Consider the following 72,089-nt stretch of genomic DNA (forward strand, 5'->3'; position numbering starts at 1 on the left):
CAGAACCAGCCATTAGTACAAAGCAGCCCATAAATTACCCCAGTCCATAGCCCTTAGCTCACTGCCCATGGCATCAGCCCCAGCCCATTTCCCAAAGATACAGTGATCATGTGCTGTGAACCCCAGCTCATAATCCCAGCTTTCAGCCCAGAGAACCTAGTCCCAGCCCATAGCCCCAGTTTATAACCCACAGCCCATAGCCCCAGCCCATAGTCGTTGTCCATAATCCCAGCTCCAGCTCACTGCCCAAAGCTCATAGCCCCAGCCCATTGCCCAAAGCTCCAGCCCCTGAGTGCTGTGAGGAAGCACCGTCCCCTCCTCCCTGCACTCTTCACTCTGCTTCAGCTCGTCATCTGACTTTCTGCCTCTCTCACACTCCTCAGCTGCTGCTGCTGAGCCAGGACTGCTGCTGTTTACCCAGTACTGCCTCACAACTCTCACACGGCACACGCTCTGGATTATCACACACACACACACACACACACACACAAACACACACACAGCAAGATCACACGTGGGCAGAGGCACACACAGACACAAATGTAGATAAAACTTTCCCTACATTTTTGGGAACAACATTTTTTTATGAAGTGGGAAGAAAACTTTTTATTTTTGTGGAATTTGTGTTCATCTGGGATCTGACTTTGGAAGAAGAAGGACTTTGGGTCTGTTTGTGTTTACATACCTTCGCTGCCTTTTTCGAGGACGCTACTTTTTAAAATCAGTACTTTTGAGCTTTATAAATCTTTGGAAGTGTGTGTGATTTAATCAATTGCTGAACTGTGTGTTTTTTCCTTTTCTTTATTTAAAAAAAAAGTTTAGTGACAGATTTGCCTTGTGCACGCATTTTAAGATGCCTTTTATAAAGTGAGTGGGTATTTTTGGTGGAATTTGTTTTGAGGTGAGGGGAATTATTTATTAACTCTTATTTTGGGGGGTATTTGTGATTGGGGTATTTTTTTTTTTTTAGATTTTTGTATGAGGAGATAAAGTGTGGTTTTGCATGCGATGGATCACAGCTTGTTTGGCTGCTTGCGTGGCCCTCATGGCCCGCATGGACCTCACGGACCCCCACAGACCCTCCACACAGCCTTCACCCGGCCTTCGCTTTGCACGGATCACCTCCCCTACCCTGAGCTTTCTTCTTCGTCCTCGTGTATCGTAAGCAGTTACCCTGGTCAGGATGGACTCTTCGGGGCTCACGGTCACCAGCGTGGACCCCCAATCACCCAGCAGCATCACCCTCCCCCGCAGCCCCAGAGCGGCTGGCACCTCCCTCAGATGCCCAGTGCATCCTCAGTCAGTGCCCGGCTGGGGCTAGGCCTGGTGGCCCCTGACTCAGGCTCCTCAGACATCACCCCTGGAGGACCCAGCCTATGCGCCAGCACACCCAGCCTGGCCGGAGCTGGACCCCCAGGAGCCCCTTGCCTGCCCACCTCAGATTTCAGCCACCAGACACTATCTCCAGCTGAGGCAGAAAAGAGAAACGGCAAGCGGAGGAGTGACAGCTCTGGTAAGAGTTAAAGCTGATAACCTGATTTTAACGGATGCATGCGTTTGTAGACGTTAGGAAACACCTGGTAAAATGACGCTTTTTATTTCATAAATGGATTACTTCGATGTTGTCTCTCACATTTTAATGCACAATTATTTTAACTGTTGAACTGGACATGTACTGGAAAAATTAAATATAAAATCTAGCAATTTCATGGCACATTTTATATTTAAAATTTTCAAATATGTTACACACACAAAATAAATAGAAGAACACAAATTACAGAACACAGTGTAGAAGACCAAGCCACTTCAGCAAACATTTTCTACCAAACGGTTTTGTTTGTTTACAAAATATAACATTACAATACTATGGGCTGGATTAAAGGGCAGACTTTTTTCCTAGTGTCCGAATAAACTGCTGTAATTTGCTAGTTCATTGTAGGTATAGTTTTAATCCTGGGCTGATTATATTCTGGTAGTAGTTTTTCACATTGTTTGACAAACAGTGTACTTTTTTTTTTTCGTTTACTGGGTACTTACCAACTTTATTTATTTTCCAAACTAGGCTGTCCATCATAAAAAGAAACTCGGAGAAGTGTAAACATCAGGGAGTGTTACTTTTCCATTCAGTGTTAAACAGCAAAAGTACATTTGCTCTGGCTGCAGTGTTTTTGAGTCTGGGTTGTAGTAGCGTTTTTGGAAAATTAGTCTCCCACTGCTCGGAAATGTGGAGCAGTGTTTGTGCACGAGAGACTTTTGTAGGTGTTGGCTGACACGCACAGCAGCAATTATTTTGACTAGAGCTGGGAGCAAAGGCTAGACTATAACTCTGTGTGGGCATCAACTCTTCGCATGTTTCACTTTACAAACCATCTGTTTCATCTCTGTTCTGTTAGAGAGCAGAAAATTAGGCTTACAGTAAAAAAATCTCTGTAAAGCAGCATAAAACACAACACCACACCCGTTTACACACCTACACCGACAATGAGAGAAAACACTATGTTAGTTTTCGGGAAGAGTACATTGAAGTATATCGTCGCTGTCCAATTAAAAAAAACATGTATCTCCATTTTTGTGGGTTTTTACTCTACTACATCATTTGAACACAGCAGATGTCCTTCACATTGTGTCATTTCAGGATGAATGGACCAATAGAAATGCTCCAATATGACTGATCTTATAAAAAATATTTTTAAATTGACTTCCATGGAAATGTAAGACCTTTTTTTATTGGACAGCGTAGATAAGTGGAGCGGGTTAAACAGCAGAATGGTGTCTCTAGACAAGGAACAGAAGTATTTGCTCTAATGGGCTTTGGCACCTTATGATTTTATAATTCTCTATTTCTAAAATTTTAAATCTATTTTGGCAAATGTTTAGATGTGTGGATTTCCTTCTAATATATTTTTATTGTATTTTTAATAGGATTGTATATATATATTTTGTCCTTCAGTCTCCACCTCATACGGTCATGTGCTTAAGCTTAGAAAAGTTTGATAGAATGACATTTTTGGCTGATTTTCTAATTGATAAACTTCAGCTCCTCTTCTATATAAAAATATTCAGTTTTGGAAATCTTTCTTCAAACATTAATGCACAGTTTCTATTTATTCGATTTTTTTCAGAGCACAAAATGCAAAACGTAACCCATAATTGTGCATTAAAATATTCATATGTGTGTTCTCAGAGGATGTGTATTTATTAACGTAATATTCAGAAAATCAATACAATGTGTCACGTGACCAGGAGCACATTTCAACACGACATTCATCCATAATACGACTGTAAATGCACCAACTCGGTTTTCATTTTTTAGATATTTAATATTGGCTTGTATAAACCATTGTTTTTGACAATCTGTAGTGTCATTATCCTTGTTTCCTCATTTGAAATTGCACCAGTGTGGGCACGCTAGCTTTGGTCTTTCTCTCTCTGCCCGTTGGTCAAGCAGGTTTGCAAATGTGTTCAGCTCATCAGGGAAAACGTTAAAGTCACTCAGTGAGAGCGGGATTGTTTTCTCCGAGTGGAGTGTGCACGTAGAGGCTGATTTTTGGTGTTTGTGGAGCTTGGCCGCTTAGGCCTCTGTCGGTTTAACGGGCCGTGGAGCACATAAACTAACAGCAGACAAGAGGACAGCACTCCAGAGCTGAGTGAGATTTCCCTCCACGATCACTGCCCCGCTCTACTAAGTGTCAGTGTGGAGCACAGCACTGAGGAATTACAGCTGACAAATGAGCTGCTCACAGTATTTCCATTAACTCTGCTGAGTGGGCTGGTGTAGAAAGCTACAGAAAGCAGAGAGTAGATTATGAATTATAATACGGAATGGCTGTTTTCTTTACACCTCCCACCACACAGTCCACAGATATGGATTCAGCAAAATAAAAACCTATTTCCAGATCCCCAGTATATGAATGTGATTACAAAAACAAGAGTAAAAACGATTATTGTATGGACTGGGTCTAAACTAGGCACACACACTTATACCCTCTCTCTAATTATGGTGCTGATGGAGCTCTGCTTGCTCAGCTGATGCAGCAGGCTATTTAAACAGAGCTGCTGATTGATCCTGTGGGGAGGATGACGATGATGATGATGATGATGATGATTCTTGTTGTACAGCAGCTCCGTTTGGGAATAGTTAAGATTACAACACAGTCCAACACAGCAGGAAAACCTCCAATCCGTGCTGCACTTCATCTCTCCACAACCTCAGAGGGGCACAGACACTGTTCTTCAGTCTGATGCAATACAAACACACAGCAATGAATAAAACTGACGAACAAACACGTCCTTTCTGTAGGGAACAAGTATTATATAAAAACTGGGCCATATATTTAGCACGGATTATTTATTATTTTCCCCCAATGTTAAATTTAGTGGATAAACAGTAGCTGCACATTCAAAAGTAAAAAAAAAAAAAGGATTTTGTTTAATTTTACGAAGGATGTGATTTTATTTTCGCATTAATATTAACAAAACATGTCAAATGACTCATCAGATGGACATGCACACATGAGTTTGTACTTTCTCGCAGCCAGTCTGAAGTTTAGGGTGTTGTAGTTTAAACTGAACAAAGTAACAAATAACACATATTTAACACATAGTCAATATTTCATCTAAGACATTGACTGTATTAGTCTTATCTCTCATCAATAAAATCACAGCTAAAATGTCACAGACAATGTGTAAAAGACTCATATGTTATTTAAAGATATGACAGAGTCTTATTTTTAACTCAGAGAATCAAAATGCAAAGCAATTATGCCACACTGTGACTGGAGAACAAATAAAGCACACTTCAAGGGGTTTTATTTATTTGAGTGTATTATTAGAGCAGATTAAGTATTTGGTTTCACCAGAACATCTGGAGATACAGCCCCGCACGTGAGAAGCGCAATTCTTTAATAAATCGTCTTCAAAGCACACGCTGGTTCGTGGCAAATTAAAACAAGTTAAAACTTCTCCTGGTGCCTGAAATCAACAGTGTTGCCTCATGATGTAATAACGTCACAATAATCTACTGAAATGTAGAAATCAGCTACAGACACACGAAGGCTAAGTGTGGCACAACTTTCCAGAGCTACTCTTATTTTTCTGAAGTGAGATGAAAGTGAAGGCGCAGGCCTAATTGCTGCGGTGTAGCCGCTGTGTCGTAAAGCTGAGAAAAAGTCATTTTAACTTGTGGCAGTGCTGTTCGCAAACAGCTGCTCGTGTTAGTCTTTCTTCTTCCACAATGGCTGTGTTTGACCCACAGTAACCGTGCCTCTCACTGCCTACTTCAATCAGAGCAAAACACAGCCAGACACAGCATCCAGAAACGGCCCGCTACAATTACAGAGCGCTACTACCAGGCAAGGTCAGGGGGAAACGTGACTGGAGAAATGGACCATGCAGTGTACAGACCAGGGCAGAAATCAAAGATCGTCATTTCACTCAAAAACTGCAGCTGAAAGTACACCTTAAGCACATTTTCTTCAGTTCCGTAATGTCTGGCTTTTTTCTTTTAGTCCTTGTCGTCAGGAATTCTTTAAAACCAATTCCCTATGTGTGGCACACTGGTTTACAGTGATGCCCACCTCATGGCGGACTAAGGATTAATACCTAGATCAGGCAGGAACACCATGCCACCGATAAAGGTCCTAGGACAAGATGTCTGACACTGTATCGGCTTGTCTCTATGACATTGTTAAAAACTGAAGTCTGAGAAATATTCTTTTAGGGAAGCACTATACAAATGTCAAAAAGTAAACTTTGTTTTGCATTTCTGGAAAATGTACACATCACAACCACACAGCTATGTGAATATGAAGTGCTTCTGACACCTAAATTGTGTCTTTCTGAAATCCTTTCCTTTTGGAAATGTCTGTGCTTTGAAATAGCAGAGTCGTTCCCATGGCTTGTGGATGGGGCCTCGTTAAAGTGGGCTCTATTTACAGCTGGGTTTAGGATTGCCAGTTGGATTAGCACAGACTCTACAGCCACACATGAATCAGAGAACGGAGGTTTCCTTGCCTTGATGTGCAATTTGCCACTGAGGCATGGCCTTAAAAAACATACCACAAGATCTAGTCATGAGAAGGGTGCGCATTGCTCTTTCTCTTTCAATAAAAAAAAGAAAAGATGATTAAGAATGGATTTTCTTTCTCATTTTGTCAAAACAAGACTTTCAGTTTTCTCTTTTGCTTTCACAGTCCACTCATTTGACTCAGAGACAAGCTCAAAATTCAGACAGTAGGATCATATGTGCTGTATCTCTCTATGTGTGAGCGCTGTGCCATGCACAGAATAACTAAGAAACATGTAACGAGAGAGAGAGAGAGAAAGGAGATTTAGAAAAAGAAGCAAAGAATAACAGATAGAGGGATGAGACAGAGCAGACAGAGGAAGAGAGAGAACTAGAGAGGGAGGGATGAAAAGAAAGAGTAAGGGTGTATAGAGGAGAATTAGAAATATAAGAAAACATAGGAGAGAAGTTGAAACAAAAAAAAAAGTGAGAGACTGTGAAATGGAGAGAGATATAGTGTGAGCCGTGAGTGAAAGAGAGAAAGAGAAAATGAGGGGAGTGTGGGGTGGGGTGGGGTGCGGGGGGAGAGTTTATAACACCACTGACTCTAATAGGAGTGAAAATACTGACTGGGTGAGTTGGCAGTTTGCGAGTCACAGGGAATACGCTTGTAAACTGTTGAGGTAAATAAAATGAAACATATTTTTACACATTCTCCAGAGCTGTTTTCTTCCATATTAAAACTACAAGGGCAACAGATTCCATTAACTGTAAGGCAAATTAACTCCACACTGGAAAATGCTTTGTTGAGAGCCAGCCCATTGTGAGAGTGCAGTGACCAGCAGCAGGAGAATGACCCCTTACTCCTGGACACGCCAATATACAGCTGGCATCAGCAAAGCCAAAATCATAAAAGAGTCCAATATTTGCCCTACTTTTATTTTCCGTTCTTTTATTAATAAACTTTTTATGTGTCAAACTCTCACTCTTTTTATATCACTTTTTATTTCAGCTTCAATGGTTAAATAATATCTTGTGGATTCAAATGTGAAAAATAATTTGGATTCATTTACAGATATTGCTCTGCTGTGTACAGGTCAAAATAAGAGAAAATACAACCCCTGCTTTTGTATCCTCTTAGTGCCAACATATAAAGAAAAGCAACACCATAAAACATATTTTATTTGCCTTTCTTTTGTACTTTTTGTTCATAGGGTCTTTGTGTAAAAGGCATTCCGCTTTTACACTGGCTTCAGAAATTTTCATTTCATAATGTTCTCTGACAGACATCGTTGCTCACTGATTATATTTAGTTTATTTATTTATTTCTTTTGTAAAACTGTCAATACCTTTGTAAAATATCAGTTTGTTTAAAAAGTTGCTTAAAATCTTGTAGGAAAATGTTAAATGTGTTTAAGAGAGATGACAGATAATAAAAAAAGACTGAAATCTTTAACTTCTTTAATTTCATTTATATGAGATTTTCTATGTTGAATAGAAACTCTCTCTCTTTTTATCTCCCTTTTAGAACATACACATGTCAGACGAGTTATGTTACACTGGCTTGTAAATTAAAAAAAGCTATCATTTCAAATCATTCAGAAACGCTGCTCTTTTTAAATCAAAATATAAGACACTACTTTCCTTCTTTTCTCAAACCAGAGTCCCAGGATGGGAATTACAAATCTGACGCCAATAGCAAGCCCCGGAAAGAGAGGACAGCGTTCACCAAGGAGCAGATCCGTGAACTGGAGGCTGAGTTCGCCCATCACAACTACCTGACCAGACTGAGGCGTTATGAAATAGCAGTAAACCTGGATCTCACGGAAAGGCAGGTACGACCACTCCATGCAACTTCATACCTGACCATCCATCATTATGTCTAAAACCACTGAGATTTTTTTCTTTTATGATTCAGTCTGTGGGCTGCTATGGCGATGTAGAGGGACTATCATATTCCAGATGTTTCTACATGCTCCCTCAGTCAGGCCTTAGAGAAGAAATGGAGACAGGCAAAGCATATGCTGTCCAGCTAGACACTTCCTCTACAATCTTACAAATTGGTCTCAGCGTAGGAAGGCCGTTCATGAAGCCACATGTGAAATAAATAACCGTGGACACTTTATTCAGTAAGAAAGGAACAGGATGCCGTAACCATCTGATGTTTCTATAGAAATCTATTGTAATATATTTTATATTAATGAATAATCCTTAAATATTCAAACAAACATTTCATAATTGCGAATACATACAATTCTTAAAGAGAAAACCTCTCCTTGAACAACCTGCTTCCAGAATTATAAATCTAGGCCAATTCAATCTCATTTACAGCAAATACTACAGCTAGGGTGTTATGACTAGGGTTGTTTAAAATGAATATCACATGTAGGAGATAATTCATATAAAACAACGACCTTTTACAGTACTAAAACTTGTACTTGGATACCAAAGGCAAGTGTAGTATTAATTCCCATTACTGTACACTATAACACTAAAACACTACTGTTACAACCCTGTCTATGGGATGGAGACCTAATGGGAAAATGTGGGAAACTGTACAAGAAACAAACAACACTAAGCTCTGTTTACTTTCATAGATTTGGGCACATAAAAAAACAAAACAAAGGAAAATTGTCATACGTAACACACGCTAAATACACAGACACAGAGCAAAAAAAACCCAGCATAAGCAAAATATCAGCCACTTTCTACAAGAGGTAAAGTTATGGTTAGAACAAAGACTTCTAAAACTAATAAAGTCAAAAAACACACATATACACATTCACACACACACCTCAAAAAACAAAAGAAAGATAGAAAGATAGATATATAGATAGATAGATAGATAAATCAAAGTTTATTTGTCACATACATAGTTATACATGGTACAACTTACAGTGAAATGCTTTGACGACTGTCCGACATGTTTAACAAAATACAAGCTTAGTAAAAAGGAAATAGAAAATAGGGATTAGAAATAGAATAAAATACAATAAAATTAAATAATCTTAGAATAGCGCTTAGAATATTTGTTTATACTTTAAATATATAAAAGCTGCATGTTACTGAATATATGTTTTTTTTCCAGAACCAGACTGTAATTCAGCGTACTCAGGGTTCAAAGTAGAATTTAGCCTTTTTTGTATTACCATAGGACTGAAAAAAGCTTTGACTTATATCCTTTAAACAACAACAGCAGGCCTCCACATGTAATAAAGCTTCAAATGCCAACTCACAGAGCAGGTTTGACATGTAAAGTCTCAGATTTGGAGACTTTTTTCTGGGGTCACATTCTGTCAGCATAACATTAACCTTGCCACACGACGGAGTAAGTGAACCCCTTCTTGCTATGTGATCCCTGTGTGAATCAGCTCCCAGTGAACGAGGCCATGTAACCTCTGGGGAATTACGACTTTACTGGGGCCACCAACACTGAAGCTACTAATAACATCATAATAATTACAGGAACAATAATACCTTGTACTAGTCATAATAACATCGTAAGCCTAATTATAATAACAAGCTTTCTGGCTCGCTCTGATGATCTTTTGAGGAACCAACTGCTTATTGACCCACTGAGAGGACATTATAAGTACTCTTAACTTGTCAGGAGTGACGTGGAGGACTCTCCATGCTGTGGGCATAACTGCAGAGCTTGCAGATGTATTTTAAGGTCAGTCTCCTTACCGTGCTGACAGCAAGGGCCCCAGGTGGCAAATCATATGACAATATTCAAGTCAACAAAATACTTTTAAACACAATTAACTCCAATCTAACTTTAAATCATTCTTTTAGAGCTTGAAATGTTTAATCAGAACAACTGTCTTGTTGTGTCTATTAACTCTGCCTTCAGACAATACATGCCCCTGAGGAGACATATCAAAAGCAAGGCATCAACAATAAACAAATCAAGAAGAGTTAAGGCAGTTACTGTTAAGTTTTTAATCACTGAGTAAGCACTGCTCTCATTTATGCTTTGGATGACGTCTCAGTGTTTCATATTGACTGACTGCGCTGCATGCACAAGCGCAGGACCAAACACTAACATTTGTACTGTTAGCTGACTTCCGCATCACATGATCCCCATCTGCATCACAGCCCACCAAAAATAAATTTTAAAGGAGGGGATTTCGTCCCCCCACTCACTGACGCTCATGGTCATCGAAGCCTCGCTCACGCTGCGGTGACCATTTAAGAAACAGCTTCATCATCATTCTGGGAAACGTAAATACTGGCCCGGCTTGACGAGTAAGGAGATGTGTTTGATATCACGGAACAGATGTGCTCTGTCAGTTTATTATTGCTAATATAGAAACACCTATATTAGACCATCTACTGTTACTATGTTATGCTAATTTTATCAAATACCTTTAACAGATAACAGATCCAGACTTTGCATATCACTGCATACAAGCACTGCACTCATTTGATCACGTCATATAAGCATCTGTTCACTCATCAAGGGATATTAGCTTACTTGAGGTTGGTGAGTCATGCACATCGCGTGTATGGCTCAAATGCTAACACTGCCAAAAGTAAAGCCAACAGTGTACAGTTATGGTGTAGTGCACTGGACAACCTTTACCCTCAGCAGACAGTTCATGTGTTGTGTACTATCATGGCAGGTAACTGCACTTTGCCACTCTTTTTTCCCCCACTCTCCAGGTGAAAGTGTGGTTCCAAAACAGACGGATGAAGTGGAAGAGAGTCAAGGGTGGACAGCAGGGGGCAGTAGCAAGGGAGAAAGAACTGGTCAACGTGAAAAAAGGGACCTTGCTGCCTTCGGAGTTTTCAGGCATTGTTGGACTACACCACACTGTGGATTCTTTGGTTAACGAGGACAGTCATGATAGTGACCAGAGCTCTGAGCATGCTCAGTTATGATAGAGAATACAAAGTTGCCAGTGGGATGTTGATCTGGGGTTATGACGTGTTCGAGGTTCACAGCGGTCAAGGCTGTTCCTTATAAATGAGGGCCTGATAAAACGTCAGCAGCAAAACAAGCCACACCTGCCGATGGAAGACTCCGCCCACTTGTCCTCTCTCAGGAACATCCCTAACAGGACTGCTGGTAGCCGATTAGCTGAATGACAAATGAACATATACAAGCCCACGTACACAGAGTGATGTGCCATATCCTATGATGATGCAAAACATGCTTTATGCTTATGACAGGTCTGTGCCTTTACCTTTGACGTAAAGTCTCTTAGTGTCAGATTTCCTTGCCATAAATTAACAGTAAGAAATATTTTATGAGACAAAAAGTGAGAGAGTGGGCATTATACAGTGCATGTGTGTGCTAATATATTACACTCTCATAGGGCTTAAAGTAATTCACAGAAAAATCAGACCCTGTTTACTTACCTCAAACATATTGCTGTTTGGAATCCAACTCGGTCAGATCCCTGCTCTGTTTATTCTGAAACAGAACATAAAATGCATGAAGCTTCATTTGCAAAGTGACTTCAAATAATTTGCTTCAGAGTTCTCACTCACCGTATGTTTTTTTGTTTTTGTGTATTGCTTTTTGAAAGGCTAGTCATTTTTTGAACATAACTTTAACTCACACTTTAGCTGTTTCAAAACTGAAACCAAATAAATAAATACATTCTGCTGGATATTTGTTGACAGATGTTTAACTATAATATAGTTAAACATGGATCGGTATCACTGCATGCAAATGTTCTCTGTAAAAACCAATAAAAGTTCTGCATAAAAAAGGTTTATACATTACCTAGTCACTATAGTAGGTAACAATAGTACGAAACTTCAACAATAATAGTATAGTTCATGAATATCAAACATAAAAAACTCAATTATAACATTTCTACTTAATATTGAGCCATGTTTTGACTGATTAACTAGTTTTTTTGACTTGGAAATGTACAATTATACCACAATGCTAATGAAGCAAGTTATAATATTAACCTAGAATATTCACTACATAAAGAAAGCAAGCTTCACAGTAAACATGCTTTGGTTAATGTACTATGTTTGTGGGAAGTGGAAACTCGGTAAATCTTTCTGTGAATCCCTTTTTTTAAAGTGAATTGGGAAATCTAGCCTTGTTAAAATGTTACATATAATTTGGCTGAAAAGTTGAACATTCCATAAAATGAAAATGTGCTTTTCATTGCAACATTAGGAAAAGGCCAAGCCTGTGTTCTGGTTTGCAATTTTAAATTGTGCCTTCATTGGTCTTTACTGTATATTGTCAAACTCTCAGTGTAAACAAGTCTACGACAAAATCAAACTTGCAGGATTAACAAAAGGTTTTGCATTTGTGTAAATATAAGTATCAGTATTTTCTTACCACCCACCAGAGACAGTCTTATACAGAATATACTGCATTCATCTTAAATAAATTTGTCTTATTTTGCTGGCTTTATTTCATTTGTACACTATATTTCACTGCACACTGAGTATAAACATGAGATGTTAATGTTAATGTGAGCTTAATTTTAATTTTAAATGGAGTTCAGACTGCTTTGCCTGCTCCTGTCTGTGACTTATCATGGGTAATATATGCCAAGGCTGAGAGTGTGGCTAACATGAATAAATCATTGAGGAAGGAATAGTGGGTTAGCATCAGAGAGAACGCTAACCTCAGATTCTCCTCTAGGCTGGGTCAGGACTTCTTGCAGGACCTAGAGGAGGGGAGTGCAAATGGATCACATTCTATTACAAAAGTCTCTTTGAAATGTTGTTATAGTATACACCTCCTGTCACCACAGTGTGAGCACGCATCCTAATCGGTAAAAAAATATTAATAAGTAAACACAGGTTTGCCCTGAAGCAGATTTTTCAGAGTCCCTATCAAAAGGACCACATGAGACGTTATGTTATTCTCAATTAGTGAGATGGAAAAAAATAAATAGCAAGGAACATGGGAAGAGTTTGTTGCGCAAAATAATAATTTAGCCGGCAAGTTTAATTGATGCCCTCTTACTAGCACACCTGGTGTTAGCACTTCATTTTGTGAAAACAATCTTTTTCTTTTGCAAAAGGCTTTAGGTTACTATTGAAAAGTAGTCTTTGTGAGAAAGATATACTTGCAGAGTATTTGGGAATGGGGCAGCAGAACTCTAATAGACTTGGGCCAGAGGATCTTAATGCAAAAGCTGACTTAACAGCTGTACAACACTATGACAACAAGTAATGTAAATATTTTCATTTTGTTTCATTTTATTCTTTTAAGTGAAGTCCTATTCAGAGACGTGCTGGTGTGTGAACTTTATGACATGGTCTTAGTCACTTTACAGTAACTGGGTTTGTTTTATTTTGAAGCAGCATTTCTTCAGCAGGAAGTGCAATATTGCTTTTAAAATGATCTCAGCCAAAGTATTGTCAAATATATTTGTATAGTGCTTTTTACAACCGGATGGTGTCTCAAAACACTCTACAAACATTGAATTCAAAGAAAAATGAAACGAATTTCCCTAGATGAGCAAAGACAACGGTCACAGTTACAAGGAAATACACCCTTGAAGCTGCAGGAAGACACCTTCCAACGAATCTAAGACCCACGAGGGGGGCCAACATCCACTGCTCAAGCAAATTATACAAACTGAGTTTAATTTAAATCTGCAGGTAGAAGCAGCCTTGGAGACTGTATGTGAGAGGTGTCATAGGTGTGAAGACTGCTTCAAACTGTGCTGAGATGCTGCTTCAAAGCTGTGACAATGGTATTACAGTAACCACTTTAACAAATGATTAGACACAGTACACACATCTGTTAATGACACAAAGCAAGAAGTCACCTACAGTCCAAATTCTGAGATTCACCTGCTGTTTAGCCATTTAAAGTTATGTGGTTACTAATCGCATGCTGAGGACAAAAAAATGCTCTTAAATACATTAGGTATCGTTATCAAATGTGCTTAATATCAGAACAGGGGAGTTATGCGAGTATCAAATGATTATTCCTTGGGAACCAACATTTGTATGCTTGTTTTAGATTTTAGATACATGTTTAGAAAGGTTTAATCTGTAGTCTTGTTACATAGTCTTATTCCTATTGTAACCCCCCCCCCCCCACACACACGCACACACAACAACAACAACTAGTTAGTAAGTGCATAAGTTGTTATTTCACAGTTGTGAATCAATATTGAAGAAAATCATCATTCTGTGAAATAATTAATGCAACATAAGTTTGAAAATAAGGAGAAAGAAATTGAAGGCATGAGTTTAAGATACTAATCAATATTTCTATATATTATGTCAGACGTTATTATAAAATATTTACATTTTAATATTAGATGACATCGTAGATGAAAAACTAATTTGATAATAAGTTAGAAATAAATAAAGAAATTAATGTAAAAATCTAGGCTACTGCTTCCACAATTGTCTTTCCTCTCTAGACCCTCTATGTGGCTTTTTGTTTTTAGATCAGTGCTGATAATTAGTTATCAATCTGTATTGAACGTCAAGTCTAAATTACAGTGTGTGTGTGTGTGTATATATACCTGCTTACTGGGTAGAGGGTTAGACTCTTAAGAGCTGCGTCATGCAGGCCATCCCACAGAGCCACTGGCAACATGGTAAACATTCACCATGAGTACAAAAGTCAGCAGACTACACAGTGTGTAGAGAGAACATGCGAATAGAGCTCACTGCACAACAACAGTTGAAAGTGCGCTGTGGGAGCTTTTCAGTAAAAACACAACCTAACAACGCAACAACATGGCTCAGGCGGAAACCAGCAGCGATGTCACTTTTTCCCAGTGCACGCGCATGCTGTTTTACCTGATGACGCCGAATGAATCTTCCTTTTCTGACGTGAACGAGGTGCCCAACTATGTTAACAAGGTAAGTTCAGCTTTTAAGGATCGAGACGAATTACAACGCGGTGCTTGTTCTCTCAGTGTTACCGCCATAAAATAATATATACATGGGACAGTGGCAGGGTGCTTGGTGTTCCCATAAAACTGGCACGGTCTCTACACTTTCTTTACTGTACTGAGGTCTCTCTGTAGGAAGCTTTGACCTGTTTGTTGTACAATCCCTAAAGAGAAAGAAAGGCACTTCTCTGTTTATTTCTGGAACTATAGGAGTAGGAAGTACTTTACCAAACGCCAGCACATCTCAGAGTGTGGGGCGTGTTTCAAACCGACTCTACTGTGCTCAGTGAACTACTGTAGGGAGCTAAAGTGAGTGAACTTCCTAGATTCGTACACACCCCTTCGGAAACCCGTGGCGTCACACACAAACAAACCCCACGCTGTCCTACGGGAGCACTGTAGGGCGCTACTCAGCCCAGACGTTTTGGACAGCCTTGAATGTGGGAGTTAATCGTCTGGTTAAGTGAGGAAAAGCTCACACTCGCCTGAAACATAGAGCTTATGAACACCTCTCATAGACAGCTCAGATCTCTTTACCTGAGATATCCTGTGTTGTGAGCAACCAAACATATTATATCACTTTGGAGCTTTTAGTAGATTCATCATTTTATATAGAGCACTGGTAGGACTGAACAGAAAGGAGGAGCTGGGGTGAATAACAGTTTTCCAGACAGTCTGTAGTACTCAAATCTTTTTTTCTGAGTAGAACCTCTTTCAGTTTCCTATTTCAGCATTTTAAATGTTGAAATTGAGAGCTGTTTGGGAACCGAGAAGACCGGTGTCTGTGTTTTTGAATGTGAGCTGTTTTCAGAGTCTTGCTTATTATTTAATTTTCGCTGCTTAAAAGCTAGGGGTCTTCATTTTAGTGTTTTTCATTTCATAATGCACCATTTGTTATGTCCCGGACTCTTTTTCTATGGAGCCATTGATTATCCATCCATTATCTGTAACCGCTTATCCAATTCAGCCTACCTGGAATCATTGGGTGCAAAGCGGGAAAACACCCGGGAGGGAGCGCCAGTCCACACATTCACTCACACACTCACACCTACGGTCACTTTTTGAGTCGCCAATCAACCTACTAACGTGTGTTTTTGGACTGTGGGAGGAAACCGGAGCACCCAGAGGAAACTCACGCAGACACAGGGAGAACACACCACACTCCTCACAGACAGTTACCCGGAGGAAACCCACGCGGACACAGGAAGAACACACCACACTCCTCACAGACAGTCACCCGGAGGGGGAATCGAACCCACAACCTCCAGGTCCCTGGAGCGCCACCGTGCTGCCCTCCATTGATTATTATTGTTTTAATGTGCCTTGTTTTATTAAAATAAACAAGGCCTTCCCTGAAAAAGATGTTGCTCCACAATGTATCATTCAGCATTAATGGTGCCTTCACAGATGTCACAGATGCTATGTGCACTAATGCAGCCCAACACCATCATGGACGCTGGCTTTTGAAATGATAACAAGCCTGATAGTCCCTCTCTTCTTTGGTGTGGAGGATGAGAGCATCCATGATTTCCAAAATGAACCTCAGGTGAATCTTTGATTTGTCAAACCACAGTTCACTTTTCCACTTTTATAATATAAAAAATATTTATAATATAATATTAATTTTATATTATATTATATTACTATGTGGTATATTTAATCAATTTTTGTCTGTTCCAACTTCTTGGGCACATCAGAGACAAATTATTGTGATGAATTATATTTCTTGTGGAAGTATCTGGATACTGTGTTTATGCCCCATCACCCACCTTTAGATTTAGCTCATTTTGTTGGTTGTCATCTAGAAAAAAATCTCTATTATCCCGCTAAGCTATAGACCACATGCTCGTTGATCAAATGTCTGCGCATGTAACATGGCTGCTGTTTTTATTATATTTTAATAATTTCTTTATACGTTTGCACTGCACCTGCACACTGGGAGAAAGTAATGAAATCAGGTCTCAGACGTTCACTTCAGGACTTTAATCGTACATATTATTTTTCTAAATTCAAACACTACACAAATCATTTATAAGAAATGCAGCAGTCTCCTGGGGCACATGCAGTAGAAAAAGTCCAAAATGAATTCTTTCCCCTGAGAAATAATTGCTGGCTGAGTAGACCTGTTGTAAATCACTATGTTGCATCTGGAAAACCTAAATAAATGTTTGAATTTGAATCATTTTTTTATACTTCTAGGACATGAACTAAGGACTTAAGTGCTCCACGGCTTAGGTGATGTTTGGAGAAATAAAACCCAGCACTAGACTGTCCATAAAGACTGTGCTAACTGGGAGAACAACTGTAATGAAAAATAATTTGGGGAAAATTACGAAAGAAATATCTGAAAGAAACATTGGAATAGACCCAGACCTATAAGTTACAGTTGGGGACTTGAGACTGAAGGGTCACTGTCATTGATCTCCTTAACTGGCAGGAAAATTGAGGCTGAGGAAGTGAAGGAACAGCGTTGATTCCTCCCTCAACATCCACAGCTGAGGTGCCTTGAGAAATCTGCTGAACCGTTCATATACGCTGCTGAAATTAACTTTCACTTAACATATATTTATTAAACTTACAAATGTATAGTCATTGCCAAATAAAATAAAAAGTTCAAATACAGGAAAGTGTGCTTTCAGTTATTTTATTCAGAAATTCATGTAATTTTTGGCGGCATGGTGGTGCAGCATGTAGTGTCGCAGTCACACAGCTCCAGGGACCTGGAGGTTGAGGGTACGAATCCCGCTCCGGGTGACTGTCTGTGAGGAGTGTGGTGTGTTCTCCCTGTGTCTGCGTGGGTTTCCTCCGGGTGACTGTCTGTGAGGAGTGTGGTGTGTTCTCCTTGTGTCTGCGTGGGTTTCCTCCGGGTGACAGTCTGTGAAGAGTGTGGTGTGTTCTCCCTGTGTCTGCGTGGGTTTCCTCCGGGTGACTGTCTTTGAGGAGTGTGGTGTGTTCTCCCCGTGTCTGTGTGGGTTTCCTCCGGGTGACTGTCTGTGAGGAGTGTGGTGTGTTCTCCTTGTGTCTGCGTGGGTTTCCTCCGGGTGACTGTCTTTGAGGAGTGTGGTGTGTTCTCCCCGTGTCTGTGTGGGTTTCCTCCGGGTGACAGTCTGTGAGAAGTGTGGTGTGTTCTCCCTGTGTCTGCGTGGGTTTCCTCCGGGTGCTCCCGTTTCCTCCCACACTCCAAAAGCACACGTTGGTAGGTGGATTGGAGACTCAAAAGTGTCCGTAGTTGTGAGTGTGTGTGTTGCCTTGTGAAGGACTGGCGTCCCCTCCAGGGTGTATTCCCGCCTTGCACCCAATGATTCCAGGTAGGAACCCACTGCGACCCTGAACTGGATAAGCAGTTACAGATAATGAATGAATTAATGTCATTTTGCATGTGTTATGTTTTTCAAAACTAATAATGACACATGACAATGTTTAGGCTAGAGAAAATTGTTTAGGGATGTTTGATGGTTCTTTTTGCTTGTAGCTGTTTTCAGTCTGAAACTCTAGCTGTTGTGTGAGAGACTGGTCTTAATGCCCAGACTGTAAACTCCTATACCTGTTTTTTTTTTTTTTTTTTTTACACTTTTTTTTTTTAGTTTGGTTGTAACCAAATCAGCACATGTTTGTTATTTGAGGTGAACGACTAAGGTTTAAATTGGCTTGTATAAATACATGAGTAAAGAACAGACAGTTAACCACACAGCAGGACTCCTAATTGTTGTAATTCTGTCACAAACACACAGTCATTTACTAATGTACTGTCTTTCCCGCCCAATGAGTGTGCATGCCAGTATATATGTGTGTGTGTGTGTGTGTGTTACTTTTCATTCCCTTTTAATCTTATCCCTATAAGTTTTTCTCTTTTCTTGTCCTTTATAAATCATGGTCCCAAAACAATTGACGATCAATATTGGTATCGAAACACGAGATTGCATTGAACTCGTCCGTTCCACTCATAAAAACAATGTGTATTAATAGGAAAAGTGAGCTGACCACTAGATTCACTTGAAATCAGTGTGTTTTGATTGAGCCGTGTTTGTATTTTCAGTGCTCAAACCACAGTTATATGAATTTCTCCACAATGTAACCAGAGAGAGGGAGGGAGAGGGAGTGAGTGTGTAAGTAAAAACACTAACATCTGTTTCACAAATGTAATTTTGCTGATGAGATCTGAGTTCACAGGCACAGCTTTCTATAAAACCATTAGGAATCCCTCAACAATTTTCACAAGCCCAAAATATGTTACTGCCTGGATAATAGCTGTTTTCAATTGTCCTTCTTTCTTCTGAAGGAATTATCACACCACCAAAGCAGAATGACATAAAAAAAACTCCTCACAAGAAAGAAAAGAATAACTCACAAAGCTACACTTAAAAAATGAACATGTCAAAAGTTTCCCTAAAGAACTTCAAAACTCCTCAAAATCATCTTGCACCAAATTTGAAATTCAACATTTTCAGCCGATATACTTCTAATGTCTGTATATGTTTAAGTAAAATGTAATTAATGGATGTTTTTTGGGGTTTTATTTTGTAGAGGAAAAACACTATAGATCACTAGGTAGGTTTTTTGTTTTTTTACATTAAAATGAATCATCCTGATGCTTCATGGACCTGTATTAGTTAGAATTGAGCCTCTGCTGTTGCTGCTCCGGGCTCGGCACTGCAGAAACTGCTCTAAGGTTAACTGCAGGTTAACGTTTTTCCTCAGTCTATGTCCTAAATCTCCTGACTCTCTACATGGTGCGCTTGGTATGTTCGGTGTCTAGGCTGGAATTGTAAATTCATGGCTGATTCCCAAAAATATTTTTGTTAGACACTTCATACACTGTGTAGTTGCAGGAGCAGCACTTTAAGCAGCAGAATGGGACATTTTAATGTTTTGGGAACATTTTTAAGGTCACTGAAATATAAAATGTTTGTGGAAATATATATTTTTATCTGATTAAAAAAACATACTGGGTGGGAACCCTAAAGACGGTTAAATAGGTTTTTGACTTTTCTAGAAAACACCCTTATTGATGCAACACTCACATACGGGTGGCATGGTCACACACTCGCATAGTGAGTTTAAACCCTGCCTTGTGTTGCTGTCTGTGAGGTGTTTGGTGTGTTCTCGCTGTATCTGTGTAGGTTTCCTCCCGAGTGCTCTGGCTTCCTTCCACATGTTGTTAGGTGCATTGGCTATTAAATGTGTCCATAGTTGTGAGTGTGTTGTGCCCTGCGTAGGCTCCGGACCCAACAGAATGGGATCTAAATAGAATGAGAGTTACAGGAAATAATTGATTGAATAAAATAACCTTTACTTTATTCAACCTCAATGTGTCTTATATGTTTGCAGTTAAAAAGTGATCTGGTATTAACATAAGGATAAGAGCATTTGTTTTGAAAGTGTAATGTAAATGTGAGAAGACGTCTCTGGACTTTGTGAAGAGGCTGTAGAGTGCTAAGATTACTCAGCACCAGTCAGGAGCCAGATGTGGTTAGGTTTGCGTGTGACGGGGTCCCAAGTGGTATATCCCGCCCTGGGTTGTGCACACACACACACACACACACACACTCACTTTTCCTTCCACCTGTGAGTGTGCATGTGTCTCACATTCCACAGAATGAAGTGGGACCTGACACTTATTGTTGAGTTTTACCAGTTTGGTCTTACAATGGCTACCTTTTCAACTTTATGAAATAAGACTGAGAACATATTTATGTGGTGTTTACACCAGTATCCCAGAATTTTTCAGATTTTTAAGTGTAAGTATTTAATATTTCTCAAGAAAAACAAGTAATTAGTTGTAGTCTCCCCTGCTGATTAGGTTCAAGCTGGATTACTTTTATTAAATATGCTCCACTGGCTGATTTTTACGCAATAAACAAAAGCTGTGTACTTTCCACAGATTATGCCAGATCACTTTCTAAGACACATGTTTATTTTAGCTTTAGGATTGGAGTGGTGGCAGGAGCAAACAAAGTTTACCCTAGTTAATACCAGATAACATTACAATCTTTAACTTGGCAGGCATCACACTGCGCTATGTGAAGTGAATTCAGGATATTTCAAGATATTTAAGATGTTTAATTAGATCATAAACAAAGATGTTATACTTAGTCTGTACTTCTGTCACTTCAGGGAGCTCTGAGTTTGATTCATTACAGAAAGTAAATTATTCTGGATGTATTACGTAAAAGACTTGTTTAAAAAATGAAAATTGCAGATTCATACTACATTTAAATTGCAATATTGTTGGTAATTACTCAGATTACAGCTCCTTTCCAAGTAAAACTAACTCAGTTTGAACAGCACTTAATGTCCCCTGTGGTGTAATTAGAGTAAGACGAGAAAACATAACTACGCCATCCAATCAAAACAAGCTCTTTTGGCATAGCGAAACAAAGCCAAGTGTCCGATCAATGCCATGCAGCATATACATACATTTAACATACATTTATTTATTTTTTCCCAGATTTCTTCATCCCAAAAACAATATCATATTCTAGTTGTCAGTACAGTACTTAGATAATTACCAAACATAGACATGTCTTCTCCTTCTTTGAGCACACTGTGTGTTTACTGTGTTGACTGATAGAAGACCACAGTGAGGAACCGTACAAAACATTTTACAGTTAATTAGAGACTTATTGTTTCTGCTTCTTGTCATCAAGACAATCCGTGCACACAGTCACATATGTGAAGAAGAAATGTGTTGTGCAGTGTGTTATAGAGCAGGAAAATCCAAGTACAACAATTTAGTCTTTGGCTACTGGTCCTGTACTGGTCTTGGGTATTATCCTGACTTCATTATTACATTGAGTTGCACTTTCTCCATTTTAGATTCAAGGGTAATTTTCTGTTTCAAACCATGTCCTCGTGTACACCCAGCTATCCACATCAACATCAAAGAGTCGACATCAGGAAAGTACGTTTAAGCTGATTCTCTGGCCACTTCTGTGTTGTGTAGAGTACTCCTTTCTTCTTTGGTATGGTGTTGTTGGAGGTGTTTGTTGGTTGGCTGAAGACCGGAGACCTGCTCCTCAAAATCAATGACGGAACCACATCTCTTGCATCAGGAATCATATCCAGATTGCCTCAGTGAGTTTGTTTCTCACAGTTTTATACAGAGAATAGGTTTGTTTACATGCATTGTAGAAGGCACACCTAAAATATGAATGCTTAACAGTTATGTATAATTGTTCATTCTTTTATTAATTTGTTAATGGATTCTAAATGTCTGTTAGACTCAAAATTACAGTAATACAGTTTTTATTAACAAGTTAATACTTTGCCCTTTTATTCTCTGTCAGTCTCTTTGTGAGGAGTCTGGAAATGTCCAGCTACATCTATGTTTGGAACAACTATCACATATTAGAGCTGCCCTGGGACTCTGCTTGGACGTGGTGGCTGGCATTTCTTGGCGTGGACTTTGGATACTACTGGGTTCATCGATTCAGCCATGGTATGTCCTTAGTTGCCAAATGTCTGCTTCTAATGGTAACACAACCAAAACATTTTAATGACAATACCAGTTATATAATTGTGCCGATGACCATGCCACCCAGGGAAGGAAGAGGCTGGAGGCAGATGCAGTTTGGTTCTCAGACCTTTAAACAGAAAATAAACAGCCTTTTGGCTCTGCATGGAAAACACAACAGTCACCAAATGAATCTGTCTTCCTGAATTCTCTCTCTCTCTCTTCAGATCACTGCAAGACCTTTATACCTGCCATAAATATAGCTATATGCATATCTGACAGGTGTCACTATTTGAAAGGGCACTTACTGGTAATCTGGGCCAAAATGAATGAGGAAAGTCATGTGACATGCAGCCCTTCCTCAGTTCATGCAACCTTGGCTTGGATACCCCCCAAGGTCAAAGTGACAACCTTCATTCTGGTTTGTTGTATTGCTAAGGAGGTTCCGAAGGGCTATCAATGTGGCTGTAGAGGGCTTACTTCACTTCCTTCAAGAGCTTGTGCCACAATTATATATATATATATGTAGCTGTGTTTATACATGTCGGCTTTGGTTTCTTTAAAACAAACTCAAGGGCCATTAATCGGTTATTGTGGTTCTTTAAGTGTCAGCGTTTTCTTTGAAACCTTATATAGTACACTCTATAGTAGAGTGTGATCACATTAAAGCCATATGTTCTCAATATTGCAGAATGCAGGTGGAAAGAGTTGTGTACTGTAGAGTACAGTAACCCTCAGTTAAATCAGGAATGCTCACTGTGTAAAAACACAAGGGACATTATTGTCATGGAGACATAGGGTGTGCTCAAATCCAGGGAATATATCTGATCATTTAAGGGTGGTAAATTTATACCATTTCATAGTCACAAGTATCTTTCGGGAGACAGAGGATTCAGGCCAACATTGTAAAATAAAATCTTATACTTTTAATATTAATAATGTTAAATTATGCTTCATAATTTATGTTGAAATAAGGAATCTGTTATTGAAATAGCTTGAATATAGTGTGTATGTGATAAATGTGATAAATGTAAATGATGCGGACGTACGGATGTTACGTTAGAAAACAATTGGAGGAATTAAGTTATGTTAAGGAATGCTGATGAGATTAGAAATTCAGCACATGCGTTTTCTAGTGTCACCTTCCAACTCATCCATAAATCTATTTTTAAGTGAACATTTCCTGTACACGTGTGATCTACCGTGAATGCTATGTTTGCCCGGAAATGGCTCTTTCAGACCACATTCAGAACAGACAACAGGCTGTACACTAAAATCCTCGCTGCTGCCCAATATTTCAAAATAGCCACTGGTCCACAGTGCTTTCTGGTTAAATGAAATATAATCAGTGTGTCAAAAGCAACTCCAGTGACCTCATTTCTTACCGCTGTGGTTAATAGAGGTCATTGCACTTTCCTTCTAAGGTTAAGGACATGTTTACCATATGTTACATCTATTCTAGACATTTAGGATTTAATTTTGATAGAGCAACAGGACGTTTGTCAAATTGTGCCTCTGCAGACTTCAGTGAGACAGAGTGGAGTGATGAGGTGCTTGTGGTTGTCATGTTATGTTTTCCATTGTCCAGACCTTGCTCAAGACGTAGGAAATGTCATTTGTGTCAGCGGTCTCCTGCGTCCAATTTGTACTTTATTTTGAAGTTGAAGGAAATTATTTGTTAAACTTTCCTGTTCCATCATTGCTCAGGATGACTTCTGCATATCACAGGGTTATACATAGCTTCCAAAAACAGAAAACCATGGCCTATGCCTTTTCTGACATTAATATTTGTGTAATATCTAAGCGGAGGGCTATAGTAGAGCGTGATCACATTAAAGCCGTATGCTCCCAGTATTGCAGAATGCAGGTGGGAAGCTTTGAGTGTACTGTAGAGTACAGTTATATCAGTAAAAACAAAAGGAACATTATGGTCAAAGGGTGTGTGATCTTAAACAATTGTGAGTCAGGTGGCAAGTTTTTGAAATTTGTTACTGACCTCCAACATTCCTGAATGTAACTCTAACCTCGTAGCCATCTTGCAGTTTCCGAGTTTGAGGCTATTGGCTTCAAACTGGTTTTCATACTCAATTTAGCCTCCATTGGAGCATGGGAATATTTATCTATAATCCTATTTTTTGGGGACGCGTAGGCCATAAATCTTTATTTTGAGCAGTATAAGAAGAAAAAAGGCAGAAATATGGCCACCACAAAACCTTACAGACCCTAATTAGTGCCATTGTAAAATATGAACACTTATTTATTTTTTATGGGCATTTCATATTTCTCTCCCTCATGTAAAACACTTAAAAGACATTGTTATTCATTTCAGGCTGGAACAGAATGAATAAAAGCACTTTCAAGTTACAACTTCTTTTTTCCGATGCCATCCTTATTGAGAAGACATTACTGTAATTTGGGCAGTTGTCTAGATTTATAGTTTGGATTTATAGTTATAATGCTTTAGCCTTTCAGTATGTCTGCAAATAGGCAACTTATCAGCTATGAACAATAGCCCAAAATACAAGATATAAACAGATTGTAGATTAGCTTTACAGATCTGTAGATTCTGTCTTGACATACTGAGAATATTATGTTTCAAACCTATTGATGATTCAAAATGTTGCTATAAAATTTTCTTGGTGGTTGGTTCTTTCTATCCCTTTGAAGAATCTGTTAAGTCAGGGGGTCCTTTTAGCTGGATTATTTTCCAGCTGCAGCCTTTCCTTTCTCTCGTCCACCAGAGCGTAACCGTGCCGTCTTTGCCTCTCACTCCTCGTTATCCTTTGGCTGCACTTAGAGAGATGAGGTTTACGGCTGCTTATGTCTGTTTCTGGACTCTGGGGGAAGTAACGTATCCGTCCTCTGTGTTGGTAGGAGTTATATTCGTAGCAATTTTCCACAACTGGATATTTCCTTTTAACCCTTGGCCTATTATACAGCTAGGAATCTTAGGACTTATTATTATTTTGTAACTGCTGATTAGTAGAAGTTAAGAGTGAGCGACTGAATTATGGGCCCATGTGCTGTACAAGCCTAGATTGTGGAGGAGCCTAGTTCTAGTAATGGAAATCTACCACCCTGGAGAGTTTGGATTCAACACCCTTAGCTTTAATGATACAGTGCTTCTGAAAACATACATTACATTAGTGTAGCGTTTGTAGTGTTAGATTTGGTTGGAGATAAACTCCTGTGGTTTATAGATCTCCAAGACTGCTGCCTTAGGCTTTGGGGGGTTAAATGAAGCAAAATCAGTTTCTTTGCCAGATATTCTAGCCTTGATAAACATTGCTGTGGCTAGTGGCCTGATTCAACACATTTTCCGACACCAGGTTCTTGTGCTTGAGTTGTAGGTTTTGCTTTATTGCTCTTCAGCGACGTTGATTTTGTTCTCAGCCTCATTTACTGTGCTTTAGCATTAGGATTAGTCAAAGTTAATAAATTATCAGTAGATTGGAGGACGCTATGTAGTGTTTACCCTGATTTGGGCCAGATGTAGTTAAATAGAAGGTTGTGGGCCAACAAACACACGCAGACTACTCTCAGCGCACTTTAATACAACAACCTGTGCGTGCGATTTCCACCCGTGTCATTGATCATTGCAGAGAAGGCCAGCAGAGACACTTACAAAGAGATAGATATAAAAATTTTGAAAAGTGTAAACAGCTTTCTGGACAGTGCACTTCTTCAATCCTGGTTGCTTATATAGTGTTGATAGAAGTGGAAGTTTGACATGAACTGGCATGGAGTTTGTGCTCAGTTTAAGTTCCTTTCTGTTCACGTGATTGTTGAATTGCTCCTTGGCCTGGGCAGTTGCCTGGTACGTTTATGTGGGGAGTGGATCGCAGATCATGAAGCTAAACGGAAAAAGGAAAACTAGTCACAGGAGATTGTGTGTCCTTCACCACCTCATGGCTGAAAATGGTTTACAGTTGTGAGGTGTTTACGGTACCTTGGCCACTGGGCTCTACAAATAAAGACTTTGATCACATCAACATGAGCTTTTCTGCCTGTCATCATTCAGGATATTGAGGGCGGCAGACCCCTATGTCCTTGTTGTGCATTTTTTTAACATGTTCTGCATTTGAGGGCATCTATTGGACTGATGATTGCTAGAGTAAGTAAATATCCTTTCATGCTGAAAATTAAACACAGTTATAACAACAAATATGTTGTCTGAACTGTCGAAATGCCGTATGTTTAAATGATTATTGATGTGTACACTGTAAAAAAAGAAATCGGTAAAATACTGGCAGCTGTGGTTGAATTTCAGAACTTCACCGTAAAATATACGGTCACGTTTTTGGCAATCATAAATTTTACATTTAATGACTGTTTTGTTTACAGTACATTTCTGTGAAAAAAAAAACCCAGATATACACTGTAAAAAACATGGTATTTACTAGTGATGTGTCGGTCGCGAACGAACTAGTTCAAAGAGCCGGCTCTTGTAAGTGAACGATGAGAGCCGGTTCCCGTCTAAGACCGAGCCATTTTTTTCTAAGGCTTGTCATTCAACCAATCAGAGAACAACAAGCAAGCTCCAACCCTTCAAGCTGAGACACTTGGTTTTCCTGAATGCCAGTCTGCCTTCCAAAAAATAGTAGAAGAAAATGTTAAATCAGTTAAATGTTTGTTGACAGTTGTGGTTGTTTTAAACACTACCGTTGAATGCTGCTGTTTTGCACTTTGCAGACTATTTGTTTATTTTATTACCCAGAAATGGATGATTATTTAATTTAATAAGCTATTTTGTAATACCTACCTTTTGGGTTACATTGGCTATACTTCAGAGTTTACAAGTGATTTTTTATTGAGGTGTTTAAATAAAAATCCAGTTATTTATACAATTGAATGTGTGAGTGCAATCAGTGAGTTATTACAAGACAGCCAAAAAAAAAAACAAATGGCCATTGCCACACTGTTTTTTTGAGCACCCTAATGAGTCTCAGCTCCTCCCAGTCCTTGGACACTTGTACCGTCCCTAATGGTTTGTGTGTTTAACAGTGAAATAATGTATATTTTACAGTAAAGAGATGTGAAAATTGCATTTTGGCTGATAAAAGTATTTACGGTATTTACTGTTACAGAAACTGTTTTCAACCTTTTTAGAGTTTACAGTCATTTACTGTCATGGCTTTACAGTTTTCCACTATAAAATTCACAGACATTTTTTACAGTGTATATATGAATGTAGTAAGATACTTTGATGAATCCCACCTATTAGCTAAGACTACCCTAGTTACACAGTGCATCCAAGGTGGAGTGGTGGAGCTTTTATGATTTCTATGGGACATGCAATTTTAGCCACTGTTTCTTTTCAAGCTGCTGCCAAAAATAAGTTATTGGAGGCTCAGCATGCTGGGAGGAGAATGCTAACTCTTCGGTTCTGTTATGTTTTGTTTGCTAACACAAACATGGGCTTCACACTTTCATGTCATTTATGTATAAAGATTTGAAAGTTTTGTTTTTTTTTTCTTTTTATCAAAACTCAAGAACTCTCTTTGTCAACTTTATTTTAAAAGTATCTCTTGCCTTGAGTTGCTAAAGAACAGTGGTCATTAAGTTACTGGAACTGCCTTTTGAGTGGAAGGCTATATTAAAAGAACATATTTGAAAGTGTCCAGGCTTTGCCTGACTTTGCCTTTACTTAGCAAAGCTTTTAAATAGCACTCATCTTGTATTATTATGAATAACATTAGGGCTGTGATGGTATACTGCTTAATCATCATCATCATCAATCATTGAAGAAAGACTTGATTAAACACTTGATTCCACGTAACAGTGGCGAGTGGTTTTGTCAGCGTGGAGAGTCCTCCGGCCTGAAGCTGTGAGAGCAGCGAGGTGAGGCGTTAGCAACTGCAGACAGCAGCAATCACTAAGACAAATACGTCGCGTCAGTGCCACTGCGGGATGTCCCAGAGGCAGCTGGGTCTGGATGTTATTGTTTTCAGAAGGAATCCTCACGGTGGAAGGTGGCGGGGGTTAACCCCGGGCCACGGGGGCTTCATAAATCTTCTCCCGCCACTGGAAGTCCCCAGCCGCTCAGGTTGGAGGGCGTACAAAAGAATCAGACCAGCCAGGATGTGGAGCCTGGGCTCTGGACGAGTAAGGTGTGCCCCCGGGATGCTGAAAAAATATCAACAATAGCCAACGAATCAGCCTCTCTTTCTGCCTGAATGTGCGTGTGTGTGTGTGTGTGTGTGTGTGTGTCAGTGTCAGGGCCAGGCGGGTGCAGTCTATGCTGTGTTTCTTGCTGTGTTGAAGGTTTAATGTCTGTGGACTAAGTCAGCCTTTCCACAGTTACTTATACATCCATAGTTCCTGTCTATTTTGTACAAATCACTCAGTTCCTGTCTTCAACATTTGGATGTCCAAGTTATTCCTCTATTTCTAGTTTTGCTAAAGTAATTATTTCAGATAGCATTAGAAACAGTAGAGCACTGCAAGTCTCTGCCTCTTTAGACCAAGTGTTTACCCAATATCTAATAGTCGCAGCCTTCATTTGTCTTGGGCTTATCAAAGATGGTCTCGACTAAATCCCTACATCCTGGAATAATCCCCCAGTAGTTGTGTTTTCCATTTGTGATTCTCAGGTGTCTTACCCAAGGACGATACAAGTGGGCAAATTGTTCATGCCTTAATGACCTATCTTGAATATTTTGCCAGGTGTAAACTAAGGGGATGACAGTGTTTGAAATGCTTTGACTTGGACTGGTTGCTTGGAAAGAAATGATAGAGAATCTCACCAAACCTTTTGACTGGAAAATATTCTGAAATGGGGAGGAGACATGGATGTAGTCTTTATTTAGAGTGCGCAGGAAAACTGATAACTGACATGCCTTCAGAGCTGTGTTTTTAGTCATAAGCCAAATTTTTCATCAGTTCCTCTGGCTGTGCTGACCCTGGAGACCCTGGATTTCACAGTAATGTGTGTGGGAGAGGTTTGCTAGAAAGTCAGACCACTTAATGTAATCCCACAAATCTCTGTAGGTCCTTCAGCTTAAAGTTCATAAATGCTGGCATTTTGACATTTATCACACCTTTAAAAGCCTCTTTAAAATATTTAACAGTGGCTCTCAGTAAGTGAAGTATGTAGAGTATTGCAGTGACACTGGAGGGACCCGCTGGCTCTGTGGTGTGTTTGTTTTGGCATTTCTTATAGCAGTCGTTCTGTCCACTCGACCCGAGCCTTCACAGCTCGCTGCAATTGAGAATGACGTGGCACACAGCCTTCTGCCACTCTGCAGCACGCTGCCTCGTTACCACATTTCTGCAGGGTGGGTAAACATGGAGGGTGGCACCAGGGCTCCCACTCAACATCACTGGGTTCTAACTGAGCGCTCACATATTATGTCTCCCTTCAATGTTTATTTAACAGATAAAAGTACCAAGAAAGGTTTACGATGTTCTCACTGACCAACCCGATTGTATTTTGTATTTTGACCTGAGGCCTTAAAGACTTCAAAAAGTAGTAACAGGGAAAAATAACAGTGAAAGGTTTAGCATTACAGCATGAGCAGGTCAAAATAAAATGTGAAACGCTGAGCCTTTGCAAGCAAAAATGGTTTGTGGCTCATCACTTGGTGCCAAACTGAAATGAGAAACAGTTCAAAAACAACATTTCTCAATACAAGACCTCAAATAATTTAGGTGTTTCATCATCTACCATACACAGTATTGTGGAAACTCGGTGCATGCTGGGAAGGCCTGACCCCACTGGTGAATGTGCATAACCATCAACCCCCATGATGGCATCGCATAAGAAATGTTACCATGATAAATTAACGACATGGCTTCAGGAGTATTTCAGAAAGCCATCGTCACTTAACACAGTCTGCTGCTGCATCAAAAAAAATACAACCTTACACAAGGAGAAAGCCAAACATCAATTCTATGCAGAATGCTGCCAAGTTCTCTGAGCCCAAGCTCATCTCAGATGGTCTGAAACACAGTGGGAATGTGTGCTGTGGCCAGATAAGTCCGCATTTCAGCTTGTTTTCTGAGAAAACGGATTTTGAGATCTCTGTATCCAAGGTGCAGAAGCCAACATCTGTCATTGTACGAGGATTCAACAAAAATTCACTAATTTACAGCCTGGCTTATTTCAGGCATTAAACGAAGTATCCATATTTTAAGCACATGTATCCAAATTTTTGATTGTTCAGGCATTGAAAATGAATTCAGACAGTTCCACTATTCAAATGTGGATAGTAAAAACTATAAAATTATAATGTTGGTTTTGGTGTCCCAAAATATTTGGCGTGACTATAGTGACTGTAAACATTCGTATGGCCGTTATCATAGTATGTTTACCTTTGATCCGTACCACAGTTTATCTCCAAGGCTGGATGTTATATAAGCCTTACATCAAGCTCAGAGAAGAGCTGTGTTTGATTATACATTTACTTCTTACATCTTTCAAAGTGATATTTTAACCGTATTCGTCATTGGAAAACCTTTTATTTGTCACTGTTGTTTTCTTAAGGTGCTATATTTCAATGAGAGCTACAATCACAGATTCTGACATAGCAAAATACAGTGGGAATGATGGGCATTAACAAGTTATTTCTGGTCTACTGGTCTATTCCCATGTACAGTATGGAAGTACCTTCTGTGTTTTATTTTGCATTTGTGTGTAAATAACACCAGAAAATGACTTTTTAGCATTACAAATGATAATGCAGCCATACATTGGTTTAGAGACCTCTGCTCAGACAATGTCCACAGACTTTCTTCAGTGTTGTGTAAAGGCAGCTTGCCCTCATCTTTGTCGGTGTGCAGCCCTGAGTGCTGAGGCTTGGTGGGAAAGGCTTTCTGTGGCATTGGTTCTCATCATTAAAGCACTTCCCCTCTGAATACAGCCTGCCAAACTATGCAGCGTCCAGCCGAGCCCAGCGCACGAGGACATGGATTGCAATGAGGCCTAGCTGTACATACTTCCTACCAGTGACACCCCACATCAATCTTCCTCTCTTCCACTCAGAGAAGGGAAAGCACCGGTTCATACGCTCTGTCCATATCTAACAATGACCAGTGTGTGCGTTTCTGATATCGCCTTCGTTCCTCTTATTATGATAGACTCAGGGATTGGAGAGCGTAATGGAATGGTTTTGCTGATGCAGACTCATTGTTAATGACTTGCATGGTGGATGACTGTAGAACGTATCCATTAGACGGACTGCGCCAGGTGTAATGAGTGCTCTACTGACAAAATTGTTTTGGAAGCAGTTGCATGAGGATATCAGCTATATCGATCAGATGGTTTCGGACAGCTTAGCTATTACTTGCCAATTTAGACAAGTGCCAAAATACTCAGTAATTACCTTCAGCTTAAAAACTCCATCCATCTACATGGGTATAAGCCGACCTATATATTCCCTGTACTGTAATGGCATGCTTTATAGAAAAATAATAATAATAATGATAATGATAATAATCTACATTTAGGAGAAAAAATCTTTAAAATGTTACATATATTTAACACACTTATCCTTTTGAAGACAAATGACAAACGCACTTCCTTATGTCTTTGAACTTTCTTGCTGCAGGAGCTTTATGCGAGTGACCTGAGCTAATTGCCATAGTCAATCCACATCATTTTAATAATGGTTAAAAAAATAGGTGCACTGTAAAAAAACATACGCTGCTAGAGGCACAGAACTAGCCTACAGATCCTACTTGTGGGCATATTTGTGGGTGGAGCGAGAAATGTCAGCTATTGAACTACAAAAACTTAATTTCAAATATATAATATTTTTATAATCTAATAATTTTATAATATATTTAAAAAAAAACACATGGGGAACAGAGACCTGCAGAAATGTGGTCTGGAACCTGAGCTGGAACCTGTAGCTTTGACCGTGAGCTTCTCTGCTCAGCGTGCTGTCAGCAGTGCAGCTGATGAAATTTTCTGAATGGAAATTGTGCTCTCCCCTGAGTTCAGCTATATCCAGGTGACTCTGACATATTGGCCTTGCGCCGTTGGCTGCTAGAGGGCAGAGAGAGAGAGAGAGAGAGAGAGAGACGTTCTTTCTCTCTGTGTTCTTTGTTTTTTCAGCTGGAGAGCACTACTTGCCGTGCTATCCGTTTCAGTGGAGCTCTCATTGAAGCAGGCCCTGAAGCAGCAGGTCCTATGTTGGTTGAGGAAAAGCTGAAAGGGACGTTTGAAATGTATCTTTATTGGACATCATTACAAACATCAACACTTTATTTCTACAAACAAAAGAGTTAAAATGGAGGAAATGATGGATTAAATCTCCATGTTAACGAAGAGAGACTTCCAGCCTAACCCCGAAAAGCCAATGCCCGTTTTTGTTAAAAGCAGCTGTGTGAGGCCAGTGTTTTTTCGATTGTTACTTTGGCTAATTTTTGGTTTAAACAGCATCAGACATTTAGAGCTTTTCTTTTTGTGGTTGTATTAATGTTAACTGTGATTATATCAGTGAAACTGACCAGTGATCAATGTCCTACAGGCTAAACGTAACTGTACACTAGGGGATATGTAATATAGATGGACCTAATGAAGCAGCCACTGAGTGCACTGAATACTAGGTCAATGTTTGTAATTAAGCTACGGACATGTTACACTGATAAAACTGTGCTGTTGATCCATGTAGATCGCCTAAGATGCTTTGTTTCTTGTTCTCATTGGTTTTTGATCCAACAGCTTGTGAGCTTCGTCCTAGGGGAAACGTAGAGAAATTTCGCAGACATGGTTCTGTGAGTTATGGGCCCAAAAGCCAACAGAGATTAATGTTGCAGAAATCAAAACAAAACAGAGGAGCATAATACAGTGTGATGAAACCATGTGATTGCTCAAGTCACTGTGTTATTTTACTTATTACATCAGTGGCAGGCCCAAAACTTCTCTCATCTTTGTCATTCACCCAACTCGCACTAAAGGTAAAGGCAGCCTGTGCAAAAGTCTTTATTTGTTGTGTAAATGTAATCAATTTACAGTTTTCCCTCCTATTTCAAATGTAGGCATTTAGACAAGACACGAGTGGTGTGTAGCGCTTTTGCTTTAGTTTTGAACTGATAAGACATAAAATACTGCAGTATATCTAGCATATCTTGTTGATGATAACCCAAATAGACTTTACACCCTCTTAAACATTTACCTTTACCTAAAGCGCAGTTTATTTTTTCTGTTTTGTTATTCATGCTCTGTGGTGTCGACCAGAGGAGGGGTTCCCCTGAGTATTTCGTCCTCTCCAGGTTTCTTCCTTGGGGTTTTTCTTTGCCGTGCTCGTCTTGGTTTGCTCATAGGAGGCTCAAACTCTGATCTCTGTAAAGCTGTTTTGCAATGACTTTCTGTTGTGAATGTGCTATATAAATAAAATAAGATTGATTGATTTATTTAGTAAATAGTTTCAGTTTTATAGATAAGATTGCTAATTAGTGTAACAGAGTGACCTCATCAGTAAGTATTACGACAACACTGAAAATAATAAGAAATAAAATGAGAGAATCCAAAAAATGGGATGTTTGAATTCCTTTTGGACATCTTGTTGGATATGTGACTTGTGTGTGTGTGTTTCATAGGATTGAATTTTTTAGGGAATTTCCTATTTCCTTTGGTGCAGAGCAAAGCCCAGACACCAAACATGTTGTAGCTCATTAACTGTTGACTGAATTTAATGTTTAGCTGAAATATGGGTTTAAGGGAAATCTAAAATACTAATTTCCAAATATGTACATCCGGCCATTATTATATTATTTCTTTATTTTTTGTATGTGTTTTAGAGTTAAACATTTTGTGGGCTGCTCATCAAGTTCATCACAGCTCTGAGTACTACAACCTGACTACAGCTCTACGGCAGTCTGTAACCCAGCAGTGTGCATCATGGGTAACACTTATGCTGAGCAGTTCATTACAGATTACAGTTTGTGTGTGTGTGTGTGTGTGTGTGATTGAGAGAGAGAGAGAGAGTGTGCGTAATCAGGTGAAAATGAATTCCTCCTGTCTGTCTAGTCAGCTATACTTTGACCTTGGGCAGTGTGCAAGGTTTGAAAGCTTAAATGAACTAAAACAAACTTTCAACAGTAAATAAATTGTTGGACCAAATGGAAACTTTTAAGGAGAAGGAAATGCATTCTTTAAATTTTAATGAAATTCAAAATGAACAGAATTACATATAAACACATTAAAAAAACACTTTATGCAGCTTTAAATACACACTTTATTTCAGTCATTCACCTGTAGAAGGTAACGCATCTGAATAAATCAGAACAAGAAAGCCGAATGTGTTTTTGAGAGGAATTTTAACAATATGCTGAGAGAATGTTACTAAGTTGGCATTAACCTGTAAACACTTGTACTGTAACCTCATGCATTCTAAAGCTGGGTTTGTCTTTGATTATGTGATGAGTGTGTTTTCGGTGTTCTGGCAGGTGTTCTACCTTCCAATGGCATTAATAGTTCCACCGTCAGTCTTTGCTGTGCACATTCAGTTTAACCTGTTGTACCAGTTCTGGATCCACACGGAGGTAAGTCATTACTTCTTTAATTAAGCTCATTTAATATTACATACTGGAGTATGTAGGACGCTGACACAGCAAACATCTGCTGTGTTACACAATGTCTCATTGATACACATTCTCATGTTTTTTGTGTGTGAAAACAAGTGCAACTTATTCTCACACTCCCTTACAGGCTCTTATTGGTTTTCAATATACTTTAAACAACTGGTCACAGACCTATGTTCGAAAGGAAATAATGAAAAAATAAGGAAAAATAAAATTAATTTGTGATATATTCCATACAGAAGCATACTCTTGCTATTTGAGCAAAACTGGTCACGTAAACTGATCACGTTTACAGTTTGGCGAGTCGTTAGGGGAATGGTCTTGGAATCGCTTACATTTTTTAGAGCACTATTAGTGAAAATGGTCTTCACATCTACAAGTTTCTGAAGGATATGATTTATGCCTGTTTTATGGGCTTTTTTGATGTCTTGTAATTTATTGGCATGGAATTTCCAGACACAATCCAACTTTAAAACACAAGCTAAGCAGCGAGCAACTTCTTTTTCATGCAAGATAAAATTCAGCTGCAGCCAGACCGCTCATTACATGGAAATAATGGCCCATTGAAAAAAGCATGTTCACTTGTGCACGATTCCCAGTTTGCCTTTCGCAGGTTTAGATTTAGACTTTGGTAACATTATTCAAGTCAGTCACCTTAGGGCTAACTGAACACCTGTGTAAAATATAACTTAACATCCAGTGAATATTGCTTATTTTGCGGTGGGAAATTAAAGACTGTGTTTGCACATGTTTGTATGAGTAAAAGTGAGTGGGAAGCAGAGGTATAAAACTGTTTTGGCTTCTTTAAAACTCTTGTACTACTCTCCAACTCTGTGTTTGCTTTACGTCTAATCTGTATTGTTGTTTCCATGTGGAAATCTGGCCACCGCACTGTTTCTGCAGTTAGCCTAGCTTCAAGCAAGCTCATCAGACAAGAAAACACTTGAAATTAATGATGTTTCATGTCAGACTACATTAGCAAACATGTGAACCATACAAGCTTTTGGGTCCTGTGCAGTTCCTCCTCAGCTTTGTTTGCCAAAGCAAAGACAAGGCAATCAATAGAAAAGATTAATCACACGTGTGAGGCTAACGCTACGACTCAGTTTACATCTCTGTTTAGCAACGTAACGGTTGGCACTACAGGGTTCCACAGTCTAAACATTATTTTCATCTCATTCACTTGTATACCTGACACTAAACAATAATACTCTAGGCACTCTGTTGATTTACATATGACACAAACTCTTCCTTTCATTAGATTGTCAGAGATCTTGGTCCTCTGGAGTGGATCCTAAATACTCCCAGCCACCACAGAGTTCATCACGGTATGGAATATCCATGTCCAGTATGAAACTTTAATCCAGATTTGCTTAACCATTTTTTTGTATACATTTATCTCAACACCAAAAAAACCAACCATGTGTCAGAACTTTAATTCTGTCTCTGGCAGGACGAAACCTGTACTGCATTGACAGGAATTATGGAGGAGCTCTGATTATTTGGGATCGACTATTCGGTAAGACGTGCAGTATGCATTAAAGCCTAACAAATCCAATCTATCACTAATTTGCCCTTTTGTTACTTTAGTGGGTGGCACGGCAGTGTCGCAGTCACACAGCTCCAGGGACCTGGAGGTTGTGGGTTTGATTCCCGCTCTGTCTGTGAGGAGTGTGGTGTGTTCTCCCTGTGTCTGCGTGGGTTTCCTCCGGGTGACTGTCTGTGAGGAGTGTGGTGTGTTCTCCCTGTGTCTGCGTGGGTTTCCTCCGGGTGACTGTCTGTGAGGAGTGTGGTGTGTTCTCCCTGTGTCTGCGTGGGTTTCCTCCGGGTGACTGTCTGTGAGGAGTGTGGTGTGTTCTCCCTGTGTCTGCGTGGGTTTCCTCAAGATGACTGTTTGTGAGGAGTACGGTGTGTTCTCCCTGTGTCTGCGTGGGTTTCCTCCGGGTGAGGAGTGTGGTGTGTTCTCCCTGTGTCTGCGTGGGTTTCCTCCGGGTGACTGTCTGTGAGGAGTGTGGTGTGTTCTCCCTGTGTCTACGTGGGTTTCCTCCGGGTGACTGTCTGTGAGGAGTGTGGTGTGTTCTCCCTGTGTCTGCGTGGGTTTCCTCCAGATGACTGTCTGTGAGGAGTACGGTGTGTTCTCCCTGTGTCTGCGTGGGTTTCCTCCGGGTGAGGAGTGTGGTGTGTTCTCCCTGTGTCTGCGTGTGTTTCCTCTGGGTGACTCTCTGTGAGGAGTTGGTCTGTTCTCCCTGTGTCTGCGTGGGTTTCCTCCGGGTGCTCCAGTTTCCTCCCACAGTCCAAAAACACACGTCGGTAGGTGGATTGGCGACTTAAAAGTGTCCGTGTGTGTGTGAATGTGTGAGTGTGTGTGTGTTGCCCTGTGAAGGACTGGCGCCCCCTTCAGGGTGTATTCCCGCCTTGCGCCCAATGATTCCAGGTAGGCTCTGGACTCATCGTGACCCTAAACTGGATAAGTGGTAACAGATAATGAATGAATGAATGTTACTTTTGTGCACCCGACCTCCACATTAACTTTTCCTCATCCAATTTTTCCAAACTTAAAATCAACACCTTAAAGCTGTATCCCCCCCCCAAAATTAAGCAGTTCCCAAAGCTTCAACATCTCCTTTCAAAGCCACTACTGGTGTTTTCAGAATAATGACCTGGCCACCTCAGATCCCAGACCTGAACACCACTGAAAGCGTTTGAGAATATTTTGTGTTACGAGAAGCCACCAGCTTCTTACAGGAAGCACAGAAAAACATGAAAAGCAGTTAGTTTTTAAAACTGAAAGCAAGCAGAATAGAAGCTATAAAATAAAGGAAGAGAGGACATACTTAAAGTTGTAAGTAGATTTCCTATTATTTTAAGTGCTGTTTAACTTGTAATGAGCCAGTTTGGCAATTAAAGAGAAGAGAGTGTGATCTGTGATTGATAATGTGAAATTGATTTAATTTTTTGTTTGTTTTTTGTTGTGAAGGAACCTTTACTCTAGAAGGTGATAAAGTTGTGTATGGACTCACACGCCCCATTAACACTTTTGAGATCCTGTCTGTACAGGTTAGTTCAGTTGTATGCACATCATTTATAAATTGTTTGAATGGTTAAATTCATGCACTGTTGTCTATAAGCCACATAGAGGCCTAGCAAGGCTTAGTCTGTGATTAGAAAAACATGCCACACTTCCATTATAACGGTTTCTACCTGTGATACACCAAATAATGTTACCAAGCACTTAAATACCAAATAAAGTGAAAACTGTGTGTAATGTGCCCTCTGACGGTGCAGAAAAGTCACTCTGTTGAAATCTCAGCACAGCACTAAATTGTTATGTGTTGATTACATATAATGACTTTTAGCAAAGCATGCAGCCTCAATTTCAGACTGTCAGGGTAAATGTAAATATGTGCTCTCTTTACGTTTCCCCACCAGTGGAAAAGCCACACTGTAACCATAACATTATTACTGCACTTTAAACAAAGCACAGAGGAGAGGTGAAAAAGTCGGGTAGAGACGAAATGAAAGTTGGGTTTGATTATTTTCTCTGCACTCACCTCTGGAAATGGATGGAAAGTCCAATGTAATCTGTGACAGGAAACATTTAGAAACTGGATTCAGTGTCAAAAGCAGTAAGAAAAATATTTGTTGTTTTCACTCCATTGTAATGATTTTTAGAATATAATCTTTTGTCTTTTTTCTATTGTTTTCTCTCTGAAGTTTCATTACTACTCATATCTATGGGAGAAGTTCCTCCAAGCTGATGGCATTGGACACAAATTGTCCATCATCTTTAAGGGGCCGAGCTGGTCTCCAGGGAAGCCTCGATTGGGGGATCATGCTGAAGTACCAATAGTAAGAAATATCTCTGCTTTCTCCCAAATGTCAAATACATTCATTTGTGATGTTTCTATTAATATTTTAGCAATAACACAGCATAGAAATACAGCTCAAACATGTGCAGAAACTGCTCTTTTGATTGCATATTATAGCGAGACTGTACGATACTGTACATCCTGAGTTACCAGCCTATGTATAAGCTTGAGACACGCCTCCTCTGCCTCTCGCCGTGTCTACCTGGTGGATTTGCTTGTTTTTAAGACTCTGATAAAACTATTTCAATCACCAAAACAATTCATCCACACGAGTAAAGGGATGTTTTCACAAGAAATAAAAAGATTTTCTAAAATCGGAATGTTTTTCAGGGTTAGAGACAGATTTTCTCTTCATAAAATGCTCTAGGTCACATGTGCCTCTCTTAACGAGGCAATATATTATAATACAAGTATTTTAAAGGCGAATTTCAGAAAATTGAGAAAATGTTTTTAGACCTCAAAGGGTTAATAATGTCTGGTTCCTGACATCATGAACTAATGTACAACACAATCATTTAATAACCTCTGTATAAGCAGTTTGTTCCAACCATACAATTATAATATTGTTGTTATATCTGATTGCAGCACTGTTTTCCCTATAACATGCACTGCTTCATTAGTAATCACTAACACTCAGACATTGGGACTACTTATTTGGTTGGGGATAAACTGATAATACCATATGAAGTAATGGTTACTAGTGTATTAAGTTGAATGTGATTTATGAACTTGTCATACTGTGTCATATGTAGATTTTCACATAAAGACCATTGATTCAGTGTCCTATTTCAATACACATTTTCATTTGCAAAAATGTCCTTTTAACCTCATTCACAATATATTCCGGCAGCAGAAAACTCCTGAAAATGACTCCCTGAATGTCATCAAAAAGGGAAAAACAAGCTTTACAAGTACCACCCTGTGCCAAAAAAAGGTCTTAAATGCCTTTGTGAAGTGAAGCACAATAGGCTCAATTTTCACTTGTTTTTAAAAAGCAAAGGTTTGTGGGCTAGATCAAATGGCAGACCCACTTCTTGTGCGATGGGGTTTTGAAGTCTCCTCATCAGGAGCAGAGGCGGTCCGCTTTGATATGAGGCTTGGTGTGGTACATATTTAGTCATTTGCACTTTGCGAGCAACGGAAAGCCTCTCTCCACACTGCAATTAAAACAGCCCTAAAGTGGGCCTGGTGATCCCGAACATGTGGCCAGGGCTGGAATTTGACCGAAATACCTTTGAAAGGTGCTGGACTCTGGGAGCTGGACTGCGCCTGTTCATGCTCTCTCAGAAAACACTGGTCAGGTTGGATGAGTTGAGGTTTGAGTTAAAGCAGAGCAGTACATACTCCTGGAGCCAATGGGACTCGGCCACATGTGCTGCACACCAGTGAACCTGAAGCATGCTTGAGAAACCACAAAGACATTAAGAAATCACTCATCTTAAGTAAATACATTAATATATAAAGACATTTGCATTGCTGACAAAGAAAATCATGTATCTACATTTTTCTACATCACTTGAACTTTACACAGAGAAATATCACCAATAGAAATTTTTTTGTAAGCTCTATGTATTTTACGAGGTACACCTGATTTCTAAAAACAAATGAAAGTCTAGACATAAGAGTTCTGTTCAGTTTGGAGGCGTGACTGCCCGGCGAGTCTGTATGTCAAATGAAGAGTCAGAGGAGGTGCTACGTGCAAGTCTTTTCATTCTCTTCTGGGAAGCTGCCAAAAAGCACTGTGCTATGAACTGAGCTAACATCTTAAAGCAACCATCCAGCTTTAACGTTAACTGACCAATAAAAATACCAGGTTTTAACACAATCTCAACCACAAAGTAAAATAAATGTAGTCAACTCCATCAATATTGAGAACAATACTTTCTGTAGAAAATGAATGAATGAATGAACATAAAACAAGAGTATAGATTTAACATATAATACATTTTACCCACCTTTTCTACTCAAACATAAAAATGGAGTAGATGAAATAGAAATATTTACTGAGATTTGATTTCAGTTTCATGGTTATATGGAAATATTGGGAACTCACTGACATTTTATAAATATAATACTTTCATTATAATTCTGTGCTAAAGATGTTTCCATATTGTTTGCAGTGTTCTGAGGGTAAAGTCTAAGTCTCAGATTTAATCTCATCTTAAACGTATTACTGCAAAACTGTACATAGGTTGAACTAAAAATATAACCACACATAATGGTTTAAGTATCATATTGTATATTCATAAAATGATTTATCAGCTGTCATACATCATCTACAATTCATAACCATTCTGCATTTTTGTTGCATCAGGTCACAGGAGAGGAAGTGCCACACAATCCGAAATGGGCCCCTTTACTGCAAGCCTATGTTCAAATACAGTTCCTGCTTGTGCTTGTCGTTTTCAACAACTTATTTACAACACAGCATGTGAGTATCAAAGTCTTACATATTATGTCCCCTTGAGAATGCTTTCATTCCCCTTAAATGTTGGTGGTAGAATGACAGAGACTAGGTTCTTGCTTACATTAAGGCTTCCATGTCTGTGCTAATCTCTCATTGTCTTCACTGGTTCATCGGACGCTTTTAATTTGCTGTGTTCTTAATAATAGTACACGAGGTCTTTTATCAAAGCTCAGTTACACTCTCCCTTATTCCCTCTCATTACCTCAATTATAATAAGGCCTTTCACTAGACTGTACAGACAGGCTGCTTTTAAGTAACCTTTGTCTATTATTTTCTATCTCACACCACCAACCCCCCACCCCCCCAGCCAAAAAACACAGGCGCTGCATCCTCCTATTAGGATCGTTGGAAATGTGTGTTCCTCAGGCATAGTTTTGGTTAGCCAAGATGTGCAGACCCACCCAGCTTCCCTGCTGAAATGAAACGTCCACTCTTCCTGTGATTCCTACCTCTGTGGTGTTCTCTCAGTTGTGGCTCCCTGAGAAGTATCCTCTAGACCTCTCTCCCCCACCCTGCCTTTCACCATCCAATAAAGCAGCCTTAGGTGGTCCAACAACCAATGCAAACTGTCTGAGAGCCAAGTCAACCATTTCCCATCGCCCGAAAACCCTTCCTGTTGCATCAATCACCCTTTCCAGGGAAAATAACAAAGTAAAGCCTTCAGGCCATGCAATAAATAATGTCAAAGTGTGTATTTATATCCCCATGTATGGTACACATTTATTTGCAGTGACAAGTGATGCTACAGCACAGCTTAGTGGTACTTCAAAGCAAAGAAAATGTTTACTTTTAGGGCCAGCTGAGTTACCTCTCAATTGCATCACCCATTTTGGACCATACATCTCACTACTTGTTTGACTAGCTGTTAATTATGGAGGCTGCATGAACTGACCACTGTTGAAATTCTAATTGCTCAACTCAGCAGAACCAAGGTTCCAGATTACCAGCCACTTTGCAGCGCTGAAAGTAATAGTAGTAATGACGATAATGTTAACAGCTTAATCTCAGGGGCTTTGGGAGGCGTAGAAACAATAACACAGTTCAACAGTGACTACAGTTACTAATGTATACCCAGATGGGTTAATTTTTTCAGGGCTGCTGCTTTGTGTTTTTGTTGAAACAGGATCCTGGGACAAATTAAAAATTAACATGTTGAAAAGATATTTAAAATGTGAGTCAGACCTCAGAGACTTGACTCACTGTGTTTTCACAGAGTTCCCACTGAGACCTGCACTCTGTCCCATGTAGGTAGTGCAGGGAATATTACAGGCCTTATAAGGCCTTGCGTCTTATTCACCTTGCACTACTGTGCACTATTTAAATGCTAAACCAGACAGAGCCTCAATTAAAGTTGTCTGCCAAATTACCGCTCAATTATCATTATTAAATAATTAGCAGACGGTAGCTTTAAACACACTTTAAAATGGCATTAAGCTGTTTTCCTGACTTTTTACGAACTGTCATTTAAGCGTTTTGCAGAAAACCCCAGTGGAAAATAACTTTAAAACTTTGTTGTGTTTGTCGTGCCATGTGCATAGAGTCCAATATTTATGTTTATGTTTATTTATACATTTATCAAATGTATCTAAAAGTTATTTCTGAACCCCATTTGAAGAATTTGATGCTTCAGTGGTGCAATATTTTACAAAATAATTACAGCTAAAGTAAAAGAAGCACATTTTTATTTGGAACATAAAGGTGGCATTAATCGTAAAAAAAAACAAGGTAAATCAACAAGCGAATCTCTTGGAGAGCATTTTCAAGATGTATTCTAACTACCTATTTATGTACTCTTAGCAATTTTGAAGCATCTAGTTCACTGTATTCTCCTCAAATCCCATGTGAATTTTCTGAGGCCTTTCCCACAAGATCCAAAAGCATGCAGAAGTTTAACTAGGGAATAAAAGACTTTATTAGAACAGAACGACACAATCTAAAGATACAACTTACAATATTTTGCTAGCTCAGCTGCACTGCATGTGGTTACTTTTGAGTAATAGAGTCTGAACTCTGAGAAACTGGACGGTACTCAGGGGAGAAATATGTCCAGCACGCTATACATGAGCTGAAGGCATAAATGCATCAATTGCCGTTCTCAAGACTGCAGGGGGCCGGTTTTAATGTCTAAAGGTCAGTCACAATTAACTCTTGGTATATTTTGTGCTAGCTGGTGGCCCTCATTTAGCATTTATGCTGTTTAATACCGCAAAGTATTAATGTAAACTTCAGGCTAGTTTTGAAATAAATCAAAGGAGTTGCGTGGTAAAACTGAGCAAAGTTTCTGAAAGATATTGTTCTTCCATTTTGTTTCCGTTCTGTAGTTGCTGTCTCAGATGACGATCCTGCTTGTCACTGGCTACATATTACTGACGCTCACATCTCTGGGTTATATCATAGACCAAAGGTACTCTTAATTTTGCAGTGATTTCTCTGTCAATAATCATTAGCTTTCAAGTTTTACTTACAGATGCCATTTTATTTACATTATATTACTATTGCTCTTATATACATATACAGATACGTATACAGATACGTGAAAACAAGTAACAAGAAATAAAGCACTATAACGCACATTAACAGTTTCTCACTATTCAAACATAAGTTTGTCTAAGTTTTTAGAGCTGAATTAAAAAGTGAGATTAGAGGGACTTGGGGAATAGGCTGCTCAATAGTCTCAGAGCATAAATGGTAATGCGGAATGACCTTTAAGTATCTGACAAGCCCCAGGGACAGCCAGCAAATTCCGTGAGGATGATCTTAGAGATCGCTGTGAGGCTGAGGGTGTGAACAAACATAAGCATAAGACAAGGGCTAGAACATTTTAATAATTTACAAACAAATAATATCACTAACTTTATCCTGTACTGAGCTGGTAACAAGTGAATTGATGCTAAGAGTGATGTCTTTTTTGAAAAAAAAAAAGTGTACTTAAATTATGTTATTTGGAATCATTAATGTATACTAAACTACTACTAATAAGTATTTTAAATTATATTAAGTTAAACTTTATATACACTGAGTGTACCATTCATTCATTCATTGTCTGTAACACTTATCCATTTCAGGGTGGCAGTGGGTCCGGAGCCTACCCGAAATCACTGGGCACAAGACAGGAACACACCCTGGAGGGGGCGCCAGTCCTTCACAGGGCGACACACACTCACACATTCACTCACAACACTCACACCTACGGACACTTTTGAGTCTCCAATCCACCTCCAACGTGTGTTTTTGGAGCGTGGGAGGAAACCGGAGCACCTGGAGGAAACCCACGCAGACACAGGGAGAACACACTCCTCCAAACTCCTCACAAACAGTCACTCGGAGCAGGGCTCGAACACAACTTTCAGTACTCTGGAGCTGTGTGACTGCGATTCTACCTGCTGCTCCACCATGCCACTCCTGAGTGTACAAGTGATAAGTTATTTTGGCCACACTTCTAATACAATTCAAATGTAATTATATGGTTAGTAGTGTACATCAAATGTCTTTGAATCTACAAGTACTATAATTTGTAATACTATATACAGTGCTCCCTCGTTTTTCACGGGGGATGCGTTCCAAGACCACCCACAAAAAACAAATTTTTGCGAAGTAGAGGAAAGTTTTTTTTATTTATTTATTTATTTATTTTTTTAAATGTATTTAACGAGTATTTGGACTTTTAAAACCCTCCCTGTTACAGTTAACAACCCACACTTTGCATTAAACAGTCCTTCTATAATGTTTTTCAGCTGGAACTACATGTGATATCCTACCAGTTTCTTTAACAGAGTAATTCCTAAGCTGTGATTTAGCGAAAGTAAATTTCACTCGGATGTGGACATGAACAATACATGTACTGTACGTATGAAATACATGTAAAGGATATATTTTGTCACCTACAGGCCTAGTCTAATACATGTAAATAATAAAAAATATACTTTTAATTTACACACCATAAGAAAATGATATTTTTAGGCACCTAGTCTGCGATATAGCGGCCATAAGCCCCCTTGAAAAAACCTGCGAAGTAGCGAGGGATTACTGTACTGTCAATTTATTAGTGAGTATTTTGACATTTTCTGTTCATTTGTATTAGTGAAATAAACTTTTATGTTATGTTTTATAAGTCATTTTCACACATTTTAATGTGTTTCACGTTTAATGTGTGAGTTCACTCAGTCAGCTCAGAGAAATCACTTCAAGAATGTTAAAAATAATATATGACTACTAGAATTAGTGTATTTTAAGTGTAAGTTAATATCATATAATGAGTGATTTAGTATAAATATGTGGTTCCAAAATAACATGACCAAGGCTACTGGAGACTCAATCTGATCTTGCCCTTGTTCAGCTGGTGGGAATAGCCATCCACCTCTTAATATCCTCAGCAGTGACAGTTGTTATTTATATAATGTAATACAATACAAAAGGAAATTGTGCCGTGCATATATATATATATATATATATATATATATATATATATATATATATATATATATATATAGTATTAATGCATTACATTTATATAGAAACTAGCATTAAGGGGTATTTGGCAATGTAAAATACCTTTACACAGAAGGTGCTTTAGTAACTTGTTGGTATTCAGTAATAAGAACATTAGTGAATTTGGATGATAAGTTGTAATCAGTGGTGCTCCTTCTCTAGAGAACACAGTTCCACTGCTCCACAGTCCAGTTTTGGGGCGCTTTACACCCCTCTTGCCAACAATGCACTGAGATTTCCAAATTTAGGTTCAAGTGCAGCAGCTGCAGTGTGTCCATGCTTTTCTCTGGGGCTTATACAATCTGTGTCCACAGCCAGTGCACCTTATATTAGCTGAATTCACTCATGTGTTTGGTCCTCTTTTGCAGACCTAATGCTGCAGCATGGGAGACATTCCGCTGTATGATGATGATGGCCCTCCTTAGGTTTGGCTACGTCAGTCCTGTGGTGTCTCAACTGGCTCTTGCTACTGACGTGAGTCTGAATTGAATATCTACAACATACAGCAGCATAAATGCCTCTTCATCTTTGTATGTTACTATGGAACCTAGACCACCTGGAGTAAAACACCTAGCTGTTGTTGCAGTGCATTTCTGTGATTAGAGCAGGTGAATATGAGATGAGATTGGCTGAAGGGTAAGCAAAGGCAACTGGTGTGTGAGTGTGTGGATCTGTGTGAAAAGTGTAGATGGAGCATATCAGCACACAGGTGCGACAGCGGTCTATTAAGGCTCACCATGTGTGTGTGTGTGTGTGTGTGTGTGTGTGTGTGAACTGGCACCAGGTTCCATTGCACAGCAGTGATGTATGAGTCCAGATGCATGGCCCAATTGACCATAAAATTGCCATGTGTTTCTGGCTCTTGTGACGGGGCTGTAGATCGTGACTGACCCCTCATTAATATACCACCTCCAGCCTGTCCCTGCCTCCATCCCTTCATCCCTTCTTTTCTCCCCACCCCTGCTTAAAGTAAAGGCAACACTTCTGGAATCAATTAGCCCTGTCTGCGGCTAACTGGAAAGGGCTGATGAGATTTACACGTGAGACTTTGAATTGTTCCTTTTACTTTGTGACCATGCATCTGTAGACAGAGGTGCTAAAACACCCACTGAGTACATTTATTTCCTGCAGATCTGTAAGGAATAAAAGAGTGTGACTCTGAGAAAGCTTCCCAGATGCAGTACAGGGGGCAAACGCATTCATATGTGCAGAGATCTTTAAGGCAAATTCAACTGTTGTTTCAGCTTACGTTATAATTTCTCTGACAAATTAGAATTGATTATTCTCCTCACATCTGCGTACTCAGAGTAAATGTTTCTAACAGGTATGAAATTAAGTTACTTAAATATATGGAGAACTGAATTCACCATGGCTTTTTTGGGGCTTTTTCCACTATTAAATAAGACATCATGTAAGAAAATGTTAAACCTCTGGTGTTTTTAGTTTTTAGATGTGAAGCTCGTCATGGACGTGCCAAAGACAGTCATGAAAAAGTATGAGCCTATGTGTGGGAAAGATTATCTCTAATTCTATATGACAATGCACAAAACGTTCCTTTAAACTTGTCTTTGCTGATCGTTTAGCTTTGCACAGTAAAATGAAAGAACACCTTTGAGTTCCCTCAAATACATCTGGGAAATGCTAAAAATGAGACATTAGAAATCTTTTTTTATTGTTATTTTCCTGAGATGAACATTAAAACCACATGTTGGTATTTATTATTTGGAGAGTTCCCTATTAAAGCAGCAGGACTAGCCTATAAACTCAGGTGGCAAGGTCACACCCCCAAACATAGGCACACCCATCTCTTAAACACACCCTTTCTCACTTGTTTACACATACGTGTGTGCGTTTTGATTAGCCATGTGGCTGTAATGGAAGTGCAGATAAATGATGTCACTCTTGGCCCAGAGTTCAGTAAACGGGATGTCCCAGACGTTGCATGTCTCATAGTAATTAAGGGAGCTTCTCTGAAGACTGGGAGGATTCAGCTCATTTAAGTGGAGCACTAGTAAAAATATACCTGTATCTGAGATGAGTTTCAACTGCTCTCAACATGATCAGTTTCCTCTCTGGATGCTCTCTAATTTAGAGCAGCGTGAGCCAAATGAATTATGTTTCATGATTTTTTTTTTTTTTTGGATTGGAATTTAGATGTTGATTCTCAGCACATTTGACACTTTAATTTTATACAGAAGAGTAAAAAAAAGTCCTTCAAATATATTTATTCATTCATTGTCTGTAACCCTTATCCAGTTCAGGGTCTGGGTCCAGAGCCTACCTGGAATCACTGGGCACAAGGCAGAAATACACCCTGGAGGGGGCGCCAGTCCTTCACAGGCAACACTCGCACATTCACTCACATACTCACACTGACTGACACTTTTGAGTCACCAATCCACCTACCAACGTGTGTTTTTGGAGCATGGGAGGAAACCAGAGCACCTGGAGGAAACTCACGCAGACACAGGGAGAACACACCACACTCCTCACAAACAGTCACCCGGAGGAAACCCATGCGGACACAGGGAGAAGAAACCACACACCTCACAGACAGTCACCCGGAGGAAACCCACGCAGACACAGGGAGAAGAAACCACACACCTCACATACAGTCACCCGGAGGAAACCCACGCGGACACAGGGAGAACACACCAACTCCTCACAGACAGTCACCCGGAAGAAACCCACGCGGACACGGAGAACACACCACACTCCTCACAGAGAGTCACCCGGAGGAAACCCATGCAGACACAGGGAGAACACATCAATCCTCACGGAGAGTCACCCGGAGGAAACCCATGCAGACACAGGGAGAACACACCACACACCTCACAGACAGTCACCCGGAGGAAACCCACGCAGACACAGGGAGAACAAACCACACACCTCACAGACAGTCACCCGGAGGAAACCCATGCAGACACAGGGAGAACACACCACACTCCTCACAGAAAGTCACCCGGAGGAAACCCACGCGGACACAGGGAGAACACACCAACTCCTCACAGACAGTCACCCGGAAGAAACCCACGCGGACACAGGGAGAACACACCACACTCCTCACAGAGAGTCACCCGGAGGAAACCCACGCGGACACAGGGAGAACACACCAACTCCTCACAGAGAGTCACCCGGAGGAAACCCACGCGGACACAGGGAGAACACACCAACTCCTCACAGACAGTCACCCGGAGGAAACCCACACAGACACAGGGAGAACACACCACACTCCTCACAGAGAGTCACCCGGAGGAAACCCATGCAGACACAGGGAGAACACACCAACTCCTCACAGAGAGTCACCCGGAGGAAACCCATGCAGACACAGGGAGAACACACCACACACCTCACAGACAGTCACCCGGAGGAAACCCACGCAGACACAGGGAGAACAAACCACACACCTCACAGAGAGTCACCCGGAGGAAACCCACACGGACACAGGGAGAACACACCAACTCCTCACAGACAGTCACCCGGAGGAGACCCATGCAGACACAGGGAGAAGACACCACACTCCTCACAGAGAGTCACCCGGAGGAAACCCACGCAGACACAGGGAGAACACACCACACTCCTCACAGAGAGTCACCCGGAGGAAACCCACGCAGACACAGGGAGAACACACCACACTCCTCACAGACAGTCACCCAGAGGAAACCCATGCAGACACAGGGAGAACACACCACACTCCTCACAGACAGTCACCCAGAGGAAACCCATGCAGACACAGGGAGAACACACCACACTCCTCACAGACAGTCACCCAGAGGAAACCCATGCAGACACAGGGAGAACACACCACACTCCTCACAGACAGTCACCCGGAGGAAACCCATGCAGACACAGGGAGAACACACCACACTCCTCACAGACAGTCACCCGGAGGAAACCCATGCAGACACAGGGAGAACACACCACACTCCTCACAGACAGTCACCTGGAGCGGGACTCGAACCCACAACCTCCAAGACCCTGGAGATGTGACAGAGACACTACCTGCTGCACCACCGTTTCACCCCCCTTCAAATATAATAATCATTTATTTATTTTTTGATGTATGCACCAGAATGTCATTTTAATTTCTCAGCCTTATTCATCTCTTCAAAATAGCTAGAAAAAAAAGGGTTGATATTTGGCATTTTTAGCAAAGTGTGGCTAACAGCAATATACAGAGATACAGATAAACATAAATCATCATTCTGACCAAATGTAACAGATATGTCTATGAAACAGCAGTACAGCTCCAGATTTTCTGGTTCAAACCATACATCGGCTCACTGTCTGTGAGGACTTGGGTGTGTTCTGCTCCCTGTGTTTGCATGGGTTTCCTCCAGTTGCAGGGTTTCCTGCGGCAGTCCAAAAACACAGGTTGGTGGTTGTTTCAATTAATCAAATGTCTCCATATGTGTGAGTGAGTGTGTGACTGTACGATGTCCTGTGATAGACTGGTGCCCTGTGCAGGGTGTTTTCCTGCCTTTGTGGCCAATGATTCCAGGAAAGCTCCTGACCCACAGTGACCCTGAACTGAATGAAGTGGTTACAGAAATGAATGAATGTGAAAGGGACGAAAATAGCTTCAAACACGCTTCTTGTGGCTTGCCCCTCACCCTTGTTTAGCAGGATGAAGATTCTTTGGGTGTTTTAGGACTTGAGTAGCTGTTGTGCCTCATTGAAAAAGAGTAGTATAAAATAAAAGTATGAATAAAATTTGGGGGCGGCACGGTGGCGCAGCAGGTAGTGTCGCAGTCACACAGCTCCAGGGGCCTGGAGGTTGTGGGTTCGATTCCCACTCCGGGTGACTGTCTGTGAGGAGTGTGGTGTGTTCTCCCCGTGTCCGCGTGGGTTTCCTCCGGGTGCTCCGGTTTCCTCCCACAGTCCAAAAACACACGTTGGTAGGTGGATTGGCGACTCGAAAGTGTCCGTAGGTGTGAGTGTGTGAGTGAATCTGTGTGTGTCTGTGTTGCCCTGTGAAGGACTGGCGTCCCCTCCAGGGTGTGTTCCCGCCTTGCGCCCAATGATTCCAGGTAGGCTCTGGACCCCCCGCGACCCTAAATTGGATAAGCGGTTACAGATAATGGATGGATGGATGGATAAAATTTGATGAGATGCTCAGTTTTAAGCAGTGGCGGTCTGAACACACAAGCTGCAGAATTAAATTGTATTAAGACAAAAACTGTGTTTACATTTAACAATTACCTCTACATTCATTGTGAGGTAAATTAGAGAGTATAGTATTTGAAAACTAATAATTTTCTAGGTAAATTTAATTGTCCTGGTACTAAAAAAAAGTTGAAACTTTGCTGGAAATATCTGTATTCCTGAAAGGCTCACCGGATCACTCTGAGCTCAGATTAAGGAAGGTGAGCACATGTTCCTTCCTCAGTTTCCATCCCCTGCTTTTTCAGCAATTAAAGATAATATTTGTGCACCTAATTCCTCGAGGGGCGAACGTGATTACACTGCTCCAAAAAACGACTCCAAATTTTAAAGGAAGAGGTTAAGACAATATTATGAATGTCGCCTCATGCTAAAGCAGCATGGCCTTATCTTTCCGTAGCACCTGACACACTCCGAGAAGGCACTATACAAGTTGAATCTGCCATGTTTTAATGTTTTGCCTGAGTTAGACCTGTCACTGTTGATTAGATTATTCATCCAAGATTATTTTACAGTGAGTTACGTTACTGAGCTTTTTCATGACAAACAATTGAATTGAACTGGGGGTGGGTGGCTATGAAGTGGTTTTCTACACTCCTCCATCAGTTACATAGTGCCATTTCTGCAGCGCTGAGCCCAGTGACAGAGGCTCTATTCTCCAAATTACAGCTCACTGAAGCCTCAATTATTTTGAAGCTATAATTTTGCAATGAAAAAATTACATTGTGTTCATTTAATAGCCCCTTTCAATTGAGTAATCTTTATAGTGTTAATTATAGTAAGAACATCCACAGATATAAACATTAGAATGCAGTAAGTTTGGTCTTAAGAAAACACAAGCCATAAATTTTTACACTCCAGTCAGTCCACTTTGTTATGAATTACACCTTTGAGGTTCTCAAGCTTTTAAATTACATACATTAGTACTGGATATTAATATGCCACTGAATGTGTTAGTTGTGCGTATGTGCTTCAGTATCATCATGACGCAGGTCCGGGTGTCCAAGCAGGTCGCTGTAGGTCTATTACGAGTCCAGTAGGAGCCATCCATCTTTGTCCTTCTCTCAGGAATCCCACTGAAGTGATTTACAGAGCATCCACAGAGGGGACCTCGCCATGGTGGCGGCCTCCTTCATTTTCACATCAAAGTGCTGTGGGGCTTATTCAGCTTCAGCTTCTTTTAGCTCCTGCAGCCTTGTTCTGAGTTATGTAGGATGGCTCTCTCTTCTCTCAGCACTCAGCACTATGCTTGCCAAAGAAGAAGTCTAGATTTTGATAACATAATAGAGCTTGGCAAAGTAGTGTCCTCCTATAAGCATGTTGAGCTTTAGAATGGTGCTGAATTGGTTGCGGTTTGAAAAAAAGCAGTGGCAAGCTTGACATGTCTTGAAGGAAGCTGTAGTAACTAGAGTTTTGTGTGACTGGAGGAGAACTAGCCAGTGGGAGGGATTGGCGATGACTAAAACTGGCAAAAAAAAATTGTGAATTTAGTTCAACGTCCATGCAAATAATCAACCCAAGCCCATAACTTTTACATTAATCTAAGCTGATGATAGCAACCTGGCAATGCAAATAGCAGACTTTGATTCCCTGGATCTTTGCTCATGGAAGATATGATGAGATCTGATGAAGTTTCAGCTCAGTAAAATAATACAACATGTATGAAATAGCTTTGTCCTTTAAGATGCATTTAAAAGAGTGGCAGCTTATGGGAAGGCTTAAATAATTCTTCAGTACTTATCAGTTCATATCAAATCATTTGCACACTAGTTTAACACAAGCATGGCTTACCATAATCAGGATTATTAACACATCACTCCTTCGGTTGTCATGTCTCTGGTCAAGACCTTCTGGAAAAAATTCCACCAAATTAATTAACACGCAAAAGGGCACTGGAGTCACTCAACTGGTCCCTGATGCTCTAAAGTGGTCAGTGCTGAACAGAATGAGGACTAGTCATGGGCCTCTCCTGGTCGGAGTAATCCTGCAGATAGGGCAGCTGTCCAAGATGTGTCAGATGCCACCTCCAGTGACCTAAAGAGCATTCATTTCTCTCCGTGCAGTAGATCTGGACTCTGTAGTTTGACGTAAGTTCTCTGCATATAAATAAAATTTGGACCTGGATGTTACAGATGCTATGGAGCTCATGCAAAAAGTATTTGGGATTTGACCTTGCGAGATAGCTTCTTCCTGTTATCCTGCAACAGATCACATTATACCCATCCACTTTTGGGATTCATGACTGGTTCGATACATTCAGAATCTGTGGTGAAAAGACAGAGAGAAAGCTGTGGTTACACTCCGTATGATTTGACTCAAATTGCAATACTTTGAAGACAATGAAAATGAAGAAAATGGATGATTATAATCAGGTTGTGGCTGAACTTTTTAATGACAATAAAGCTGGGGGGCAATGGGATTACTGGAGTGAAAAAAAAAACACACAGCAGACGTAATAATTGTCACAGTTCCCCAAAAGAAATATATATTTTTATGTTAGTGCCACATTTTAATTGGTCTGTTGTTGTCTAGCAAGTCAAACAATATGTACAAGTTCAGAGTTCAATTCGGAGAGTCATGGGTAATTGCCTTGTGTACAAATAATTTTTAAAGTCGTTTTGTGTAACGTTTTATTGTAATTTGAAATTCAGTCTCCTACTGTTTTATCGTTTTAACTCTGTTTTATCGGCAACTCTCATTTTATATGCTAAAAAACCTAAAACTACAAATTCTTCTCTTTGTAAAATCCTGTTTGGTCAAAAAGTACACACATTGTCAAGTACACACATAAATGAAACTAGTTACTACCACCATGCAGTACATATTGCACATCACGAAACTGAAAGCCCATCTTCAATACCGTTTGCTTTTCAGTCTGAAGTGCAGCAGTTGTAGAGATTTCAGAGTAACACTGCCCCCACCCACCCCACCTCTGTACTGCCACTGCTGAAGGAGTAGAAGTTGGCATGTGGTTCTGTATATATTACATCAGTATAACCCTGTCATGGCCTTGAGATTTAAGCTAATGATAAATTGCCATAATAACAACTGCAATTAACAAAATAATAATGGGCTTGTTGTTTATCTTACGCTTCCAGATGTTAAAGCACTACAGAAAGTTTAGATCTGTCTCACTAAAAACATTATGCTTTCTTTTATTTACTACATTTTCCTCAACCCAAATGATGAAAAAGCTTTCATGCTCATTGTGACAGGCCTATTTGTGAACATACTTTTTTTTTCTCTCCAGAGGAAGCATCTTTAATTGTAGCTCTGTGTTTAAGTGTGTGGCTGTGAGAAGATTATGAAACATGGTTCTGAAAGTATGACACAATAACCTGGCATGCACATTAAGTCCTGAAATTCATCATATGGCGATAAGAAAACCGACCAAAACATTCTGCTGCAACATGAAATACAGTGACCCCTGTAATTAAAACGTATTGAATAATTCTCTTTATATTTTGTTGACTGGTACATGTGCATGTATGACATTTTGGTGGACAGTCATACCCAGAGGGTCCTACATTTTTTAGGAATCATTACAGAGGTGTGCAGGGATTCCTGTGGTTGTAGATTAGCAGCTAACTCCAGTGTGTCTTGCGGAAGACAGCAGTGTTATCTACTTCCAGATTTATCACACCCACCGTTGGAAATAGCTCAAGAATACTTTGATTACAACATGTTAAAAGTCGAGGTATCTAATTTTAAGGCAGCACTGGGTGGTTTCAGGTAACGAGGGGTCAGGGATCACAGGGACATTCCAGGCCCTGTGTCTCTGTCTTTTTCTTTTTCTCTCAGAGGGAAACAGCTGTGGAGCTCTTGAGGAAACTCATTCTTTCCCATCAGAGAGATGGCTGTGATGGACAGGGCTCACTTTTGGCTGGAGTTAAGAAGGCGGATGCAGTTTATGGTGCAGAACACAGGGGAGGAGCAGCGGTTCCACCCGGGGACGCTTTTTGGCAGAGCCTCTTGGCTGCACTCCTCAGTGACCAGTGCTGTTAACCCCCTGACACAGAGCTAGTGTATCATGGGAGATTCTTTGGCTTGGAACTTAACCTTTTGTAATATTTTCCCCTCCTAATGGCCTCCCCTAGAAGACGATTGTAGTGCTGTGGTTTAATAGATTTGTGTTCAAGTCAAACACATCCTACACATAGTGCTTAATCTTCTAGCCCAGTCTTGAACTTTGATGTCTTAGACAAAGTTCAGGACATGGCCAAGGCATATCTTAGCTTTCTTCTATTTTATTCATTTCAAATGTCTTGTACTGTCTATTGTAAATCATTGTCATGTGTTTTACTGCAGAAATATAAGGATATGGATGCAATAACACTGTGGTGCATTGTGTGTCAAAAGGTTTTTGGACACCTGCTCATCCAACATTTCTTCAGAAATCTTGTGGGTTTTTCCCTCTTTGCTCGTGTACAACGCCTCTTCTGGCAAGGCTTTAGGCTAGATGCTGGAACATTGCTGTGAGGAATTAATGGCATTCAGCCAAGAAAGCATTACTTAGGTCAGGTGCTAATTGTGGATGATTAGTTTTGGATCACAAACCCCAGTCCAGCTCATTCAAAAGGTATTGGATTATGCTCCAGAGAACACAGTTCCTCTGCTTCGCAGGCCATCCTTGGCTCAGAACAGTGACCTTAGGCTCATGTGCAGCTGATCCACAGCATCCAGTTTCATGTCATGTTTTCCTGAGGGGATTATACAAGCTCTGTTTAAGGGCTGTCTACAAACCTTTGGATATACAGTGTATTGTTTCTAAGAAAATATTTTCATGACTTTAACTTAAAATTCCTCCATCCAGGTGTTCGTGTCTTTCTCGGCTCTCTTCTGGGGTGTCCAGTGTGTCTCACAGCTGACCAACAAGGAGAAGAGCCACTGAATCGAAGTGAAATGGACAAACCAAGAACAAAGTGCTGTATGCAATATACTAACTATGCAGCCTTTAATTGACTGCAACATTTACTCTCTACATGCTGTATTTTGTATCTTTTATAATGGGATTGGTGTTGGAGGTGCTGTTTTGTTGTGCCCTAAAATAAGGGCTGGGTATTCTGTGTTTGGTAAAACATGGGGGGTTTCAGAATTAAGTAAAAGAAAATAAACACTTTCTCACACACACACACATATAAAGAAAGAAAAAGTAAACAAGCTTTAGACACAAGCTGTTGGGGAACGGGGAAACCTGCTAGGCCATGGTTTCCATCTCTTTTAGGAAATTGTAGGTGCACTTTTAATCCGTTAGCTTTGTTGCCGTGGCAGTTTACCAAAACAGTGCAGTGTGTTTGTTTTTGCTGGACTTTCTGCCGCCATATCAGTGATGTTAGTACATTATAGTGTATAAGAAGCCTGCCTAGAAGTGAACTGATCTAACCATAATAAAATTATCATCATCATAAAAGATAATGTGTATACCAATATTGTACTGCCAGCTGCTTTACGTCTTTAAGTATACATACAGGAAATGTGAATAAGATATAAAAAAAATTAAAACTCATGGAGTAAATCAACAAATATCATTGAGAGATAGAAGACGTTTGATTTTTATGACCAATCATTATACAGTCATACAGAGAACCATAGAAAACTGGGATGTGATCTTTATCCTATGATGCTTTTGCGCTTTATTTTAACTGTAAATATTTCAGAAATGCAACATTATACCTCCTGAGTGTTGTCGGGGATCAGCAATGACATTCTTCAAAAGAGAAGCGATCATCACTTCAAGCCCTGGTGGTCCACTACACTTGTTTACTGTTTCTCATCACAGTAATTGATTTAATGCATTACATTTAATACAATAGAAGGCTGTCTTGAGCCAGCTTTAGGCACTCTCTACTCTAATGTTGAATTGTATGACAGTGTCAGTTTGTGAAATGTTACTTTGGAAATAAATTGTCTGACCCACTTTAATTTTGTATGAATTTGCAATTCTGTAACAGGCCACAAGGTGTCAGTAAAAGTGCTATATTTTGACTAAAGGCGAGGCTCTGTGTCCTGGTGCTAGACCCAGAGCATTGCACGGTTTCAGCTATCCCCAACCCTGAACACTTTATAAACCTGTCACTCACCTGGGTCACGTGTGATCATCCAGAATGCTATAGAGTTGAAAGTGTAATGCTCTGGGTCAAGTAGAATTAAGAAATGCTGTGCTGGAATATTGGTTCTCAACCTTAGTCCTGGAGTCCTTACGGAAAATGTTGTCCATGTCAGGGCAAAGCCTTTATTTACACAACATACAAAGCAATACGAATGGGAAGAGTCCAGTGAACCCAAAATCAAAAGTTACAATCAAGTTTTTCTATGCACCTGACATCATGTAAAATCTGACTAAATTAACTTTCTCTCCCTGTCCCTGAATGAAGTAAATGAACAGGATGCAGTAAAAGGGTGTAAAAGATTGAAAAGCACTCGATTTATAGGAAGGGTCATCCCTGGTCACCAACAGAGCAATTGTTAAAATGGTAAAAAGTAAGCAGAAGTGTGGCGTGTTCTCCCTGTGTCTGTGTGGGTTTCCTCCGGGTGACTGTGTGTGTGTCCTCCCTGTGTCTGCGTGGGTTTCCTCCGGGTGCTCCGGTTTCCTCCCATGCTCCAAAAACACACGTTTGTAGGTGGATGGGGGGATTCAAAAGTGTCCTTAAGTGTGAGTGTGTGAGTGAATGTGTGAGTGTGTGTGTTGCCCTGTGAAGGATTGGCGCCCCCTCCAGGGTGTATTCCCGCCTTGCGCCCAATGATTCCGGGCAGGCTCTGGACCCACCGCAACCCTGAACTGGATAAGGGTTACAGATAATGACTGAATGAATGGATTAGACAACTAGAACATTTACTAATGATAACATCGTAAGTTAATAGTAATAGAATGGGTGAGGAAGAGGGAGAGAAAATGTCGGCAGGAGGGAGGGAAGGAGAGAGAGAGAGAGAGACTTTGTGTGTGTGTGTGTGTGTGTGTGTGTGTGTGGCTAAGGAATGACCACTTCCCATGACTAGCAGTCATTGAGCATGTGCAAGCACACAGTAACTGACTGATGCCACGGGAGGATGTTACTGCAGTCTTCAGTGTGAAACAGGTACAGACTGACATTGGGAACATTAGTCCATCTGCGGAGGCACCTCTGTAAACATCTGGCATGCTGATGTAACTGGTAGGAATATGAAGAAATGCAGGTGAGTGGAATCCAGTGTGTGTGTGTGTGTGTGTGTGTGTAAGGTCTGTGTGACTATGATGTTTGTGCAGTTTACTGTAAAAAAATATTTTGGAAATGAGGTTTAAAACTGGTCAAGACCTAAAAAGCTTGTATTTTATAATTCTAGGATAATAATAATAATATTAAGTGTAAAGGCATAGTATTTCCTGTAATGAGTTTACCCTAAAAATGGTGGTGTCCTGTGATGGACTGGTGTGTTGTCCAGGTGTGCTGGTTGCAGGTAGGCTCCGGATCCATCGACAGGATGAAGTGCTCACAGTGCCCTCACCTACAACAAGGCTGTGAGTCACACCCACACAGGAGCTGCATCCCAACACTTAGGCTGCAGTGGAGGTAGGATGTAGGTCTGTCCTCTGAAGGATCGACAGGTCGATAGGTCAATGAAATGAAACGCTACGTGTTTGAGGAGTGAAACTGCATTGAAAACAATGTCAGTCATGAATGAGTCACTCAATAGAATAGTGCTCAGGCATTTCTCAGTTAATATTAATGAGCATATTTAAGTGTTTTTTGGTGTTCATGATCATACAAACCTTTTTCATATTTTTTATTCATTGTTTTGCTACTGTTTCCAGTATCTAACAATAACCAAGTGCCTTTCCTTAGAATATCCTTGCAACCCATGACAAACAGCTAAACAGCTATGAATATAGCCTGAGGATCTGTGTGTACCTTATAGTATGGAAATCTATACTGCGTAGTATGTAAATTTATATCTATTATGCACATATAACTAAACGTTTTACAAAATAAAAGTTTGTCCTGTCATCTGCTCTGAACGTACAGCAGCTGAATTATCCCCACCAGGAGTCCTCAGTCTTATCCACAAAGGGGTGGTGTGGCTGCACACCCTGTATAACTGTTTAGAGAAGGAGATTAGTGGAATCAGGTGTGCTCCTGTTTATTGGAATGAAAAGCTCCAGCCACATCGGCACTCCTGAACTCCTGACCTCCTGAAACTCAGAGATTCAAAAAATGGGAAACTGTTGGGGAACATGAAGTCCTACACCAAAACAACCACCAACTCGCTCAGAGGTGGTGTACGAACCAAGGCTGCTCAGTTACTAGAGCATTGGTTCCGATATCAAACAAACCATGTTTGTATTTCTGGAAGGTTCATGTTTTGTTTTTTTTTCTCAGTACTGCATGTTCTCGTTCTGTGGGGTGCAAGGTGTCCCATCGTTTAAGGGCAAGGCCGTATTGTTCCTCTGAGCTGGAGTTTCCTTTACCAGAGGTTCCCAACTTTCTGTATACTCAGAGTTCAGGGGTCTGGATCTGTGGAAGCGCAAACAGACAAGTGTTTGAGGCAGAACCGTGACAGAGAGCAAGAGGAACTAATTTAACCTTTTGCCTTTATATTTGTTAATAATCAGACTGCTGAGTCCAGAGATAATTAGTGAAGTGCTTAGAAGCCATCTGTACTTAGGCTTAGATTAAAACCTGAAGTAGTGTAGCAGCCCAATCAGTTGTTTACAGAAAGAGAATATCCACAATTTAGAAAGAAAAATCGTGTTTGTGTGAGCTACTGCCTTGAGCAGTGTTCCTCTTTTAACTGAACCATGACACAGAGTCTGTTTCTTTTCCACCAAGTCTTTAAATCGTGGTCATTAAGTGTCAGAATGAAACTAGGACAACCTGCTTACAATTAAACTGTGGCTTTATTTCAGCAAAGTCTGTCTTTAGCAACTGTCCAGTCATCTATTTTTAGAAGCTACAGGCATTGATACTGCCACATGGCTTTGATCAGCTTACTTTAACTATCCTATCAGATCAGACTGATTTTTGAAGCTATTACCAATGAAACCTAAAAGATGTATTTATTCATTATTCAAACATGCCGTAAAACCCAAAGGCATTTCGTCCCTAGAGGTGCAGTGTCTAGTGTGAGAGCTTGCATTTAAACTCCCCTCTCTTGTTTGCAGCCCCTCCCATGATTCAAGACAATCTCTGCAGTTTCTCCTACCAGAATACCACTGTGCTTTAATGTCTAGACGGTGAGAAACAACATGTCTTGAGATATTTGCTAATGCCAATACATCTCCAGAAATCTTAAGAGCGTATCATACAACAACAAATGTGTTTCAAGGCTTTTAATAGGATATTGACATCCTAAGACAATGGAGACTTTAGCTTGAGGCTCTTGGTTTCAGGTATTTCTCCTAAGAGACAGAGACCAGGACTCTTCCCTTCTGTCTTCTCTTGGTTATGTTTGAAAAGATTTAGATTAGAAATCAAGAATACACTGATCTGTAATGATATAAAAATTACGTCCTTGTTTCTACACTCACTGTCAATTTTATTAGCATTAATTATGAATGCACTTTGTAGTTCTACTCTGCTGTATTACTCTGTTTGCATCCTGTTTTTCAGTGGTCAGGACCACCACAGAGAAGGTGCTGATAGTGTGTAGAATCATTCTCAGGCCTGCAGTGTGATTAAGCTGGTAGTGGTGAGTTTGTGATGCAAGTGGATCAGGCACAGTAGTGTCAGGGGCAACTGTACTAGACACATGTATCAAGTCGGTCCACATTTCAAATGCAGTCAATGACAGTAATTTATCTGTCACTGTCACAAATATCAGTAATTTCTGGCTGGTGAACTATTCTCAGTCCAGCAGTGACACTCCACAATTCCTGCTCTGTGGTGGTCCTTTGAGGGTCCTAACTATTGAAGAAGAGGGTAAAAGAAGCTAATAACTATGCAGAGCTGCAGACTTGTTTCACACATAAAGTTGGCTTTTATTGGGTATATTAGCTTTTAATTAAATATTATTATTAATAAGGTTATAGGAACCATCATGGACAATCCATTCAATCATTCATTATCTGTAAGCCCTTATCCTGTTCAGAGTCAAGGTGGGTACCCAGAATCATTGAGCGCAAGGAATACACCCTGCAGGGGGCGCCAGTCCTTCACAGGGCTTCACTGATTGTTTTATAACATATTTTCCATGCTTTCAACTTTCCTGCCAACTATCAGTGGGAATCAGTCAAAACCTGCTGCTGAAGATAGTCTTTCACCATGCACTAAAGAGATTACCATTTAAACCACTTCAGGAATCAGAATGATTCAGGAAAACACCTCCAGGAACGAGAATAATTCACAAAAACACCTTCAGGAAGGAAAATAACTGTGTTGCTCGTAACAAAAGGATTACAAAATATGATCTAATTTCCTGTTCTAGATTCTAGCTGCGTGCCTTTTTAAGCTGAAAGAATGCTCGCATTACACCGCTATTACTCACCTTTCTATTAATCGCACCCATCTTTTCATAACAAACTTAATGGCTGAGTTATTAATAATAACATAAACTGTTGAGCAATTTTTACTTTCAGACATGGAAATGATCATTGTTATTATTCATTTTTCATTAGTGATGCTTTGGTTGGTCATTTTTTCATTATTATTTTTTTACCCTTGTTTTTTATTTTCTTTTCGTCAAATAACTTGTGCTGCTTTCCAAAAGCCTGGTTTAATTAGAGGTTAAATAAAGAGGTGATCATCCAATAACGTTGCTCAGTTTAATTCTGGAAACAAAGCAAGATAAAACAAATAAGATACACCTCTCTTTTAGCCAAGCTGCATGGGTCACAATTAATTGGGGACCTTCATTACTCATGCAGGAAGCAGGGAGATAATGTGAATAATTGATAATTCTGAGTCTGTTTCAGCCTCTTATCTGCCATGACATCCTTCATGTACATGGGAGAGTACACAGTCACTGTTTCCACTCCACAGCTGCAGCAGAGAATAAGGAATGAATCAGTGAGACTGTCTGACTACCTATTTAGATATGTGAAGATGGATATCACTCTGTATCAATATGTACATCACAGTTTTCTATTAGCTTCTCTACAAAACTAAAGAAATAAAGCTGTCATGGCTATGTTTGTGGTCAGAGGGGGAATAGGGTCAGTTTGTGCTATATGTGCTACACTGCTGTAGAACATTGAAGTCGTAGTGTTCTCCCCATACAACCTTAGATAGGAACTATTTTGCTGCTTATTGTACATTATTTTTGTGCTGCATTTGCTTTGTCTGTATCACTAAGATCTGCTTGAGTTTCACCTAAAGCCTTGTAGATATTGATAACTTCAGTCACGATATTCACAATATTTATTTCCATAAATATCACAGAATCACCATGATTTTAGGGAATGATTCTTATGCTGTTTTTTTCCCCCAAATATTCAGATATTACGAAGTGTTTCCTAAACCTGGTCTTGTCCTAGTTCTTTCTCTTCTTTAATGTTTACGTTAGTAAGGACAGACCAGCTAAATCAATCATGTTGGGAGCAAGGCAAACATCTGCAGAGCAGTTCTTCTTCCACAACAAAAAGTTTAATCCAAACCCTTCATTGCCGCCGACCTGATCACCAGGTAGACCTCATTATAACCAAGGTTATATCCAAAACCAAGGTACACCTATGGCTGTATACAACCTCTCAGTGGACGGTTCTGTGGTGTTAAAAATAAAAATGTTGACATCCCAGAAGCTTCCGGAGCTAAATCAGATCTGCTGCATTCATTGATTAGGTCTTATGCATGTGCTAAGCTTATTTAAGTTTATAGTTTCAGTGTTTACATGCTACTTAAACCTGGCCAATACTTGAACAGCTGTAGACTGGGCCTGTGCTGCCATCTGCTGGTGATGCAGAAAAAAAGGTGACGTATGAAATAATGTAGATAACGTTTTCTGTTTGAAATAGTAACTGTTGGGTTCACACGAAACGACGTTGTTTTTATTTGCTCGTAATAGAACGATTCTACTATTCTAATATTACGATTGTAATATGTATATATATATATATATATATGTCACCATTTGCTAGCACTTCTTCAGTGTGCCCGCTGAAACCCTTCTTAATGTGTTTCCGAAGACCGGGTGTAAGTAAACGAGTAAATAATAATGATAATAAATTAAAATAAGTGACTTCCTGTTTTCCTACTCACGGCACAGAGACCTCCAAACGTTGACAATCAGATCATTTAGACCTAGCCTATATTCAGGAGAATGCGAACTGCTTGAAAGTAAAAACAGCAAAAGTGCTACAAACCTAAACAACTTGAGTTTTTAATGCAGACAGTGAATAAAAACTTACAAACAACTTAAACATCAGTATTTGTTTTTCTTAAACACGTGATGTGCAGCTTCTGAATGTAAACAAACTAGAGAACTGCAGCTGGCAAAAATACAAACAAACAAAAAAACTTGTTTATTTTAGGCTGCCCATTTAAGGTTCTGCGTTTCAGACTGGTAAATACAACAAACAGCTAAACTTAGCTTGAGATTAGCCAAGTAGCTTCAGTTTTAATTTCACACTGGAGTATGTTTAGGCTATGTGTTGGCCTTTTAAATTTTTTATTTATTTATTTAATTTTTTGGGGGTTTTTTTTTGGGTGTCTCACAAAATATTTCTTGCTAGCCTACTTTTATGACTCAAAATTTGTGAATGTATGAGTGTGTGTCACCCTGCAAATGACTGGCGCCCCCTCCAGGGTGTATTCCCACCTTGCGCCCAGTGATTCCAGGTACACTCCGGACCCACCTCAACCCTAAACTGGATAAGGGTTACAGGCAGTGAATGAATGAATGTTTTCTGGAGATGCTAAGTAGTGCAGACAAATATTAACAACAAATAAAAATAATAATATTAAGGCATGTGCTGATGTTACTGAAATTATTCAGGGGCTCTCCAGTGTCTTGGGTTACTGTTCAAGGGGAAACCTAGAGGAAAATAATCCAAAATATTCATTTATTTATTAATACATCCATGTCTTTATGACATAAACTGGCTGCAATGTACTGGACAACGTACATGTTGCCACACAGTGGCAGCAGTGTTCCACTTTACCTGAAGTGTCAGGGAACAATGTGTGTCCTCTAGATGGCGCAGGAGACTTAAAAATATAGTTTCCATATAATACACTATAGCAAAGCCTCATAAGCGCGTGCTAATATATTATAGCTTTTCAAATTTATATCATTTGACCCCTTTCTCTAATGTAAAATGTTGCTTTTTCAATATAGAGGCTCCATTTGCATGCTCTCTCTGACTCAGACGGTCTATATATAGTGTTTCTTTGACACTGCTTGTCTCTGGGCGCTGGATTTTTAACAGCTTGACTTAAAGAAACCTCACAGTTGTCTACAGTTTCTCCATCAACATATGGCAAATATATAAATGAAAAATAAAAGTGTCCTGTACACTTGAACAGAATGTGAAGGATGATGGACAGCACGGTTTAAGTGAAACTGTTGAATGTGCTGCTTGAACTGAGCTGAAAGGCCTCAGCTGCTCCTGTTAGTCCTTTAACACTTAGCCCCAAGCCATAACTCATGCAGTGATTTACTGACTCTTTATCTGATTAATTTATAGAAACCTTATGTAAAGACTTGTCCCTTAGACTAAGCATATTTTTCTCATTTCATTCACGTTCAAGTCCAAAAACCACATATTATTTCATTGCTTCTCTGTTTAGATAGATATTAGATCTAAATTTTCAAAAAATCATGTGCAACTTGCATATTCAACAATATTTAAATTTATTTTTTGGTACCATTTTTATTATTGCCATTCACTGCCTTAAAGAGGAATGTTTAAACAGCTAAAGTAGCCTTATTTTATTTCTCCTCATTGTTTTATAACAATAAGAAAAATCATAATTAAATACAATGTGCATAAAATGAAAATCAATATATAATGTGTTATATTTTATGAATTTATTCCTAACCATTTAATAATCCAATCTATCCATTTATGTTGCTTGAAATATGTCATCTTGCCTTTTATCCAGTCTGTAAGTGCACGGTGCACGAGCGCTGAGCAGCTTGAGCACCATCATCCTGCATCAAAACACATGTCAAGTCCAAGAAAAACAGTGAGGTGCGTCCAATTGTAGTGTTTAAAAATCGGCACGCTTGGATTAGCAGTGCTCCACGGAGCTTAGGCCGAGGGCTCCTTTCAGCTAATGAAATTACAAACAAATTCTCTTTCTAAGCATTGCTAATTACCAGATTAGCTTGCTTTAAAGAGATGCCTAAATACACCAACAATACGACTTAATCACATCGGCCTGTGCTTGCCTTTTATCTTTCTTTCTTTTTGTTTTCTACTCTTTTCTTTCACTTTTTCCTTGATATTTTTTATTACTTGCTCTGTTTCTTTTATTTTTTCCATCGTCCTGATTTCTGTCTTTCTTAGTCTTTATTATTTGTCTTTTTTTCCCTTTCTTTGTGATTATTTGTATTCACCCATATTGTGTATGTCTTCTTCTGCAGCCCCACTCTTGGACGGTTGGACTGAAGGAACTGTAAGTGATGTAAATGCCACAAAGACATCAAGTGCTGCAAAGCCCTCGGAGGACTTCACTGTGTCTGATGTCACATCTCAGTAAGTGTCATTGTGTTTTATATTCAGTTCGTTACTTGTTCTTCATAACACATGATATACAGATGATTAAAATTCTCATATTACACTTACAGCTAAGCATTTACTGTAAAATGCTCAAATTAGGCAATCAGTCATTTTCAAAGTCCTTTAATAACCTGATAAACTGATTAAAGTCTCAGTCATGAATTACTTTAGCTGTCAGGCTGGATTTGTGCGCCGCAACAACAGGAGACACTAAAGTACTGATAAAAAGAAAAAACAATATGTAAAAGTTTAGTATCTATGTTACTTTACATCGTCATTCTTCACGTTTTATTCAATTTTGTCAACTGCAAAAGTTATGCCACATCTTAAATACACTTTTTATTATTAAATTGTTGACAATATTTTATATTTTAATTTTACCTTTATTTTAAACTTGGGAAAAGTGGCATTAAAATTTGGCCAGAGGAGTTCACACTTTTGCAGTGGACTATTTCTTTGATGTTGATTAAGCAGTTGTTTGGATCCTGGATTTATAAGCTGTTAAATCAGGTGTAGTTTCATAGTTATGTTTTAAAATGCTTATTTTAAAATTTGTTGTCCATTTTCAAATATTAAGATGTAATCTGTAGATCTGCTACATATTTTAAAGTTGATCTGAATCCCTGAAGGGCACAAACTAAATTCGTATCTCCCTGTGACCTTTGAATACCAGTCCAGATACCTATGGAGGAAAAAATAAAATGCAGAGTCATCTAAATCACTGTGAGTGGGCTCTGGGCTGTGAGGTGTTAGCCACATGTGTGCAGCTCCGTCCTTTTTGTTCCAGGCCTTTAAAAACAGTAAGTTTCATGCCTAGAGAAGAAAATCTGTGGAAAAAACAATGTTTGTAGTCTCCCCAGAAAACAGGTGTCTTCAAAAGAGAAACCTGACTGGACAAGGTTAGATTAGGGTGAGGTTCTATGGTTTAAAAAGAAAAGTAGATGTGAAAATAATTAATTCCAAGTCATTTTGGACAATCTTTATTGGTCCATTCATCATGAAATTCTTTCACAATACGAAGAACGTCTGCTGGGTACAAGGTATTTTGGATAAACAATTACTCTTTTAAAAAAACAATAGTTTTTTGGGGGTGTGACAGTACACACAAACCACAGATACACATCTCATATATGTGCAAGGTACTTTTGTTGTTATATATAATGCAGATGTGTTCTAATAATTTTTTTTGTTAATGAAAACCTGAGATATGATTCATTTACCTGACATCCTCTTTTGACAGTGAAATTCCCACTTTGGTGGTTAGTGTGTACCATAGTTTACACCGGAGTGGCCTGCTGCCAGAATGGCTGGATGTCTGCGCACAACGTTGGCAGAAAGTTTAAAAAAATAGATGAATCATGTCCTGGGTCATCCATCTCGGCTGGTGGCGGTTAACCAGCGTAATAATCAGGATTATTATTTATAATTAGAGGAAGTAATGGATCACTCCTCGGCGGACGGGGGGGCCTCATTAATTCACCTGGGCCTGCTGGGATTGTTTCGACGGGTCTCGCTTGAAGCGCTTCATCTGTGTCACCGTCCGCCGGAAGGCGGCTCAGAGGCTCAGGATTAGCCTCATTCGTGCCCCTCTCCCTGCTTCATCCTCCTCTTCCTCCCACAAAACGCTCCGCCAGAGCCGTGCACAAAACAACCCTGAAATTCCTGACCTGCTGTCAGTGACAAAGGGTAATCCTGTTTAGCGAGGACGCCTAATGGAGGAAATGAACTGTTCAAATTGGGACAATAGGAGAGTGGACAATAAATATTTCCTTTGGAAAGTATGCGTGTGTCACAATGCTGTATTTAACGTGAGGCAAAATTGCAACATTTATTAAAAAACCTACAGTAGTATCACAGGAATTTATACTAGATCAAAATAAGCATTATATATATGTTCTTATATCAATTATTTTACATATATTATAGCTATAAATGATTGCAGGATACTATACTGCCATTGTAGATCTCTGTAGACACGTCTGAATAAGTGCTAAACAGGAAATAGTCTGCTACAGAAAGTGACTTATAACCAAGGGGTTTTATTTCTTTAAATTAACTAGAAAGCAACAATAGGTGTCATAAAATGTTTGTTTTAAATAAAATGTATTTGTTTATTTATTTATGTATTAGTTACATATATTCTTGATGTACTCTTCACACTGAAATATTTTCATTATGACATTTTTAGAAGGTTACAACACTGCAACACAATTTAAATACATTACCATGTGTGATGCTCAGTCACCAGGGTGCCTTTTTTCAACCGGTGGCCTTATGCGCACATACATGATTACATAATTACTGATCATATCAGGGCAGCTCATCATGAAAATACGACTTGACCCGATTGAGGAAGTTGTAATGTAAACGAACGGTGTATCTCTGCAATAATGACTTCTCTTGAGACGACTGCTATGCCATGGCCACCAGTCATCCGAATTAGAAAATATTGTAATATTTTACATAGATCCACAAGCTTCACATAGATAGAGAGATCTTTATCTCTTTTTCTCTCTCTCTCTCTCTCTCTCTCTCTCTCTCATTCATATATATATATATATATATATATATATATATATATATATATATATATATATGCGTACTTATCATATTGCTTCTGCAATTACAAATAAGTCTATCTGATGCTCTGCATACAATTTTAGCCCCTCTTCATCCTGTTCTTCAGTACTCAGGACCCCACTGGACCATCATAGAGCAGATATAATTTGGCTGGTTATTCATTCTCAGTGCTGCAATGACACTGCTGTGGTGGTGGTGTGTTAGTGTGTGTTCTGCTGGTATGAATAATAATAATAATATCCATCCAGTCAGACACAGTTTTAAACTCCAATGTTTCCAAAGACACAGACTTCAACACGTTTCACTTCACTATATCATCACCATCAGGCAGATCAGGCTTATTCTTTGCGCCTGAGGGTTTACTACTTGTTGAGAAAGTATCAAGTCTTTAGGCCTTACGGCTTGGACTCCTAAAAAAATAACGTGGGCAGCGGTATAGTACCACAGATGAAGCAACAGAGGATGACTAACACAAACTGTGGAGAAACAGATAAGCTACTCTCTCTCACCTCACATATACAAGGTGGTCCAGCAAGGTAGGTGTGTCTAAAAGAGTGGTCAGTGAACAGGCAACGTAACACACTCCAACAAGCCACCCTCACATCAGTGTCAGTGCAGTGCTGAAAATAACTCAGCACCCAAATATTACCCGCTCTCTGGGGTGCATGACCTTTGAAGAACATGGTGAAAGGGTACTATAAGGGGATGCAGAGCTACAGAGTGTCTACAGTTTCTAATTGTTTTACTAAAAAGTGTGATAAAAGGCTGATAAAAAGGGCACTAAATGTAAAAACAAGCTCATTTTAATGTTAAGGCTGATTTGTTTATATGGCAGTGAACACATTTTTATTCCACTTTTACTATTTTCCAAGGAGTTCTAGCCTTTGTCTGTTCATTGGTGTCTTCATATCTGGTGATTTTCCACTGTCACAGTTTAGGGGAACGTCCATATGGATCTCTGTTTAAGTTCAGTCCAGTGTTTACAATAGATCGTGTTGTCTGATGCTGCATTAATATTGAATAGCTCATGCAAGGGAGGCTCTCGCTCTCCCTGTCCTTGCCTTAAAGACAGGCTTTATTAGAGGGTTAGTTCCAACATCACAGCCACTGGAGAAAACAAAGCGAGGCAAGGATGTTTTTGGGGCTGACAGGTGGCCTGTAATACCAGGCACATGTTAGCAAAAGCATGGGGCTGCTCTGTGCATACCAACAATGGTGTCACACAAACACATACAGCCGTGCACCTCAGTGGTTGAGGGTTTGAATTTGACATTAGTATGCACAGGACATGGCTGCTTTTAAGTGCACCGCTGTCACAAGTGTGAGAATATTTAATGCTAATCTGTTGTGAGTATGCAATTCATATGACCAAGAAGAGGGAAACAAAGGGCTATTGAAAAGGAAGAAAGATTGCATGGCACGATGGTAGTCATACAGAAATGTTAGCCATCTTGTATTTTCAACCATTTTTAGACAAATTATAGACTTGAAAATATTTCGCGAACGCACACAAATCTTTTTATGACACCAACTTTATAAACACGTCCAGTATTTGAAAGTGGTGTGTATATAAAAGGCACCATGTAGTTGACCTTGTGATCCATTTTCATTGTGAACTATTGATTTAGTTGTGTTTTATGGTTTGTGAAGCTTTCACCAGCTAAGAGGGCGTACATATTGACTTCTCCTGTGGCAGAAAAAGACAGAAGGCTCGTACTCAAATGAACTCGTCTTCCCCACTGATATTCCAGATGACCTTGCCATGCAATAACCTTGTTAACATTTGGTGAAGTGTACATAATACACTGTGCATTAACAAGGTGACTGGCTTTTATGGGCTCTGGCCACGTGGCCCATCCTGCCCTGTCTTGTCAATTACAGGCCTTTCTAATAAAATTAAGGCAAATTAAGTGTTTGTTTCTTCATATTCAAACATCCCCAAAGTTGTCTTTCATGTGAACGGTCGTCTGTTTGCAGTCTAATGTGGTTTTCCATGGCTGTGTGTCCCAGAAGGAAAGTAATTGAGAGCCTATTTTGTGCACTATTCTACCATGGAAGGGCTCTTCATTCAGTTAGAGAATTATTATTGTGAAGGAACGGAAGATGCTGGACTAAGCATTGTCTCAGCAGATCTGATTAGCATCTCAGCAGGCTTTGCTCTTACAGTGAGTGACTGGAGGGTGTGTGTGTGGATGCATGGATGTTGCAGAGATAAGTTAGGACAATGTTTTTTAAAACCAGGTTTTAATGGCGTTGTATCAAAGAAACTCAAATTCCTCAGCGTTGTATGAAATGAAAGTAATGTCATTTTTGCAAAAAACAGCTTTCAGTTCTCAATTGTAAGTGATTTTGACAGTTTAACTGCTTTTTGAAAGAGGCACAGTGCAGGGCAACCAATCAGAATACAGATCATTTGTGTATACCAGACTTAAAGGCACATAATCTTTAAGGCATAAAGAGAGGACGCCATATAGGCATGTAAAATTCATTTGAGATCCACACACATCAAACTGTAACCTTGAAAAATAACCATTTAACAAGAGGATTTCAATAAAGCATCATATGTAACAGGCATTTTACGTGTTTTAAGAAACATTATGAGTTTTGAGATATTTGCAATCATCATTATCTTAAATGTAATCATGGCTTTACATGTTTCCACGATGTTCCGGATTTCAGTGCTTGCCTGTGGTGGGCTGGCACAGTGGGGTGGATTCTTTACTTTGTTAGTTCAAATACAGCCACTTGAAATGAAAAGAAGAAAAGAGAGAAAAAAAATGTAATGTGTTTTCATGTGCCCAGCAGGTTCAAAATCAAGACTTAATTTTTGTTGTGAGCACCACGTTATTTTTTTTTATCTTCAAGTAGAAATTTTAGACATTGTTCCCTTTCACCTGAAAACCAAAATAAATAGAAATCTTTCTTTTTATGTGCAGTAAGCTTGCAAGCCCCCAAGTTCTTTTTCTCCCTCCACGGAGCTGTCAGTGGCAGTTCCCTATTAAAGATAATTTTTGCTACAAGACTAGGTTTACTCTTTGTTTGTTTGTTTGTTTGTTTTCCAAGTTACCTATGAAATACTTTTTTAAGTTGGCTTTTTTGTCGCTTCTCTAAAGGAGTCATTTTGTTATGTTTGCAGGAAAAAAGTGAAATATTTACGATTTACAGAACCACGGCTATTAAATGCGTGCCTGTATTTTTCAAGCAGCAAATAGGATGATTATGCTTCTCCAGAAATGGCACATTAGTAGTTATATCATCTGAAAAAATAGTCCGTTCAGATTATTTTTTAGATGACTTGCTCCTTGTTTAGTCTGCCAAAAAATTGCCTCAATTTTTTATCAATCAAAACAAAGGTGAGTAATAGAAAGGGAAGGTGTGTAAATGCCCTTGTATGATAGGGACAGAGAATACACTCTGTGGTGTAGGTGCTGTTGAGGAGCTGAAAATAGGAGCTGCTGTTTGCCTTTACCTGTGTCTAGAGGTCTGTTTGACATTTGTGAGTTCACAAGGGTCAAACGTGTCAAAAAATGGTATTTAATTGCAGTGATGTAAATAGAGTTAAAGCTCTTTGCCTATCCACCATTTGATGAAGCTTTTCATTGTACTGTTATTACCTGGATACAGAGTTATTTTCTTTGGACAAAACAGCAGTGTATGCTCCAACACATTTCCTGTGTCCTTGTTTGTATAGTTCTGGTTTTGGATTTAATTGTCTGTTTTTTTCTTCATATAATTATATCTCAGACCGTAATACTGAAAAGCAATCTCAAATATATGTGAATGTATCTAAATATTTGCTTAGTATCTTACAATAATGGCATACTCTCTCAAAATAATGAGATAATACACTATATTGCCAAGTATTTTCTGGTTTGTCTTCACCCGCATATAAAGGGAAATCCCATTCTTATTCCATAAGGTTTAATTTGATGTCAGCTATAACAGCTTTTATAAGGAAGGCTTTCCACAAGGTTTAGGAGCGTGTTTATGGGAATTTGTGACCTTTGTGAGTCCAGACCCTGATGTTCTTCCACACAAAACTCACTCACCTTGCTTTGT

General features: G+C 39.6%; 2 protein-coding genes and 1 long non-coding RNA gene across 4 annotated transcripts; 2 read left to right on the plus strand and 1 right to left on the minus strand.

Annotated features, from left to right (window-relative positions):
- Nucleotides 1–1,008: 1,008 nt before the first annotated feature.
- meox2a (mesenchyme homeobox 2a) lies at nucleotides 1,009–10,888 on the plus strand. The gene is made up of 3 exons (XM_066659235.1): nucleotides 1,009–1,513; nucleotides 7,667–7,839; nucleotides 10,670–10,888. Exons 1-3 carry the CDS (start codon nucleotides 1,009–1,011, stop codon nucleotides 10,886–10,888), a joined length of 897 nt encoding a protein of 298 aa, XP_066515332.1.
- Nucleotides 8,925–14,591, minus strand: LOC136684794 (uncharacterized). Of its 2 annotated transcripts, XR_010799938.1 has the most exons (4): nucleotides 14,476–14,591; nucleotides 12,610–12,651; nucleotides 11,369–11,423; nucleotides 8,925–11,087 (listed from the first exon to the last, which is right to left on the minus strand). It is a non-coding gene; the product is annotated as an uncharacterized lncRNA (long non-coding RNA). The 2 variants fall into 2 exon arrangements; XR_010799896.1 differs by having other exon boundaries at nucleotides 8,925–11,423.
- Nucleotides 14,510–56,727, plus strand: agmo (alkylglycerol monooxygenase). The gene is made up of 13 exons (XM_066659214.1): nucleotides 14,510–14,818; nucleotides 21,794–21,924; nucleotides 22,137–22,288; nucleotides 34,049–34,152; nucleotides 34,697–34,792; nucleotides 36,093–36,159; nucleotides 36,285–36,350; nucleotides 37,809–37,888; nucleotides 38,546–38,680; nucleotides 41,015–41,131; nucleotides 43,489–43,571; nucleotides 46,024–46,129; nucleotides 55,632–56,727. The coding sequence occupies exons 1-13, from the start codon at nucleotides 14,693–14,695 to the stop codon at nucleotides 55,707–55,709; spliced, it is 1,341 nt and encodes a 446-aa protein (XP_066515311.1). The 5' UTR covers nucleotides 14,510–14,692; the 3' UTR covers nucleotides 55,710–56,727.
- The last annotated feature ends 15,362 nt before the right edge of the window (nucleotides 56,728–72,089 follow it).

The sequence above is a fragment of the Hoplias malabaricus genome, chromosome 1, assembly GCF_029633855.1.
Source record: "Hoplias malabaricus isolate fHopMal1 chromosome 1, fHopMal1.hap1, whole genome shotgun sequence".
Classification (NCBI taxonomy): Eukaryota; Metazoa; Chordata; class Actinopteri; order Characiformes; family Erythrinidae; genus Hoplias; species Hoplias malabaricus.

Coding starts and splice junctions, on each gene's coding strand:
- meox2a (XM_066659235.1), top strand. CDS start 1,009: ATGGATCACAGCTTGTTTGGCTGCTTGCGTGGCCCTCATGGCCCGCAT. Junction 1,514..7,666: donor GCGGAGGAGTGACAGCTCTG/GTAAGAGTTAAA, acceptor TTCTCAAACCAG/AGTCCCAGGATGGGAATTAC. Junction 7,840..10,669: donor TGGATCTCACGGAAAGGCAG/GTACGACCACTC, acceptor CCCACTCTCCAG/GTGAAAGTGTGGTTCCAAAA.
- agmo (XM_066659214.1), top strand. CDS start 14,693: ATGGCTCAGGCGGAAACCAGCAGCGATGTCACTTTTTCCCAGTGCACG. Junction 21,925..22,136: donor ATCATATCCAGATTGCCTCA/GTGAGTTTGTTT, acceptor ATTCTCTGTCAG/TCTCTTTGTGAGGAGTCTGG. Junction 36,351..37,808: donor TATTTGGGATCGACTATTCG/GTAAGACGTGCA, acceptor TTTGTTGTGAAG/GAACCTTTACTCTAGAAGGT.